Source organism: Mercenaria mercenaria, chromosome 16, assembly GCF_021730395.1.
Source record: "Mercenaria mercenaria strain notata chromosome 16, MADL_Memer_1, whole genome shotgun sequence".
NCBI lineage: Eukaryota > Metazoa > Mollusca > Bivalvia > Venerida > Veneridae > Mercenaria > Mercenaria mercenaria.
The window spans coordinates 25,521,410-25,584,615 of record NC_069376.1 but is presented as its reverse complement, the minus strand read 5'-3'; the positions used below and the strand labels follow the sequence as shown (position 1 = coordinate 25,584,615).

Below are 63,206 nucleotides of genomic sequence, written 5' to 3'. Positions count from 1 at the left end.
GTCGCACCGACACATGATAGGTCATATGGCGACTTTCCAGCTTTAATGGTGGAGGAAGACCCCAGGTGCCCCTCTGTGCATTATTTCATCACGAGCGGCCACCTGGGTAGAACCACCGACCTTCCGTAAGCCAGCTGGATAGCTTTCTCACATGAAGAATTCAACGCCCAGAGTGAGGCTCGAACCCATATCGATGAGGGCCAGGTGATTTGAAGTCAGCGACCTTAGCCACTCGGCCACGGAGGCCCCTTCAGTTATTAAATTATGATTTTTTTTTAAATTATTAAATAATGAATGTCAGGACTTGTTTATTGTTCTATCTTTTGATACTGCAACCGGGAGATGTCAAAATAAATCCCAAAAAGATAGATCAGACCTCAGACCAGCTAGAGATCATCTGCAAACATATACATTCCGACTTTATAGAGCACCAGTTTATTTTGAAACTAAACGTTTCATCAAATATTAGCGTTTGAATGAAGACCACGACAACTCTTTGGCTTTCTGAGCATAGATTTTACATTCAGACAACTGTCATATACCATCAGTGGCCACAGACCACTTAGACCTAAGACCTCTAGTTTCATTTACAAATTAAAAGATTAATATCCCATGTGGAACCCCTGAATTCACAATTCGATCATGCGGTATATATGATCATATACTCTTTTCTTTCCAATAACTATTATTATTAGATGGCGTTTGTAATTGAAAAGATAAAGATAAAAAAGAGAGAAACAGATTCCTTCATTTGCACTATAAAGTACAAATAACAATATCTGATTGTCTTGCGGCAAGTGGATTCTCTGGCTTTGCTGTATTGGGGACAGTATAGATATCCAATATGCTTTTTACTGCATATGATTTATTCGAGATAATGATGTCAATTCCTTTAATGATAGAGTCATTATACTCCTTATTGTTTTTCTCAGTTAATTAAAAAGAAAGTTAAATATTACAAGGTCTTGTCTAACACTATGCTGTAAAAGCACTCGACTTTGAAAAATAAGAAAAAAAAAACAGCATTTAAAGCCTAACTTCTCATCCAGTTTATAATGCATGTCAAGAAATTTGTGAACAAGATACATAATGTATTCAAGGCGTGCAAAATGATCGCCTGAGCAAAGTCAATCAAAACAGCCTTTTGAATAAAAAGGATATTATTTTTTGTCTCGTTAAGGCACACAAACACCATTTTAGGGCATGAATCGAATTTCCAGATTTTGTTGTCGGAGGAAACCTTCCGGACAGTATTTCCGGCACGGCACGGGCGAGTCCCTTGCCATGGAGGAGCCGCCATCTTTCCGGGTTTCCTCACATCCCCCGACGAAAGTCAGAGGGATATAGTTTTGGCGTTGTCTTTCCGTCCGTCCTTCCGTTCGTCCGTCCGGAGCCATATCTAGGAAATGGTTGGGAATATTTATATAAAACTTCATATACATGTTCACCACTATGATTTCTTGCGGCCCGTCAAGTTTCAGTCAGATTGCCCTATCAACACCAGAGTTATGGCCCTTAGAAATTTCTAGTGTTTATTATATAGGGTACTATAAATATGGCAATTTCTGCATCATAACTTTTGATATATTTGACCTAGAACTATGAAACTTAAAAAGTTCACCATAATGTTGTTGTGTACACACAATTTTGTTCGGATTTATTTGTAAATTAAGAGTAATTGCCCTTTAATTGTATAAAAATCCACATATTTGTACATAACAAACTTACCATTTGGTAGAATTTCATTTAAATTCTTTTATTCTTTTTCCATGAACATTTATTGTAAACATGTGAAGTTGTGTACCCACACCTGATCACACCATTACCTTGATCACACCCCTCCCCCCACCCCGCCCTCAAAAAAGAAATCATTCCTTATTTTAGATTTTTTCAAACAAACTTCATATACATGTTCACCACTATGAGGTCATGGGGCCAGTTTCAGTCAGATTGCCCAAGTAACACCAGAGTTATGGCCCTTAGAAGTTTCTAGTGTTAACTATATAGGGTACTATAGATCTATAGATATGGCAATTTCTGCATCATAACTTTTGATATATTTGACCTTGAACTTTGAAACTTGAACAGAATTTAGAGCACTATAATGTGGTTGTGCACACACAATTTCATACGGATTTCTATTGTAACTTCAGAGTTATTGCCATTTAATTGTCTAAAAATCCACATATTTGTACATAACAAACTTACCATTTGGCAGAATTTCATTAAATTTCTTTCATTCTTTTCTATGAACATTTATTATAAACATGTGAAGTTGCGCACCCAAACCTGGTCACCCACTTGCCTTGGTCACACCCCCCGCACCCGCTTCCCTCCACCCCCCCCGCCGCCCCCCCCCACAAAAAAAATTCGTTCCTTATTTTAGAATTTTTTCAAACATTCCATGAATATTTATGTATATATTTACTTTTTAGGGGGTGGGGTGGGGCTGTGGGGGAACGGGTGAGAAAACAAAATTTCACATGTTGATTATAAGTATTGGTGGAAAATTAAAAATGAAAAAAAAAATGGATGAAGTGGGGTGGGGGCAGAGGATGCATGATCAGTGGTGGGCATGACTGGGTGGAGGAGCGAGGTAGGGGAATGCATGTTATATTTCCATTCCTTTTCTTTTTTTTAAAAATTTTTTCAAACCTTCAACATGTTAAGTTGTGTCTTGCCCTCAGCCATGTTCAAGATATCTTACTTGATTGTGTTCTCTTAAGGACATCTGTTCTTTTAAGTTCAAATGTACATGTTAAACAGCAACACCTGGTGCCAAACCTCTTAAAGACAATATTTCGTTCCAGTTAAACTTCAAGCTCACATTTAAATTAACTGCATTTAATTTTAAAAGCTAAGCTTATTACAGTAAGCATATCCCATTCAAAATAAATTCTTTAGTCAGGATCAAAGTATCATACATTTATTATGTACTCTTTAATCAATTAAACATTTGTTTTCTTTTAAATTGATTTTGACTAATAAAATTATTTGCTTCTTATTAAAATCCTTAACTTTTTGCCGGATATATTTTTTGCCATTCCTCACCACAGACCCTTTCGGCGGGGGATACAAATTAATCGAATTTGCTTGTTTATCTTACTCTAGCCTGGGAATCCAGTCTGACAATTTCTAACTTTTGTTTCTACCTGCAAGTTGACAAGTTGATAATATCAGAAAGTTTAACTCGATGAATGCCAATTAACACTAATTAGCGCAAATTAAGTGTCTTTAATGCGTAGGTATTAGGTATGATTTTTCTGACAAAGCACAAATATTATCAACGGCTTCCCAGGCTAATCTTACTCTACAAAATATGTTTGATGTGTGTGTGCATTCAGGTTTCAAACAGCGTCTTTTTAACACTTTACACGTCGTCTTTTTGTATTGCTCAGTGAGCAACAATTCCCAACTTTGTAGCACAGCCTCACCAAAATATCACGTCGCAGACAACAAATGACATAAAACCCCACCTTGTCACATTATACTGACCCCGGGCTGAAAAGTCCTAAAACTACTGTATCCTCATAAAGCTTAAGCCTGTAAATTGAATATGTGTTCTCCGAAGTCGGTTCGAGCCTCACTCGGGGCATTGAAATCTTCATGTGAGGAAGCAATCCAGCTGGCCTACGGAGGGTCGGTGTTTCTACCAAGATGCCCGCTCGTGATGAAAATTATGCACAGAGGGGTACCTGGGGGTCTTCCTCCACCATGAAAGCTGAAAAGCTACTCCGTATCACCCTTAATTGTGTCTATGCGACGTTAAACCCAACAAAAAAGCTCTGTGTTGTAATAACAATCTTTGAAATAATACATAACAGGAGCAGCATAGTCAAGACTTTGCGCTTGTAATGTCCGGGTTCGATGTGACTTTAAGTACTTTCTTCGTATATAAAAGTTCTATACCATTGAGCCACATGCTCAAGTATCTTATATATATGTTTTTTTCGTTGTTAGCAATTTTATAAACCGCGAGTTTTGATCCGACATTTTCTAAGACAAAGAATCCGTTCTGCAAGAGGAATAAACCAAATGTGTAACACATACAACCGCGCTACTTCCATATATAAAAGCGATTGCCATTGCTTTAAATGTGCTTTCTAAGTTTGACCAAGACAACAAAGGTACGCCGGCTTGTATCTATATACCCAAGGTCCATAGACACAGACGTTAATTTATCTAAGTATTGCGTACGTGTCTCTTCCAAAGTAACAAATCGGTTATGTAGCGTAATTTGGTTATTGTAATTCATTAGGTTTATATGCGAATAACGTTTCTTTAGCCAAGGTTTTCTTGGTTACGTATGGAGCGCTTGGGAATCAGCCAGTTTTGGTAGTTATCCGTGATTAACTGGTGGCTGATCAAAGACACATTGTCTACATGTAGGATTTTTTCTTTTCGAAATGAAATGTTAGAAAGGAACGTAGTGACACATTTCTAGTGATCATGATTTAGTAAAATTAAATTGATTTTTGTACAATACTGCCTATGAAAGTTCGCACACGGCAGATACTTTGATTATTAAACATATGACATTTTATTAAGTTTCTGTAAAACAGTTTAGTTAACTTAACCTTACATCTGTTCGTGTTATCAAATTTATATTCTGTCTTTCTAATACCATGTATGGCAACTCTAGTCAGTAATGCCCCTTGGTGTAATAGACTCGTGTACAAACGCAACAAAGTTATTTTTATTGTACTTCGTCTATTGTTTTTTACAAAGCTTGTTCATTAATCCCCTCGTTTTATCCACTATGACATCTGTCGGCAAAATTGTAAAGTCAGCTGGCATCTCTAAGGCACTGTCAAAATTCTCCCAACTGTCGTATTGCAAATTTCTCCATTTAGCAATTGAGTTGAAACACTCAAACCATGGTCGACCATTTTTAAAACCTTTAGCAAACAATTCTAGTACTCCAGCATGTTTAGGCAAAAATGTAACGTGACTCATTCCAGCCCCATGCATACCAATAAGAATATCTGTGCGTTTAATTACGTCAAGTTGTGACCTCATTGGTAACGCCTCCATTAGAGACGGCTTTACGCATGCGTTTGGAAAGGCTTTCATTAGGTCATTGATAAGTTCTGCTTCATTAAAGATCTTTCTCCCCACATTTCCAACTACATTACGTGGATGATACACTGCGTTACGGCGTATAATGAGCGTTATTCTAGGTTTAGAACAGTCAAGTTTATCAGATGGGTCTAAATTGAACTGTGAAAAAACAAACGATCTAAATTCTTCTATATATGACACCTGTTGGTTATGAAACTCAGTAATAGGACCATGATTTTCTTGAAAACCTAATATGAAATTCTGATAATTAACGGACTGTTGCATTCGCCCTACTCGAACAGGTTTATTATACAAAACCTCCCACGCCTTATCGAGCTCTGTCCAAGGATGACCATCCATAAAGAGAACAGAAACATCCTTTGGCTGAATTCTAAAATGCATCATCATCAAAAATGTATTATAAATGTTCCTGACCCAATTATGTAAATTCGCATAGTCTTGTCTGCGGACAGCGATAACATATTTCTCAATATATTTTAAAGACAAGTTCTTTGACTCGCTTTGTTTCGCGGGAACTAACTTTAAAGATTTTAGCCACATCGTCTTTAGTGAATGAGATCCAACATCAACATCATTTTTACATTCCATTTCTAGAAAGTCACTGTTAAATTGGTAGTTTTCTTTATCTTCACCTTGATTTAAGACCTCCTTGATCTCTTCTCCGCCTTTTGCCTGACTGCTTATCTTGTTTCTTCTAGTTGGAAACAACGTTACGTTATGTATAATTCCAAACAAATCACTGTAGATGATTACACGATTGTCACAGAACGACTGTGTGTTTTCTGGTTTGATCCATGACGTCATAGGTGGTTTATCTAAAGAATATTTACCGGAAAAGTATTCGTACGTTTTGTTTTTGGTGTTGTTTATGTATGAAACGCATGCTGTGCACGCTAATGACGCGGCTGAATTCGTAATATTAACATCTTGGAATTCTCGCTTGAAAATATGGATCGGAGTAATTAGCTTCTTCTTATGAAGTGTTGCAGTGTTTTCTATGAATAGGTAATAGCTACTTTGATAACACATGAAGACAACTATTAACAGAGAGGAAACTCCTACACAAGTCACAACCTTTCTTAGTTTCGTCATGTTCTCTTAATAAAACTATTATAATTGTCCGTTCTGCCTAAGACATATACTGCCACTCTAAAACTTCAGATCCTCTACATCGTATGGTGGCTTCTTGCATGATTAGCTGAAAAGTAAAAATAATTAGTTTACTTGATTGGACATGATTTAAACAATTGATCGTTTAAAAAATTCGATCAATTCTTGATCAAAGGAGAAAGTGGAAATAATTGCTCTGAAAAGCCATCACAACATTAATTATTTACCCTTGAATCTACGATCACATCAAAACTGGAAACCGTAACCTTGTTTACTCATTGACATAAAAAAAACTGGCAAGAAAATGATAAACAAACTGTTCAATTCAATGATAGTCCTAATATAAAACGCCGGTTCAAAAAATGTGCTTTTTGACCAAATGTTTGCTCGGCATAGTCTGAACTAACGGAAAATTTCATTTCAGCACAACTTGCAACAATAAACCACCCAATCATATAGTGAATGCAGTAAAATTGATACGGTTACTGGTGTCAAGCATATAGTGGAAGCGATCACTAGCGTCAAGCATATAGTGAATACAATAACATTGCTACTGGTGTAAAATATATAGTGAATCATTAAATATTGAGACGATCACTAGCATCAAACAAACAGTGAATACAGTAAAATTGCTACGATTACTGGTGTCAAGTATAGCGAATCATTAAATATTGAGACGATCACTGGCGTCAAACAAACAGTGAATACAGTAAAATTGCTACGGTTACTGGAGTCAAGTATATAGTGAATCATTAAATGTTTAGGCGATCACTGGTGTCAAGCATATAGTGAATCATTAAATGTTGAAGCGATCACTGGCGTTAAGCATATAGCGAATTCAGAAAAATTGATATGGGTAATAAATATTGTCGAGGATATAGTGATGATGGTACGACCACTGGTGCCAAACATATTTATAGTGAATCATTAAATGTTGATGCTATCACTGGCGTCAAGCATATAGCGAATTTAGTAAAATTAATTTGGTTACTAAATATTGTCAAGCAAATAGTGAATCATTAAATGTTGAGGCGATCGCTGCTGTCAAGCATATAGCGAATGCAGTAAAATTTATACGATAGTTTTGATATATAGAATATAACGAAAAGTCTTGTGTCTACAACTCCTTAAACATTATTAAAAGGATATGCGTGAAAGTTTAACAGATGAAGGTATATGCTTGACACCAGTGATCGCTTTGACATTTAATGATTTATTGTATACTTGACACCAGTAATGCTTGACGCAAGTAATCGCCTCAACATTTAATGATTCACTGTGATTTAATGATTCCAGTGGTCGTACCAACATTTTAAAATAATTCACTATATAGTTGACACCAGTAATCGTATCAATTTTACTACATTCACTATATTCAACTGGAACAGATGGAATTTAAGACCACATGTATTGAAAGCTTGCAGCGATGATTTAACAACTGCTGATAAAAATATATCTTGTTTGCAGAATGAGACAGATTAAAAGAGGCATTATTCTGTCAATGAATAACATTTTTCTGAAAAGGACTTAAATAAATATAGACCTATTCATTTTTTCTGGCTGTTTCAAAACTGTCCGAAACAGAAAAAAATACTTTTTCACTTTCTTCTGTCTGTATATCGTCCTTTTTCTTTCTCTCTGGGATTTAATTTGTATGATTTTTACACATATTACATAAACCTTATGGCAGTAAGAATGTAGGGATAATACACGTTTTTTGTGTATTAACATTCTGCAAAAGCCCGCGGGATTGTTTGTGACCGAGACCGAAGGTCGAGGTCACAAACATATCCAAAGGGCTTCTGCAGACGTCGCTATTCTTGCATAAAAACATTACACGACGACTAAATGCATTGTTTTCATATGTGATGACTTTACGATTCCGGTACATTTTCTAATTACCATTCTGTACGTTGTTCTTGGAAACGGTAAACATGTTTTAAATATCCGTATCCAGGGCCCAAAAATAAACAGCACCATCAAAAGAACATCCTGAAGGTTTTTAAACGATTTTTTAAAATCTCTCGTTTTACAAACATGAAATTGCCAATAATTGTTCACATAACTTCACAATTTGGTGAACAGGAGCACAATTTCATGAAGAATAACTTTACATTCGAGTTAAACTGAGTACGAACGTGGTGTCAAGATTTCAAGCTGTCTATTTTCTTCGAGAAATTAGGTAAAAACACATCGACTGATACTTACCAAAACCATAGATATGATTTCTAAAAACAAACAATCGTACAAGTTACACGCGACTCTTAAACATTCACAGTTATCTACAAAAAACTGAAATGAGGCTGCATGAGTTCTAAAAACAAGGAAAGAAACGAGTACGAACATTGTTGGGGACAGCGCATTTGGCGTTGGTAACTGATACAGCAAAACATTCTATGGTTTAGATTGCATCTTTTATGAAAAGAACAAGACGCAGATACCAGATGTCAATCTGCGCAGATGTGCACATACGTCCATGGTAAAGCATTTCAAAAATAAAAATCGGGTATTAACAGCACAAGAACTGCCTTGTTTGCACACGTTTTTTCTCCCGTTAATACATGGGCGGATCCAGTGAAAACAGTAGTTTTTTATGCAAGAATAATCAGTAACGCTATTACACAACAGTGATGAATAATTATCATGGACTTGTCCGTCTATGAATTAATTGTTGATAGGGTTGTTTACGGGTGTTCCGTTTGGACAGTCGTGACATTTTTATTTAATACTAAACCGCGATGCGCGATGGTACGAGTGACGAAAACGCGATGGCGCGATGGCACGATGATGAAACAACAATGGCACAATGGTGAAAACGCGATGGTACGATGATGAAAACGCAATATTACATCGACATTTCAGCATCGTACCATCGCGTCAAACTTCGCGTTTTCACCATCGTATAGTCCGTTTTATTTGACCTGGCGGGGCGGAGTTAATCTCTGACTTATGCAAATAATGGTAATCTCAAAAAACGAGAAAAATAGGTTGAGCAATATAATTGTTTCATTCCATAATCTTTGGTATTCAACGACTAAAATTCAACGCTACATTGGTTACATGTACTACATACCCTGCACAAAAATGTAGTGGACCGTCGCGAAACCACGCCCCGTCAGGTCAAATAAAATGCACTATACCATCGTTGTTTCACCATCGTGCCATCGCACCATCGCGTTTTCGTCATCGTATCATCGTACATCGCGGTTTAAGATTCAATAAAATGTCACGATTGTCTAAACTGAACGCCATAGTAACTGTTGTTCATTGATATTCATCACTGAGTGAACATTCTCGTATACCAGAGGTCTACCGTGGTTCCCCGTGGTTTGTCTCGGGATTTTGACGAACCTCTGATGGATGAGAATGTGAGTGAATAACGAAGTCTGCATCGGTCGCAAAGCCATGAGTTTGCCGTCAGTTTAATTCACGACTCGGTGTTTTGTATAAAACATTATTTAAGTGGTGCTGTATAATATCTGTGATTCCTGTTTCTAATGTTTATTTACAGACACTGTTTCTTGTGCGTAAATATTTCTTTTGTGTACATAGTTATATGTTCAGGATTATGTTTCATGTACAATCTGACTTAAGTACTTGATCTTCTAAACGAAGATCTGAGAACGACCCATTCACATATAGTAGACGCAACTTGACCCCGATGGTTGACCTTTGTATTATAATATATGATGAGGCACAACCTATTATTGAAAAGATATGTACGCTTCATCTTTTTGCATTCATAAATTCAAATTTTACGTACATTTATCGTGATATAGATTTACTGCAGTGGTGTAAAAAAAACACGAGCTGCACGAGAAAATGGAAATATAAATTTATGTAAATATAAATTAGTGTACTGGAAAGTTTTAACTGATCAAAATTTAAGTATGTATACTTTGATACTGCAATGTACACAAACTAATTCCATACTCTGAACAATGCACGGCTTCCCTTAACACCCCTTATTTTCTACAATGAAATAATCTGTATGAATAATCAGCCTAAGGTCAACCATCTTCTGTATATTTTGGATTTCCAGTATTGCTATTTTTATTTTAACCAATCAGACGGCCTGTTCGAATGTCAAAGAGTAAGAAAAATGTGCAGTCATTCCAGGGCTCAAACCCTAGCTTACAGAGCAAATGGCCTACCGACTGAGCTAACCGGCTATCTGACACATTACGACATAAGAATTGTAAATATCAAAAGTCAAGGCTACAGGTAGATTTGCAAAATGTTGTAAGTTAAGCTCTGATTGGCTAGCGAAAGGGTCGTCAGAACGAGGCTATGAATATGTCGTTCTCAGATCCTATGCGTAGCATAATAGGAGATGTACTTTAGTCAGATTGCTTCATGTATTAACAAGTGTTAAATTGCGACGATGACTATTCTTATTTTATAGCTTTTATAAAACCTCGGCTTAATTTTTTATGTGCTAGAATACAGCTGCAAGATAATTGTAGTTCTAGCCTAACTTAAAGCATAAATTTTAGATTATTAGATGTGTAACATGTTAGTCTTTCTTAATATTTTAGATTACATATTCATATTTTCTTAAATATTACTTTTATGTGACAATTAATAAAGTATTATATACATTTTCGGCTTGTTCCGCTTTTCACTTTAATACTAAAACTTCATTCAAGTACATCGTTAAGTAAATATATCAATAACGAAAAAAACCCTGTTAATTATCAATTTTGTCCCCTGTGTTACTACAACAACAACAATTAGTACGGAAATCGACGCGCTGTGATATTTGATTATTGGTTTTTATTGATTTTTGTGACAGATGAAGCTGTCCCGCTTTATCGGTTAAATATGTAAAAAACTACTAAAAGTTGGTAATGAAATATTCATTTTTGTAAAATTACATTCATGTGAACCGGCCTGTAATCGCCTCTACTTTAAGTGATCGGTAAAGTCAATACAACTCGTATAATATGTAAATAGGATCAGATATAAACTTAAGTCTGTGCGTACACTGAATATGGATTTAGATGGTACAAAACACTTTAGCTAGTACTAGTATTTATATACAGTTAAACCTCTCTTAGAGGTTACCTGTATTATGCAGCCACTTGCCAAAACCAGACAGTCAGCTCACTTCCCAAATTAACTTTTTGTTCTAAATTTCAACCTGTCTTAAGCAGCCGCCTTATATATATATATATATATATATATATATGTATATATATACATCAACTTCTGCATGGTTTTCATTTTGGTAAAGCTGCGTCTTTGGAATGCGCATTTTCCTATTAAATGTACACGTTTAATGGTGGTAGCCGTATTGAAAATAAGCTTATGTTAATATGTTACCTCTATAAAATGAAGTGTTGATAAATCAAGGACTGAGTGCGAAACTAGTGTAACTGCACTAAAATGAAGAACAAGATACAATAGTTTCGCGCTCTGTCTTCAAAATGTGAAAATATGGACACTTAACATGACCATAATTTGTTTACTGTCTTAAAGTATGCACTTAAAAAAAATTTATTATACTAAAAACATCATAAGTAGACTTATGCACAGGAAGTTAATAAAATTCCCTTTTCTTGTATTTTTGCAGATATCAAGATCGTGATTTCATTGATTTATTATTCAGGTTTGTACAACGACAAAAAAGACTAAACTGTATCTATCAATTATTTATTTCATTAAAACGTATTTCTCAGTCTGGTTAATTAAATGAGTAAATATACACTGAACATTACAACCGGGACGCTGTACAGTGGACATTACAACCGGTACGGGGTACAGTGGACATTACAACCGGGACGCTGGACAGCGGACATAACAATCGGTACGGGGTACAATGGACATAACAACCGGGACGGGGTACACTGGACATTACAACCGGGACGCTGGACAGTGGACATAACAACCGGTACGGGGTACAGTGGACATAACAACCGGGACGGTGGCTGTACCATCCGCATCCGCGCAGTCTGGTTAGGTTCCATGCTGTTTGCTTTCAAAGCCTATTGCAATTGGCGAAACCGTTTGCGACCAGCATGCATCCTGACCAGACTGCGCGGATGGTGGTCGCAAACGCGCTATGTTGGTTTCCTCATTGCGCGGCTCATATCATGTTACCATGGCATTACAAACTAGTATTACAGGCCAATGTTTCTTTTTTTGCCACAATTTTAAAACAAAAATTCCCAAAGTTGAATAAGGTTGTTTTTTTTTTTTTTTTTTTTTTTTTTTTTTTTTCAGAATCAGAATTTGAAACACAATGCAGTAGATATGTTATCTAAACGTATTTATGACCATTTTTATCTTAAATGTAATATTTTTACAAAAAAAATATCATTTTTTAACAATTCCCAATTCAAACGTTTTACGACGCAATTTTCCCTATTGTAAATAGCCCAGCCCCACTCCTAAATCAGTGGAAAAAACACTGCCCGGGGCTAAACCTTTGGTATTATCAATTAAATTAATTTTAAAACATAAATTGAAATTGACGTTGTTCATATGTAATAATACTCAAAGAATTTACCTGAACAAATTGGTATTCCCATGGATTAAAATTTTAATAAAATTGTTGCAACATCTGACTACTATATCAAAAACATTTAAAATGTAATGTTTACAAATTCCTCACATGGATGTACAATTCTATTGTGTGGCAACTATATCGATTTGACTTTATGGAACGCCGACGACAGAACAAATTTTCAAGTGAAATTCACAGATAACAGAAGTAACAAAAATCGGACAAAATCGTTTGGAACTTTAAGATCAACCAGGTAATCCTGGAAACGTTTATTAGCAGCCCTGCCTTTATTTTCACCCTCACTTACCCGCGGATGCGTCGCACTGAAGCTGAAATAACAGAGTTAACAGTACGGAAGTACGGCAGCGATTTTTAAAGTGCGCACGGAATTACAGTTACGTTATACTTCATAATTAGCGATTCTAGCATCTCAAACTATTTTACACTAATTTGTGCTTTTCGTTTTGGGTTTAACGCGAGTTTTCAACAGTACCGGTGGGCACTGAGCCTAATCAGTGTTTCCAGATTCTGAACCAGTACAAACCTGCTTTTCGCATTTATTTAGGGGCCCAGACTGCCAAAAATAAATGTTTACCATTATGTATATGGGCATTTTCTCCAACAATTTATATAATTAGGGGCACTGCCCAAATCTAGGGGCCATGGGCTACTGGGCCCCTGCTAATATATATCCTTGGACTTTCAACTTCCCCACATGGATCAGAGGTGGAGGGTGAATGGTTTCAGACACAATATCTTTTATTAAATCGTCTCGGAGAACATAGTACGCTTCGCCAGGGGGTCGAGCTCAAGTCCCCGCGATCCATAGATCTGCGCTCTCTAAACGGGTTCGACTCCGATAGGCCTAAAAATATTGTTTCCGGTAACATGCCCAAAAATAGGGTAGGTAGGTAGGATTTTTTTTTATCATTTTTTTACAATAAAGAAAGAGCAACACAAATCGAAAAGTATAAAATAAATTGCGTTAATATCCGGATATTTTTTTCAAACGCCTTAAAACCACTTAGGGTCACGGCAAATTTTTAGGGCAGGTTGGGATATCGGAAACAAACCTTAAGCCCTCTACAGACGGTAGGTTTTTGTTGTAGCACACCAATTAAATTTAAGATGTACAGCCAAATATTACCGTGTGTACGATGCTATTCCTTGATTTCGTAAATCTTAAGTCTTGACTTAAGCCCTCTACAGACGGTAGGTTTTTGTTGTACAACACTAATTATCTCAAAGATGTACAATTTTGAAATTGTACATTTTTCACATACAGACAGTATTCCATTTTAGTACAAATCACAGAGATTTACCTATATAACATATACTGCATCAGGTACTGAAAAGAATGTAACCATTAATAATAAAAATGATATTCACCTTTTTATGTCCCATGAATTTGATTACGCATGACACAAATAAGCCACGTCATGAGAAAACCAACAAAGTGGCTTTGCGACCAGCATGGATGCAGACTAGCCTTTGCATCCGCGCAGTCTGGTCAGGATCAGTGATGTTTGATTTCAAAGTCTATTGCAATTAGAGAAACCGTTAGCGAACAGCATGGACCAGACTGCGCGGATGCTGGTCGGAAACGCACTATGTTGGTTTTCTCATGGCGCGGCTCAAATAATTTATTTTTTCAGTGTCATCCTTTTTCTATTATGCATTAGAAGCCATTTTATATTCAGATTTGTGTTTATTTTTTGGACAATTTTTTCTTGAATTTCATTCACTTGCCTCTTATCAACTAATTATTTACCAATTTGTTGCTTGTCAACGTGGGTGGTACGTAAGGCAAAACTTACGAAATAGAACATGTCCTAATCTGTAAGTCAAGACTTAAGATTTACGAAATCAAGGAATAGCATCGTACACACGATAATATTTGGCTGTACATCTTAAATTTAATTGGTGTTGTACAACAAAAACCTACCGTCTGTAGAGGGCTTTACAGATTAGGACATGTTCTATTTCGTAAGTTTTGCCTTACGTACCACCCACGTTGACAAGCAACAAATTGGTAAATAATTAGTTGATAAGAGGCAAGTGAATGAAATTCCAGAAACAATTGCCCAAAAAATAAACACAAATCTGAATATAAAATGGCTTCTAATGCATAAAGGAAAAAGGATGACCCTGAAAAGTTAAATGATTTGAGCCGCGCCATGAGAAAACCAACATAGTGCGTTTCCGACCAGCATCCACGCAGTCTGGTCCATGCTGTTCGCTAACGGTTTCTCTAATTGCAATAGACTTTGAAATCAAACATAATTTATCCTGACTAGACTGCGCGGATGCACAGGCTGGTCTGCATCCGATGCTGGTCGCAAAGCCACTATGTTGGTTTTCTCATGGCGTGGCTTATTTGTGTCATGCGTAATCAAATTCATGGGACATAAAAAGGTGAATATCATTTTTATTATGAATGGTTACATTCTTTTCAGTACCTTATGCACTATAAAATTATGTTTGCTAGGTAAATCTCTGTGATTTATACTAGAATGGAGTACTGTCTGTATGTGAAAAATGTACAATTTCAAAATTGTACATCTTTGAGATAATTAGTGTTGTACAACAAAAACCTACCGTCTGTAGAGGGCTTTACACTCTTCTTGCGTCTGGTTTAGTTTTACACGACCGATAATAACATTAAGACTCTTAAAAAACGGGGTTTTTAACCAATTTTGCACGTTTTTCAGGGTCTTCTTTTATGGACGAAAATATTAATACTTGCGTTCAAATGATGTATTTTCAACAAGTTAAATATTTCTGAATCTTACACATTACATGCCTAAATTACATGTTAGGTTAGGTCAATGGCTGATTCCTAAGCTTCGTACCCATCTTCACAAGCAGTTTCTTGAACACTCCGATTCGGTGTATTCACTCATTCTCAAATTATTTTGGATTTTCGTAAGTAAAGCATGAAAACAAACTGAGAATGCACAAACTAGTTTATTTCCGTCTTAAAATTTAGCATACATATCCAAATATGTGGTTTCAAAATATTTTGAACATCAAAGAAATTTTGTCCGTACTACCATTTTTTTGACAATAAAATGTAGCGAATATTTCAGGCTTTCACTGATACTATGTAATACTAAAACTAATGTTTAAATTGGCTTACACTAATGCAGCAATTGGCAATACCTCAATGTTGAATATGGTAACTCATTAAATAACAAAACCATGAACAACGAAGAAAATCTTGAAAGAAAAAAATGCATACCGAAGAATATTTCTCCGGCCAATAATCGATAGCGTTCAGATTTTCTATATTGAAATAAGAAGGGCATGTACACATTTTACTTAATAACAAAATTACTAAAAATAAGAAACCTTAGGTGCAAAAATATTACCAAAGTTCAACATTTGATTCATCACACGGTATTTTAAATAAAATATTACCTGTATTTTTGATTCTTTCCTAACATGATATTTAATGCCATCATTTCGTCAATTTTTGCCTAACGAGCTGTTTTCTCATATTTGCTATACATGGAAACGCCACTGTTTGTTTTTGTTACATGTACGCATGCAAGAGTTATATCAATGCATGCACACAATAAAGCGTCCTATTGATTTAATCAAATCTGTTCTATGCTTAAATGAAATAAATTGTATTTAAATTTTATTAATAGTTTATTAGTTTATTAAATACTGCATATCGCAATGAAAGGTTCACAATGCAACAGAACGACGTGACAGTAAATCAGATATTACAAGCAACGATAGTTTTAGGCCTGAAACCTATATTATATGACAGATACTGTAAAAACACATATTTTCGCTCGGTCAAAATTTCACTAATTTTAAATTTTGAGTATACTCGCAAGTTTTAATATTCGCGAAATTGTAAAAATGGTATCCTACTTGAATTAGAATTATACTAATAGTTAATATTTACGAGAAGATTAATTTTCGCGATATGTAGGGCCTCGCGAACATAGCGAAAATTAAACTCCCGCGAAAATTTCTACTTTAACAGTCTGTTTCTAAACTCCTAAGGGAATTACGTATTCGGGGGAATGCTGAAATGATATAAATCTCGTGTTAGAAACAATACACTCATAGTATCGAATGTTACAGAAAAATCATTTTTCTTTTACTTTTTTATCAAATCATTTTGCTTCTTCAAATTAGAAACAAATATTACGTTTGAGTCAATATAACTGATCAATGTATTAGCAAATATAACATTTTTTTACCAGTTTATAACCATATTTTTAGGACGCCAGTAAACACATTTTGGTCTATTTTGATGCAGATTTTCAGTCTTTTTTTATAGGTAATTTCTTTGCATATTTAAAAGGGGTGATACTGGATAATACACGTATTTGTAATTGGTAACTTTGAATCCAAATGGATGTAAAGATGTTAAAACCCAGCAAAAGATGTTTTCTCGCGACAGCTAAATTTCTATTTTAGAGGAAATTTGAAAAAGATCTAGCGTTTAGGGGATTAGAATTTTACACTGCATTCTAACATAGGAATACGGTAATGTTAGCCCTTATCATGCTGGACACGATTAAGTCTGCCTTTGCGACCAGTGTAGATCTTGATCAGCCTGCACTTCTGTGCAGTTTAGTCAATATCTGCACTATTCGCCATTCAGTCTATAATTTTTTGGAAATCGTCCCTTTTAACAGTTAATGATAGTGTCCAAATTAAAGATGGACAAGTTCATTTTAGAAATTTAGCAGGGTAAGAGTTAAAATGATACGGTGGGGCTGGTGTTTGGCACTGCCTGTACCGTGGTGGTGACTGGTGCCCTGCAGTGTTCCTTCCTTATGAGTTATGTTTGCTTGTTACTTAAAAATGCTGGCTAGCGTCCTACAACCGGACACTTCTGGAATATTTTTTCACGATAACTCGGGAATTAGATATATCTAGTGGTTGAAATTTCAGGTAAACAAAGCTAGGTTCTCCTCCCAACTAAAGAGCTAACTTGTTTACTAATAAAATTAGGTCAAATACTTTTTCGAGGCCCGAACGAAGGGCAACCGAATCACGTTGTTTTAAGCTCTTATCATTAACATGTTTCTGGTCAGCGAGTTGTCACTTGATTGATTTTCAATATACTTTCAACATTGAATTAAACTTTATTTTCAACCAAGGGAAAGTAGTCGTACAGTGTCTGAGTCATAGAATTGTACGAATTACCTCTCCTCAATCGATAATTTGATCGTATCTCTCCCGGCTAAATCTTTTAAAATTTCACTTTTCGAAGTGGAAATTTTAATATGAAAATGTGTTTTAGGGTGTATTAAAATCATGCAAGACATTATCAAAGTTGTATTTCCCCGGTTTAAGTGCGGTTTAAGTGTTTACTAAACGTTTCGTCTGCTTACCTCAAATTTGCGTGGGGCCTATAGGTTAGATTTAAGGGCGGGACCTCATGGAAATACTGCACATGCGCTTCGCGCCACTTCCGACTTCCCCCGACATGTAAAGAAGCTTCGTGGGTGCAGACGAAATAAAATGTAGCATTTCTTGTAAAATACTTAAATTGAACCGTTATAACTTCTCTGTGTTGTTGAAAATCAAGCGTCCATTTGGTCGTAAAAAGATAAGCAACGTTAAAGACCTAAATAAAGCGTTTACGGGACGGCTGTGACTAAATACAATGTTGGTGCGCCCGTGATATATTACAGACTCCGGTATACACCGGATTAACTAAATTTTAACAAAAATACCTTAAATGTATATATTTTGTAACCATGGTGATTCTAACCCTAACCTTCAGTCAGTATATTATGCACATTATACACTAAATGCGTGCGGACATGCAAAAAAATGAGTATTTTTGCCGTGCGTTCCATTTGATAATAATTCCGCGCATGCGCAGAACGGCTGCACCAACTCTGCAATGAGAAACATTCTTACGGGACTGTCCGGTTTGGTGGTCGTCCGGATTTGGTGGTCGCCAGGCTTTACTGTCGATAATTTATATGTTCTAAGCTGATGTGAGCATTAATTTTTAAAACGCACCACATATTGCTAAATTGGCACAGCTTTCTTTGTATTTGGCCTTTCCTGTTGGACTAGATCTAGATCTATTGAGTTTGTTTTGAGGTAGTTCTGCGCGTTTGTTTAACCGGAAGTGATGGCGTAACGTCATTTATCCGGAAAACGTAGAATAAAGCCTGGATTCGGCGTACGGATTATGAATTAACGGCAACCCGTAAGTATAATTGTTACAATGACACTGTTACTCTATCTTTCTAAAGTTAAAATATGATATCAAAACATCTGACACATTAAATAATTAAAATTAATGTCTTAACATTAGCTTGAAATATGCAGTTCACTTTAATAATCATGGTCAAACATCTCAAAAATTAGTAAGTTAGAGCTACACGGACCTACACATTTTATTTCACCACATGATAGACCATATGTTTATGTACGATTGTAAGAAGTTTCATTAAATTTTACTTTCATACCCAGAAATCTAATTCAATTTGCTGGCTTATTGACGAAATTGTCTCCCCTGAAAACAGCTTATCGAGTGTGTCGATTAGCCAGTATCGGTCAATTTACGCCTATTGAAAAATAGAAGGGAAAAAACTTTAGCAGATCAAATCACATCAAAAGCATTATCTGACATTATTTATTAAGTTATTGAAGTAATCTGCAATATTTGCACTTTCTTTCAATATTAATAAAATAAAATATGATCTTCTTGCTTCCCTAAGCGTTTGAAATAAGTAACTATTTTTTATCCCGAGTTCTATTGATTTCTGTAGGAAATGACAGATTTTAAGCGTTTCATGGTCTTTTTAAATGATATATTCTCATATTTATACTCATCTCACAACATTTATTAAGTTATTGAAGTAAACTAGAAAAGTTAATTTTTCTTTCAATGAGTTTATTTTTAAGTTAATTTTATGTCTTCTTGCTTCCCTAAACGTTTGAATATCACTGATTTTACTAATTTGGAAAATTTTGCCCGTCTTAGTACATGTGTACTGATGACACCGGATAAACAGGTACAAGTCTCTGAATTAGATATCGGTAGAAAAAAATCTGTTTGCGAAAATGTTGAGGCTGTGATTTTTCCACTACTGACGGCATAGACTCCCATTATGAAAAAAATGCGCGAGGTCCAAATTTTTCAAAAACAAGCAAAGAAAAATAATACAAACATACGACCCTATCTATTTCATTGCTTTTAGTTGCTAAATTATTTAAATATATATTCTAAAGTTTAAAAAGAAATCAGAGTTTAATCAAATTCTACATTGTAGAAAAAAATCGATCCGAACGTGCAAAACTACATTACACTATCTGTCTGAAAGTATGCACATCCAGCTAAAACATAATAATATGTTCATTTTTAATGTACTAAAATTTAATATGCATTACCATACCTCAGTCACATATTTCTCTCTTTCATCCTGTCTTTTACATACACTTGTCAAAAATAAAAAGTGCTCATGGGCGAGTTCGTACATTACTGTATCTAAGACAAACTAACTTCAGTTCATCAAGTACATTCCACCGCATAAACATCACCTACTATATGATCCACGGTTGTTATCATTACGTTAAATATGTGGCAGAATAAAGATACAAGAATATATACCAATAATAACCCGTTTTCGTGAAATATTAGTTTGTAACTATCACATTGATGGAACATGTCTTTTGAATGTTTCATAAACTGTGATGTAGTCGATGACGTCATGAATGCTGGAACAACTTGAAAGATTATTTTCATATGCCATGTTGTATGTTACATTGTTTGTTATGTTTATGTCAGATGCCCTTAAGGGCCTTGACTTCAAAATAAGCTTTAAACTTTTATTAGACCTTACTGGTGAATGTGAGGTAACGGTAGATCTATTAAGCACAACCACAAATTAGAAGGGGTATGGGGGTGGCAGTTAACGACAGGGTTTTCCCTACTTCTTGAATGGGAAATGAAATGTTATAAAAGTTGTCATTTGATAATTCGTTATGGGTCAAATGTTTACATTCCAGGTAAAGACTATAAAAGACAGAATATCGGTACCATCTCTATATAAAAAACCTTATGGTGAAGTAGGGTAAACCTAGATCGACTGTGTGTGTTTTTTTTTTCAATTTACCCAAGAATTTAAGGGTTTCAGATTTCATACATTCTTAAAAACTTTGATCGGTTGGCCAAGTCATTTTCCTACTTATTTCGAAAGTACTGTTATAAAGGCACACGTCTACGTTTAAAGTGTTCATTACCTTTTAATATTTACACGAACATCACTTGAAATATTTACTCTTGTGTTTGTGTGCTTGTAAACTGTGTTTGTTTTGGACCGCAGTCGTTTTATCCTTAAAGCTGATGCCAATAAAGATTATACTTACGGAACGCCAATCCTGTCTCACTCTCAAATTAACATCATTTTATTCTATAATAATATTAAGTGACGCACCAGGGTATATTCCTATTACACCAGTCACACATACGGCGCGGATAGCTACGTCTGTCCACGGATAGAAACGTAGTAGGCCCTAATCCGTGTCGATCCGTACCGGAGCCGTACGGATTGATACGGATTACTACTTTAAGGTACGACTCAGGTACGGATTGATACGGATTACTATATTTCTATCCTTGGCTAGACGTAGCTATCCGCGCCGTATGTGTGACTGGTGTATTAGCAACTGTGCGCTATTTAGATTTGGCACAAATATTCTATAATGTGAAAGCATTGATTATAAAAGCATGCAATAATAATAAATGACAAATGAAGGTTAGTCGACAGAAGTGCTTCGTTTGAACTGATATTTTAAATGTTGTTATCGTGTTTATAACAGCTTCTGGAACAAAAGTACATTTTTCTTTTCTATATTATTCCATTTAGAAGCATTTTGATAAATGATTATCCCTTCACACTGTTTCTACTGAAATATATCTGTAAATTATTAATCCCCGTATGATCGGGTACATACTTGTAACCTAAAAAGAACATCTATATCGATCCCCGTTCGAGTTCTAATTTCTGTGAAGCATATTCAACATCTTACCATTTGAAATATATATCCAATTTTCACATACTGAACCCTCTAATTGCATGTCAGCAAAGAATTGAGTTAGCTTATTGGTGTCGAATCATTTTCAGATTGGAACGTTTTTTTTTTTTTTTTTTTTTTTTTTTTACTTTTGCTCTGTATCACATTCATGAATGTGGCTCCCGCTGTCTAGAAATTAGTGTTTTCTGTAAAATGTATTTCGCAAAAACAAGAAACAACAACAACAAATCAAAAAATAGCTTGACAGCAGTGACAACTTTACTAGAAACATTTCGAAAACGATGAAGGTTTAATAGTCTATTTCTTCATTCTCCATAAAAAAAAATACGAACGTATGAGAACTTGTGAAATATTGCATAGTTCCATTTATAACCACTTTACATGTTTCAGTGTTAAGCTTTTCAGCGATGAATTGAAAGTTCTAACACGACCCACTTTCCGGAAATATAAATTTTCAAAATTTAATATGAGTAGCAAGATGTCGAAAGAAAATGAATTTGAGGAAAGTTGTGTGTTGCAATGTAATTTTAATTCATTCTATAATAGTTCAATTATCCTTTTTTATTGAACATTACATAGATTCTTTTTTGAAAAGCACTGTTGAACGTATTTTTATATGAAAAAAGTGCTATATAAATGTGGTATATAATAATAGTTATAATAATAATAATAATATTAATAATGATAATGATGCAAGTTTCTGAGATTATATGCAGATAATTTTCGATAAATACAACGAAGACAGGTCATTTTTCATTTTATAAAATAAAACTACATTTGACTTTGCCTTTATATATACTCAATCAAAGAGCTAACCCACCATTTGCTAGACTATGATATATCTTTTTACATTTTAATGATTGAATGTAGTGAACTGAGCCAGCCTATATACTATTTCCAATATTATAGACTAATAAATTTAACATCATTTCTAAAATAGACTGGCTTTTGCCTCTATGAAATGGAATTAGACAAAAAGAGAAAAACTGTAGAACTATATTTATTATCAGTCTAGTGGCTTGTCTAACCAGGTGCTGTTTTGCAAATAGTTTAAAAATTATTGAAATTACATTTCTTAAATCAGACAATTACAGCGATCTATCAATATTAATATATTCAAATTTCAATAATATTGAATTACGCAAAAATATAATTTTATTCATTTTACTACCAAAAGCCCGGTTTTAAAATGTCACAAAAATACACATGAAAGATGCGTTTTTAGAAAATGAATATATACAATTTATAGAAATAAAGAAGGGTAGAACTTGTTTATTTTACTAGGAAATGTTAAAAAATCAAACAAAGATCCTTAATTTAAAGGCTCATAATGCAATTATTTAAAGCATGGCTGCCAAATTTTTCGCTATTAACATAAATATATTAATTTCTTGTTAAATCCTAATTCCCATACTTGTTTTTCTCAATATCTGTCCAAGGCAATCTCAAAATGTTTTATTGATTCTGGTCTTCTTATTACCTGCTTTAATGGCTGTATGGCTTAAATGGCTTTAAGTTCATTTGAATTATTAAATGAAGCGCTTTTCTAACCATGTAATTATGCATACCATATATTTGGACTGTTGTTTTATTTGTTTTCAACATAAACTTTTAAGCTTTATGGAACTTTAAGATCAACCAGGTAATCCTGGAAACGTTTATTAGCAGCCCTGCCTTTATTTTCACCTTCACTTACCCGCGGATGCGTCGCACTGAAGCTGAAATAACAGAGTTAACAGTACGGAAGTACGGCAGCGATTTTTAAAGTGCGCACGGAATTACAGTTACGTTATACTTCATAATTAGCGATTCTAGCATCTCAAACTATTTTACACTAATTTGTGTTTTTCGTTTTGGGTTTAACGCGAGTTTTCAACAGTACCGGTGGGCACTGAACCTAATCAGTGTTTCCAGATTCTGAACCAGTACAAACCTGCTTTTCGCATTTATTTAGGGGCCCAGACTGCCAAAAATAAATGTTTACCATTATGTATATGGGCATTTTCTCCAACAATTTATATAATTAGGGGCACTGCCCAAATCTAGGGGCCATGGGCTACTGGGTCCCTGCTAATATATATCCTTGGACTTTCAACTTCCTCACATGAATCTGAGGTGGAGGGTGAATGATTTCAGACACAATATCTTTTATTAAATCGTCTCGGAGAACATAGTACGCTTCGCCAGGGGGTCGAGCTCAAGTCCCCGCGATCCATAGATCTGCGCTCTCTAAACGGGTTCGACTCCGATAGGCCTAAAAATATTGTTTCCGGTAACATGCCCAAAAATAGGGTAGGTAGGTAGGATTTTTTTTTATCATTTTTTTACAATAAAGAAAGAGGAGCAACACAAATCGAAAAGTATAAAATAAATTGCGTTAATATTTTTTTTCAAACGCCTTAAAACCACTTAGGGTCACGGCAAATTTTTAGGGTAAGTTGGGATATCGGAAACAAACCTTACACTCTTCTTGCGTCTGGTTTAGTTTTACACGACCGATAATAACATTAAGACTCTTAAAAAACGGGGTTTTTAACCAATCTTGCACGTTTTCCAGGGTCTTCTTTTATGGACGAAAATATCAATACTTGCGTTCAAATGATGTATTTTCAACAAGTTAAATATTTCTGAATCTTACACATTACATGCCTAAATTACATGTTAGGTTAGGTCAATGGCTGATTCCTAACCTTCGTACCCATCTTCCCAAGCAGTTTCTTGAACACTCCGATTCGGTGTATTCACTCATTCTCAAATTATTTTGGATTTTCGTAAGTATAGCATGAAAACAAACTGAGAATGCACAAACTAGTTTATTTCCGTCTTAAAATTTAGCATACATATCCAAATATGTGGTTTCAAAATATTTTGAACATCAAAGCAATTTTGTCCGTACTACCATTTTTTGACAATAAAATGTAGCGAATATTTCAGGCTTTCACTGATACTATGTAATACTAAAACTAATGTTTAAATTGGCTTACACTAATGCAGCAATTGGCAATACCTCAATGTTGAATATGGTAACTCATTAAATAACAAAACCATGAACAACGAAGAAAATCTTGAAAGAAAAAAATGCATACCGAAGAATATTTCTCCGGCCAATAATCGATAGCGTTCAGATTTTCTATATTGAAATAAGAAGGGCATGTACACATTTTACTTAATAACAAAATTACTAAAAATAAGAAACCTTAGGTGCAAAAATATTACCAAAGTTCAACATTTGATTCATCACACGGTATTTTAAATAAAATATTATCTGTATTTTTGATTCTTTCCTAACATGATATTTAATGCCATCATTTCGTCAATTTTTGCCTAACGAGCTGTTTTCTCATAGTTGCTATACATGGAAACGTTAGCATTCATTCGTCACTGTTTGTTTTCATGCACGAGTTATATCAATGCATGCACACAATAAAGCGTCCTATTGATTTAATCAAATCTGTTCTATGCTTAAAAGAAATAAATTGTATTTATTAATAGTTTATTAAATACTGCATATCGCAATGAAAGGTCCACAATGCAACAGAACGACGTGACAGTAAATCAGATATAGTTTTAGGCCTGAAACCTATATTATATGACATATACTGTAAAACACATATTTTCGCTCGGTCAAAATTTCACTAATTTTAAATTTTGAGTATACTCGCAAGTTTTAATATTCGCGAAATTGTAAAAATGGTATCCTACTTGAATTAGAATTATACTAATAGTTAATATTTACGAGAAGATTAATTTAAGCGATATGTAGGGCCTCGCGAACATAGCGAAAATTAAACTCCCGCGAAAATTTCTACTTTACAGTCTGTTTCTAAACTCCTAAGGGAATTACGTATTCGGGGGAATGCTGAAATGATATAAATCTCGTGTCAGAAACAATACACTCATAGTATCGAATGTTACAGAAAAATCATTTTTCTTTTACTTTTTATCAAATCATTTTGCTTCTTCAAATTAGAAACAAATATTACGTTTGAGTCAATATAATTGATCAATGTATTAGCAAATATAACATTTTTTTACCAGTTTATAACAATATTTTTAGGGACGCCAGTAAACACATTTTGGTCTATTTTGATGCAGATTTTCAATCTTTTTTATAGGTAATTTCTTTGCATCTTTAGAAGGGGTGATATTGGATAATACACGTATTTGTAATTGGTAACTTTGAATCCAAATGAATGTAAAGATGTTAAAACCCAGCAAAAGATGTTTTCTCGCGACAGCTAAATTTCTATTTTAGAGGAAATTTGAAAAAGATCTAGCGTTTAGGGGATTAGAATTTTACACTGCATTCTAACATAGGAATACGGTAGTGTTAGCCCTTATCATGCTGGACACGATTAAGTCTGCCTTTGCGACCAGCGTAAATCTTGATCAGCCTGCACTTCTGTGCAGTTTAGTCAATATCTGCACTATTCGCCATTCAGTCTATAATTTTTTGGAAATCGTCCCTTTTAACAGTTAATGATAGTGTCCAAATTAAAGATGGACAAGTTCATTTTAGAAATTTAGCAGGGTAAGAGTTAAAATGATACGGTGGGGCTGGTGTTTGGCACTGCCTGTACCGTGGTGGTGACTGGTGCCCTGCAGTGTTCCTTCCTTATGAGTTATGTTTGTTTGTTACTTAAAAATGCTGGCTAGCGTCCTACAACCGGATACTTCTGGAATATTTTTACACGAAAACTCGGGAATTAGATATATCTAGTGGTTGAAATTTCAGGTAAACAAAGCTAGGTTCTCCTCCCAACTAAAGAGCTAACTTGTTTACTTCTAAAATTAGGTCAAATACTTTTTCCAGGCCCGAACGAAAGGCAACCGAATCACGTTGTTTTAAGCTCTATCATTAACATGTTTCTGGTCAGCGAGTTGTCACTTTATTGATTTTCAATATACGTTCAACATTGAATTAAACTTTATTTTCAACCAAGGGAAAGTAGTCGTACAGTGTCTGAGTCATAGAATAATTTGATCGTATCTCTCCCGGCTAAATCTTTTAAAATTTCACTTTTCGAAGTGGAAATTTTAATATGAAAATGTGTTTTAGGGTGTATTAAAATCATGCAAGACATTATCAAAGTTGTATTTCCCCGGTTTAAGTGCGGTTTAAGTGTTTACTAAACGTTTCGTCTGCTTACCTCAAATTTGCGTGGGGCCTATAGGTTAGATTTAAGGGCGGGACCTCATGGAAATACTGCACATGCGCTTCGCGCCACTTCCGACTTCCCCCGACATGTAAAGAAGCTTCGTGGGTGCAGACGAAATAAAATGTAGCATTTCTTGTAAAATACTTAAATTGAACCGTTATAACTTCGCTGTGTTGTTGAAAATCAAGCGTCCATTTGGTCGTAAAAAGATAAGCAACGTTAAAGACCTAAATAAAGCGTTTACGGGACTGTCCGGTTTGGTGGTCGTCCGGATTTGGTGGTCGCCAGGCTTTACAGTCGATAATTTATATGTTCTAAGCTGATGTGAGCATGAATTTTTAAAACACACCGCATATTGCTAAATTGGCACAGCTTTCTTTGAATTTGGCCTTTCCTGTTGGACTAGATCTAGATCTATTGAGTTTGTTTTGAGGTAGTTCTGCGCGTTTGTTTAACCGGAAGTGATGGCGTAACGTCATTTATCCGGAAAACGTAGAATAAAGCCTGGATTCAGGGGCGTCGGAAGTGGGGCCGCAGGGGCCGCGACCGCGGCCCCAATAATTTGCCCAAAAACGATTTTTGTAAATTCATAAGTTGGAGTCGCAGGTCCGCGGACCCAATATTTTGTATAGTATATTAAATTTTGCTTCGCGTTAAACAATACACGCTGTCCAGATTAGTGTGTTACCGTGGTGACGGTGACACGATCGGGGGTGTTAACTGGAGTCGTACACACGTGTCCGTGATTGGACTAAATTATGCATGAACAAATCAGCATGTTTTTAATTGGCATGTCTTTAGTCATTGGAACGTTTAAGCTATACCCAGCCGCAAAGATCTAAGGTATTACCGGTAACTTATAAAACTCAGAAAAATAATTATCATGTTTTTATTTAATGAAAGAGGTAAGTGTTAAGATTTATCACACCGCTAAGATGTAAGGAATTAATTACATAAATTGTTTTTACTCAAAAAATGATATTTCAAACAAAAATAAGAAATGAATGTAACATGAATGATTATTGTTCAATACATTAAATACAAAAAAAAACATACATGCATTCTTTGTATTGCGTTATACATTATTAATTCTAAACTTTATTTTGCTTATAGTCATGTAAATAGTAAGAAAATACTGGAGACTTGAGATGCGATTCGGTACCCTTAAATGCCCCAGAACTCGCCATTTATGATCCCGTTTTAAAAAAATTTCAGGGGCAGGTCCCCCTTACCCCCCTTACGGGAGGGGGATGCCCCCTCCCGTACCTACCCACCCCCCCTCGCGGCCCCAATATCAAACACCTTCCGACGCCCCTGGGATTCGGCGTACGGATTATGAATTAACGGCAACCCGTAAGTTTAACTGTTACAATGACACTGTTACTCTATCTTTCTAAAGTTAAAATATGACATCAAAACATCTGACACATTAAATAATTAAAATTAATGTCTTAACATTAGCTTGAAATATGCAGTTCACTTTAATCATGGTCAAATATCTCAAAAATTAGTAAGTTAGAGCTCCACGGACCTACACATTTTATTTCACCACATGATAGACCATATGTTTATGTACGACTGTAAGAAGTTTCATTAAATTTTACTTTCATACCCAGAAATCTAATTCAATTTGCTGGCTTATTGACGAAATTGTCTCCCCTGAAAACAGCTTATCGAGTGTGTCGATTAGCCAGTATCGGTCAATTTACGTCTATTGAAATATAGAAGGGAAAAAACTTTAACAGATCAAATCACATCAAAAGCATTATCTGACATTATTTATTAAGTTATTGAAGTAATCTGCAATATTTGCACTTTCTTTCAATATTAATAAAATAAAATATGATCTTCTTGCTTCCCTAAGCGTTTGAAATAAGTAACTATTTTTTATCCCGAGTTCTATTGATTTCTGTAGGAAATGACAGATTTTAAGCGTTTCATGGTCTTTTTAAATGATATATTCTCATATTTATACTCATCTCACAACATTTATTAAGTTATTGAAGTAAACTAGAAAAGTTAATTTTTCTTTCAATGAGTTTATTTTTAAGTTAATTTTATGTCTTCTTGCTTCCCTAAACGTTTGAATATCACTGATTTTACTAATTTGGAAAATTTTGCCCGTCTTAGATCATGTGTACTGATGACACCGGATAAACAGGTACAAGTCTCTGAATTAGATATCGGTAGAAAAAAATCTGTTTGCGAAAATGTTATAGAGGCTGTGATTTTTCCACTACAGTACTGACGGCATAGACTCCCATTATGAAAAAAAAATGCGCGAGGTCCAAATTTTTCAAAACAAGCAAAGAAAAATAATACAAACATACGACCCTATCTATTTCATTGCTTTTAGTTGCTAAATTATTTAAATATATATTCTAAAGTTTAAAAAGAAATCAGAGTGTAATCAAATTCTACATTGTAGGAAAAAAAATCGATCCGAACGTGCAAAACTACATTACACTATCTGTCTGAAAGTATGCACATCCAGCTAAAACATAATAATATGTTCATTTTTAATGTACTAAAATTTAATATACATTACCCTCAGTCACATATTTCTCTCTTTCATCCTGTCTTTTATATACACTTGTCACTTCATGCTTTGGTAAAAAGTGCTCATGGGCCGAGTTCGTACATTACTGTATCTAAGACAAACTAACTTCAGTTCATCAAGTACATTCCACCGCTTAAACATCACCTACTATATGATCCACGGTTGTTATCATTACGTTAAATATGTGGCAGAATAAAGATACAAGAATATATACCAATAATAACCCGTTTTCGTGAAATATTAGTTTGTAACTATCACATTGATGGAACATGTCTTTTGAATGTTTCATAAACTGTGATGTAGTCGATGACGTCATGAATGCTGGAACAACTTGAAAGATTATTTTCATATGCCATGTTGTATGTTACATTGTTTGTTATGTTTATGTCAGATGCCCTTAAGGGCCTTGACTTCAAAATAAGCTTTAAACTTTTATTAGACCTTACTGGTGAATGTGAGGTAACGGTAGATCTATTAAGCACAACCACAAATTAGAAGGGGGTTGGGGGTGGCAGTTAACGACAGGGTTTTCCCTACTTCTTGAATGGGAAATGAAAGGTTATAAAAGTTGTCATTTGATAATTCGTTATGGGTCAAATGTTTACATTCCAGGTAAAGACCACGAAAGACAGAATATCGGTACCATCTCTATATAAAAAAAACCTTATGGTGAAGTAGGGTTAACCTAGATCTACTGTGTGTGTTTCTTTTCAATTTACCCAAGAATTTAAGGGTTTCAGATTTCATACATTCTTAAAAACTTTGATCGGTTGGCCAAGTCATTTTCCTACTTATTTTGAAAATACTGTTATAAAGGCACACGTCTACGTTTAAAGTGGTTATTACCTTTTAACATTTACACGAACATCACTTGAAATATTTACTCTTGTGTTTGTGTGCTTGTAAACTGTGTTTGTTTTGGACCGCAGTCGTTTTATCCTTAAAGCTGATGACAATAAAGATTATACTTACGGAACGCCAATCCTGTCTCACTCTTAAATTAACATCATTTTATTCTATACTAATATTAAGTGACGCACCAGGGTATATTCCTATTACACCAGTCACACATACGGCGCGGATAGCTACGCCTGGCCACGGACAGAAACGTAGTAGGCCCTAATCCGTGTCGATCCGTACCGGAGCCGTACGGATTGATACGGATTACTACTTTAAGGTACGGCTCAGGTACGGATTGATACGGATTACTATATTTCTATCCGTGGCTAGACGTAGCTATCCGCGCCGTATGTGTGACTGGGGTATTAGCAACTGTACGTTATTTAGATTTGGCACAAATATTCTATAATGTGAAAGCATTGATTATAAAAGCATGCAATAATAAGAAATGACAAATGAAGGTTAGTCGACAGAAGTGCTTCGTTTGAACTGATATTTTACATGTTGTTATCGTGTATATAACAGCTTCTGGAACAAAAGTACATTTTTTCTTTTCTATATTATTCCATTTAGAAGCATTTTGATAAATGATTATCCCTTCACACTGTTTCTACTGAAATATATCTGTTAATTATTAATCCCCGTATGATCGGGTACATATTTGTAACCTAAAAAGAACATCTATATCGATCCCCGTTCGAGTTCTTATTTCTGTGAAGCAGATTCAACATCTTTCCATTTGATATATATATCCAATTTTCACATATTGATCCCTCTAATTGCATCTCAGCAAAGAATTGAGTTAGCTTATTGGTGTCGAATCATTATCAAATTGGAACGGTTTTTTTTGTTTGTTTTTTTTTAATTTTGCTCTGTATCATATTCGTGAATGTGGCTCTCGCTGTCTAGAAATTGGTGTTTTCTGTAAAATGTATTTGGCAAAAACAAGAAACAACAACAACAAATAAAAAATAGCTTGACAGCAGTGACAACTTTACTAGAAACATTTCGAAAACGATGAAAGTTTAATAGTCTATTAATCAATGCCTGATTCTTCATTCTCCATAAAAAAAGACGAAAATATGAGATTTTGTGAAATATTGCATAGTTCTCTTTATAACCACTTTACATGTTTCAGTGTTAAGCTTTTCAGCGATGAATTGAAAGTTCTAACACGACCCACTTTCCGGAAATATAAATTTTCAAAATTTAATATGAGTAGCAAGATGTCGAAAGAAAATGAATTTGAGGAAAGTTGTGTGTTGCAATGTAATTTTAATTCATTCTATAATAGTTCAATTATCCTTTTTTATTGAACATTACATAGATTCTTTTATGTAAAGCACTGTTGAACGTATTTTTATATGAAAAAAGTGCTATATAAATGTGGTATATAATAATAGTTTTAATAATAATAATAATATTAATAATAATAATGATGCAAGTTTCTGAGATTATATGTAGATAATTTTCGATAAATACAACGAAGACAGGTCATTTTTCATTTTATAAAATAAAACTACATTTGACTTTGCCTTTATATATACTCAATCAAAGAGCTAACCCACCATTTGCTAGACTATGATAATATATCTTTTTACATTTAATTGATTGAATGTAGTGAACTGAGCCAGCCTATATACTATTTCCAATATCATAGACTAATAAATTTAACATTATTCCTCTGTGAAAATTTCTAGAATAGACTGGCTTTTGCCTCTATGAAATGGAATTAGACAAAAAGAGAAAAACTGTAGAACTATATTTATTATCAGTCTAGTGGCTTGTCTAACCAGGTGCTGTTTTGCAAATAGTTTTAAAATTATTGAAATTACATTTCTTAAATCAGACAATTACAGCGATCTATCAATATTAATATATTCAAATTTCAATATTGAATTACGCAAAAATATAATTTTATTCATTTTACTACCAAAAGCCCGGTTTTAAAATGTCACAAAAATACACATGAAAGATGCGTTTTTAGAAAATGAATATATACAATTTATAGAAATAAAGAAGTGTAGAACTTGATTATTTTACTAGGAAATGTTAAAAAATCAAACAAAGATCTATCATATGCCCTTTTACGATAGGGCATGACTATAAGGATCTTATATGTCTGCCTGTGTAAGACGGGGTTTTCCCTACCCGAGGGACAGTGTGGAATTGAAAACCGAGCGTTAGCGAAGTTTTTTATCCAAGCTGTCCCGAGGGTTGGGAAAACAGCTGTCTTACACAGGCAGACATGTTAGATAATTTTTCTTGCCTGTCACGTTCAAAATAGATCGTGGAGACAAATAGATTTAGGTATTTCCTGACATTTTTTATATAGTTTATGAAGTCATAATAGTGCTAGTATATGTGACGTCACCTTTGTGCAAGTTATTTTAGACAACGTCTTTCCCTGGGAAAAGACAGGAATATCTATCCCCGGCGCGTGCTCAAGCAAGAATATAAGGATCTTACATGCCTGCCTGTGTAAGACGGGGTTTTCCCTACCCGAGGGACAGTGTGGAATGGAAAACCGAGCGTTAGCGAGGCTTTTTATCCATGCTGTCCCGAGGGTAGGGAAAACAGCTGTATTACACAGGCAGACATGTTAGATCATTTTACTTGCCTATCATGTTCAAAATAGATCGTGGAGACAAATAGGTTTTTTGGTATTTCCTGACATTATTTATAAAGTTTATTACGTCACAATGGTACCAGTACTATGTGACGCCACCTTAGTGCACGCTATTTTAGACAAGGTTTTTCCCTAGGGAAAGACAGGAATATCTATCCCCAGCGCGTGCTCTGATAAATATATACTTTCCCCGCTAGGTAGGCAAGAAAACGTCATTATTTTGTTTTTGTTTACTTAGTATTTTTGTGACTTTTAAAAGATGGGATGACGAAACGATCTATATGATAACATAATTTGATTTTTGTTTTTGAAATCGTGAAAAATTATCAATAGCATATTGTTCTAAGGGTAAGCTTCCTTTCAAATTGTTCAGTATTTTTCAAATTTCTGGCAAAAGAAGAAATGGTAGATTAGCTGTTTTGTTCAGTATATATTTGAGTGAGTGACAAGTTTTGTAACACCCTTAATAATTCTGCAGGACTTTTATCAAATTCAAATTCCTGTTGTTTTGTAATGCTGTCTTGTACGACGCCCGACACTGTATTAAAAAATTGTTGGTGTAACTGTTTGATTTTAAAAGACATTCTATTAACCCATACCATGCTGGACACGATTGATTCTGCCTTTGCGACCAGCGTAGATCATGATCAGCCTGCACATCCACATGGGAGTCGGCATTCATTAAGAGGTCGGTAGTTCTGTTTCTTAATTGTTTGTAAATGTCCAATTGTTGTTGGTTTTGTGTTCGTTTGGCTTTGTCGTATACTCTTTTGCGTTTTGCCATTTATTTTCTTCAGTGGTGTGTTAGACTATCATACTGTGACTGATTTATGCGCTTTGTGTTTTTATGATAGTTTATATTATATCTGGTAGTTTAAGTATCTTTTGATTTCTTTTGAGGCATAGATGTCAATAACTCGTGAAAAAGAGAGTTCCAATCAAAAGTAAATGCTCCTCACTTCTTATATTTGGTTAGTTTTGTTGCTGTAAAAAGTTTGCCGATTTGGAGAAAAAAGCCTGATCTGATTTCAAATGATTTTATTTTTCAGGGAAGTAAAACATATTATTTTCAGCACTTAAAATTTATCAATGTTTTTACTGCTTAAAATAAACAAGCCGCATATGGTATATGATATGCCCCTGACACAATCTAATGCAGGTTTAAAGTGTAAAATTTAAGGTGGTAGTTGAACCGTAGCAATTTAACGTATTTCGTGTAATTTAATGTTTTAGCTGCTACAATCTCAAGTTCGTATATCTCCGTCCCTTCGAGTATAATTCTTATCCAGGTTTGAAATACATGACCCTTCAGAGGTATTTTATGTTGAGAGAAAAGGAAAAAGACGGATGTTTTACACTTTTCAGTGTATTTCGGTTTCACTTTTATCCATAGAAGTCTGCATCGTTTATAACTTTACTAGTATGCGGGCTAGTTTTCTAATATACTAGTAAGTTTAAAATGTATTTGTTGCGGGACTCATATTTCCATGGTAACGCATTTTTTTTAAAAACACGCGTTTTATGATCGTCACCTATGCTCAATACATGGTAAAATGCTAAAATATATTGGCTAAACTTAACCAGGGGTGGAGGAGAATGGGATGTGTGGAAGTCCGAACCCCAAGTGTCTGTGATTTTTCTCTCATTTCAAACAATTATGTATAATAATGGGATTTCAACGGCTTCAGTGCCATTCTGCTAATGACCAATATGAAATATTAGGGTAATATTGTTAGCAGAATACCAAACACTTCACGTGGTACCCTATTTAGTAACCATGGCAACAGAAATGTTTCCGTAAAAATCATTGTGCTTACACTGGTTATTATTCTCATGGATAGTGTTGAATAACAGATAAAAAGCTTAAATGGACCAGTGTCAACGCCTTTAAATTTTACATTTAGATAGATAGGTTACGGGATTCGTTTCCATAGTAACATTAATTTAATTAAAGAAATCACTATATTCTACTGAAATTTAAACAATTTTGGAGCAAAATTTTAGTGTATTAGTATCAAATTATTAGTGGAAACGGAAACATAGGTATTACAAATCAAACTACCCATATCAAATGTCACAATTTTTATTTGAAAATGGCCGTAATAAGTAACATTTCAATCAGCTATATTCCCAATAACATTAGTTACCATCATCCATTTTGTTACATACAGCGTAACAGTTCAATAATACTACATAAAAGCCGCATAATATTGATCATTCTTCAGAGCGAAAGATTCATAAAAAGTATTTCGGCAAATAATGGCTGTTTGAAAATAGTTCAAATAAATAATTGCTCCGACAATTATGTACTTTCAAGATAAAAGCTATTAATTTTACGCGGTAACTGACAATTCGAAGAATTGATGTAAGTATGGGGACAAAATATTGCCAGAGATTTTCAAATTTCTAATTTCTATGTCAAAAAGGGTCAAAACTGAGCCAAAGTCCTTGTTATAGTTATGAAGTCTTGCCTACATATGGGGAATATGATGGTTAACAAGTGGTCAAAATTTCAAAGCCTTATGTCAAGCAGTATAGAAAAAAATATAGACTGGTATGATTTCCAAGTCCAAAAGGGCCGTAATTCAGCCAAATATCTTTGACATAGTTAAATACCCTTGACTACAGATAGATATTATGTAGATGAACGAGTGTTCAAAGTTTCAGACCCACATGTCAAATAGTTTTGACGAAATGTGGATGTACGAAAGCTGAACTAATTTCAAAGTCCAAAAAAGGCCAGAATGCAGCCAAAATACTTGACAGAGTTATGTACTGTGGTTTACAAATAGAGACTGTTATTATTAAATAAAAAAAATTAAAGCCATATATCAAACTGTTTACACAAATTATGAACCGGTACGAAAAACTTAACCAAGATTTTTAAGTTAACCGGAGTCATAATATTGATGGAGTTATGTAATTTTGCCTAAAGCTGGACATGGTGATGATATACGAGTGTGAAAGTTTCAATGCTATATTTCAAAATGAATTATCAAAGTATGGACTGGTACGAAAAACTTAACCAAGAAGTGAAGCAAATGACAACGCCGAGGCCGGCACCGAACGCCGTGGTGAGTAGGACAGCTCTCATTATTCTTGTATTTATGTAAATAATTGTATGCATCAAGGGAACGGTACGCTCGCATAATGTCCATTGTAAATGGTCCTGGCGTTTTCACTAAATAATTCAATATGGCTGGGAATTCTAGTACTGGCCATTTTGACACATCGTCCACCCACGCTTTGCTGCATTCCGAGGACTTTGAGCTCTCAAAGAGAAGAAATGGATCGCTGTCGGTGGTAAATCCAAGTTCTTTCAACTTACTCATATAACTTTCTTTGTCCTGCACTGGTAATTTATCATAATACTGACTCATTTTAGCCAAATTTCTCAAAATAAGATAGATCTTTAATGTTGTTAAAGGGGCAATACATGGTACTTTGTCAAACTCCTCGAAAATCAATGAAAATGCCATTAATCTATCCTTTATGATGTATGAATGTATGGCTGAAAACTCTTAAATTTCTTGTGATTTTGGAATTTAGATCGAATTTTCGACCAGGTGGCTCTATTTTGGTCCGTTTTAGGACATAGTAAATGTCTTTTCTCGCATTTTAGCACTACAATTGTCTAAATATTACTAAAATTAGCATGCTTCTGAATAAAAAGGACAAACATCGTAACGATTAAATGGATCTTGAATGAAAATTCGACCAATAAGGTAAAATAAATTGAAATTATGGTTGCACAGAGCTAAATTTCGCGTATTTTTCGGGATGGGGGTGACCTGTAATGAATTGTCATTTCTCTATATTTTCTCAATATTTTGCAACAAAACTAAGCAGAATCATTGTAAAATAGGTGTACCTTGAGAATGATTGCAAATTCATGGAAAAATCAAACAAAAAATTTTCTTATAGGCTGATCACTACCAAATAGAATGTAAGCCTCCGCTGGTCTAGTCACAAGTAGTCCAAATATAAATAGTACTAATCTTTTTTCCTTTCCTAGTGCATTTTCTCGACAGCAACGTGCTTACTTTTACCCTACCGTGTTTCAGTATGTATCACTTTGCATTCTATTGAAATTGGCATGTTCCTATCGCAACTCGGTAAAAATGGCGGCGTAAGCATTTAATGTCTCGAAAAGAGAAACTGAAAGAAGCGAAAAGTAGTAAATTCATCGGGTTGTATTTACCGAACTGTAGTTTTCTTATATAAAAGTTAACACCTCCTTTTCTTTTTCTTTTTGTAAAGTAGCGATCTAGTTCTTTATGAGAATATAAGTCTCTGAAAATCTGATATGCTAGAAAATGTCGAAAAACCGTTATAAAGTAAGTGGATTTTATATGAAATAAAGAAGAGCTGGATTTAGTGGTGTTCAGCCTTCAGGCTGATCACTACCAAATAGAATGTAAGCCTCCGCAGGTCTAGTCACAAGTAGTCCAAATATAAATAGTACTAATCTTTTTTCCTTTCCTATTGCATTTTCTCGGCAGCAACGTGCTTACTTTTACCCTACCGCGTTTCAGTATGTATCACTTTGCATTCTAATGAAATCGGCATGTTCCTACCGCATGCTAGATAAAAATGGCGGCGTAAGAATTTAATGTCACGAAAAGAGAAACTGAAAGAAGCGAAAAGTAGTAAATTCAGCGGCTTGTATTTAACGAACTGTAGTTTTCTTATATAAAAGTTAACACCCCCTTTTCTTTTTGTTTTTCTAAAGTAGCGATCTAGTTCTTTATGGGAATATAAGTCTCTGAAAATCTGATATGCTAGAAAATATCGAAACACCGTTATGAAGTGAGTGGATTTTATATGAAATAAAGAACAGCTGGATTTAGTGGTGTTCAGCCTATAAGGGGCAATACATGTTATTTTCTGAAACCCCTCTAAAATGAATGGAAATGCCATTAATCTATTCTTTATGATGTAAAACGGTAACAAATGGCTGAAAACGCTTAAATTTCTTGTGTTTTTGGAATTTTGATCGAATTTTCGACCAGGTGGCACTATTTTGGTTCGTTTTAGGACCTAGTAAATGTCTTTTCTCGCATTTTAGCATTTCAGTTGTCTAAATAATATTGAAATTAGCATGTTTCTGAATGAAAATGACAAACATCGTAACGATTAAATGGATGTTAAGTGTAAATTCCACGAATAAGGTAAAATTAATTGAAATATTGCTTGCACAGGGCTAAATTTTGCATATTTTTGGGATGGGGGTGACCTGTAATGAATTGTCATTTCTCTACATTTTCTCAATATTTTGCACCAAAACAAAGCAGAATCATCGTGAAATAGGTGTACCTTGAGAATGAATGCAAATTCATGGAAAAATCAAACAAAAAATTTCTCTTATAGGCTGATCACTACCAAATAGAATGTAAGCCTCCGCAGGTCTAGTCACAAGTAGTCCAAATATAAATAGTACTAATCTTTTTTCCTTTCCTATTGCATTTTCTCTGGCAGCAACGTGCTTACTTTTACCCTACCGCGTTTCAGTATGTATCACTTTGCATTCTAATGAAATCGGCATGTTCCTACCGCATGCTAGATAAAAATGGCGGCCTAAGAATTTAATGTCACGAAAAGAGAAACTGAAAGAAGCGAAAAGTAGTAAATTCAGCGGCTTGTATTTAACGAACTGTAGTTTTCTTATATAAAAGTTAACACCCCCTTTTCTTTTGTTTTTTCTAAAGTAGCGATCTAGTTCTTTATGGGAATATAAGTCTCTGAAAATCTGATATGCTAGAAAATATCGAAACACCGTTATGAAGTGAGTGGATTTTATAATGAAATAAAGAACAGCTGGATTTAGTGGTGTTCAGCCTATAAGGGGCAATACATGTTATTTTCTGAAACCCCTCTAAAATGAATGGAAATGCCATTAATCTATTCTTTATGATGTAAAACGGTAACAAATGGCTGAAAACGCTTAAATTTCTTGTGTTTTTGGAATTTTGATCGAATTTTCGACCAGGTGGCACTATTTTGGTTCGTTTTAGGACCTAGTAAATGTCTTTTCTCGCATTTTAGCATTTCAGTTGTCTAAATAATATTGAAATTAGCATGTTTCTGAATGAAAATGACAAACATCGTAACGATTAAATGGATGCTAAGTGTAAATTCCACGAATAAGGTAAAATTAATTGAAATATTGCTTGCACAGGGCTAAATTTTGCATATTTTTGGGGATGGGGGTGACCTGTAATGAATTGTCATTTCTCTACATTTTCTCAATATTTTGCACCAAAACAAAGCAGAATCATCGTGAAATAGGTGTACCTTGAGAATGAATGCAAATTCATGGAAAAATCAAACAAAAAATTTCTCTTATAGGCTGATCACTACCAAATAGAATGTAAGCCTCCGCAGGTCTAGTCACAAGTAGTCCAAATATAAATAGTACTAATCTTTTTTCCTTTCCTATTGCATTTTCTCGGCAGCAACGTGCTTACTTTTACCCTACCGCGTTTCAGTATGTATCACTTTGCATTCTAATGAAATCGGCATGTTCCTACCGCATGCTAGATAAAAATGGCGGCGTAAGAATTTAATGTCACGAAAAGAGAAACTGAAAGAAGCGAAAAGTAGTAAATTCAGCGGCTTGTATTTAACGAACTGTAGTTTTCTTATATAAAAGTTAACACCCCCTTTTCTTTTTGTTTTTCTAAAGTAGCGATCTAGTTCTTTATGGGAATATAAGTCTCTGAAAATCTGATATGCTAGAAAATATCGAAACACCGTTATGAAGTGAGTGGATTTTATATGAAATAAAGAACAGCTGGATTTAGTGGTGTTCAGCCTATAAGGGGCAATACATGTTATTTTCTGAAACCCCTCTAAAATGAATGGAAATGCCATTAATCTATTCTTATGATGTAAAACGGTAACAAATGGCTGAAAACGCTTAAATTTCTTGTGTTTTTGGAATTTTGATCGAATTTTCGACCAGGTGGCACTATTTTGGTTCGTTTTAGGACCTAGTAAATGTCTTTTCTCGCATTTTAGCATTTCAGTTGTCTAAATAATATTGAAATTAGCATGTTTCTGAATGAAAATGACAAACATCGTAACGATTAAATGGATGTTAAGTGTAAATTCCACGAATAAGGTAAAATTAATTGAAATATTGCTTGCACAGGGCTAAATTTTGCATATTTTTGGGGATGGGGGTGACCTGTAATGAATTGTCATTTCTCTACATTTTCTCAATATTTTGCACCAAAACAAAGCAGAATCATCGTGAAATAGGTGTACCTTGAGAATGAATGCAAATTCATGGAAAAATCAAACAAAGAATTTCTCTTATAGGCTGATCACTACCAAATAGAATGTAAGCCTCCGCAGGTCTAGTCACAAGTAGTCCAAATATAAATAGTACTAATCTTTTTTCCTTTCCTATTGCATTTTCTCGGCAGCAACGTGCTTACTTTTACCCTACCGCGTTTCAATATGTATCACTTTGCATTCTAATGAAATCGGCATGTTCCTACCGCATGCTAGATAAAAATGGCGGCGTAAGAATTTAATGTCACGAAAAGAGAAACTGAAAGAAGCGAAAAGTAGTAAATTCAGCGGGTTGTATTTAACGAACTGTAGTTTTCTTATATAAAAGTTAACACCCCCTTTTCTTTTTGTTTTTCTAAAGTAGCGATCTAGTTCTTTATGGGAATATAAGTCTCTGAAAATCTGATATGCTAGAAAATATCGAAACACCGTTATGAAGTGAGTGGATTTTATATGAAATAAAGAACAGCTGGATTTAGTGGTGTTCAGCCTTCATATCTGCGGCCATGTCTTTGCCCTACGTAAATTGCGCATGCTTCTGTAAAAAGTAGCATGAACGAAGAACATGTCATGTGCTTCCCGTTTAAAAATAACCTATATTTAGTAAGTTATGGCGAGTTAAAAGTGTGATGTTGTTGAAAAAATGTGGAAATGAAAGATTATCGCGATACATTTAATTCATTTTTCACCTTAGGGCTATTGTGTTAACGTCAACCTTTAACATAATGTTTGCTCCAAATATTGTCCAAGTTTTAAGCGACAAAACGCAATATTCAACGAGTTATAGACATTCAAACATGACATGGTCGAAAAAAAGTGTGGCGGTATTGCACAGATCAAACTTATTTGTGTGGCGAGCAAGAGCAGTCCTGTGTCTTTTTTATTATACTCTAATAATAAATTGTCTAAACAGTGATATTAAGCCCGTAACTGTTAAAACATAACTCTTAAAGCATAACTCTTAAAACATAACGTTTTTAATTAGACAACAGCATAAGTAATCACACATCCGCCTAAAATGTAATATATCATCAACACTGCTTCCTACATTTTTGAATTATGGTTACAGTGGTATAGTAGTTTGGTGTGATGCATTCCCGTTTAGGAACGTTCCACTAAAGTTATCATATCATATGTGATATATCTTTGAGGTGCTACTACTGCAATACAACAGCTGACGTTTATAGGCACTTTAAGGCCAAGAAATTTCATTCAAGCGAACAATCACTGGTGCAAATCTTGATTTCGTCCACTGTTTACCTTCAATATTTCCCCGCTTATTAAATTTTCAATGCCGCGATTTAAAGATACAATATCCTTGCCTACCTAGGCTAGCGGGGAAGTATACATTCATCCGAGCACGCGCCGGGGATAGATATTCCTGTCTTTCCCTAGGGAAAAACCTTGTCTAAAATAGCGTGCACTACTTAAGGTGACGTCACATAGTAATCAGGTACCATTGTGACGTCATAAACTTTATAAATAATGTCAGGAAATACCAAAAACCTATTTGTCTCCACGATCTATTTTGAACATGATAGGCAAGAAAAATGATCTAACGTGTCTGCCTGTGTAAGACAGCTGTTTTCCCTACCCTCGGGACAGCATGGATAAAAACCTCGCTAACGCTCGGTTTTCCATTCCACACTGTCCCTCGGGTAGGGAAAACCCCGTCTTACACAGGCAGGCATGTAAGATCCTTATAGACTCCCTCAAATCTTTTATTCTGTCACCAATTACTCAGATAGTTTCATATACTTCATTTCTTAAATCTTTCGGTTCAGTCGGTACATGTTCTTTTTCAATCTTTTCAACACGTGCATATATTTTGGACATAATTCAAACTCCTTATTGAATCGGGCTTTCCTATCAGTCAGTCAAGCTCAAGTTGCTTGTACTTTAACGTGTCAAACCTATGGCTATTACAGAGGTGCTGAAGTAAGTGCCTATAAAAGTCAGCTGTTGCATTGCATAAGTAGCACAGGTACTTATGCATTGTGATCCTGAAAGAAATTTAAATGGAACGTTCCTAAACGGGAATGCATCATATCAAATTACTGTACCACTGTAACCATAATTCAAAAATGTAGGAAGAAGTGTTGATGATATATTACATTGTTAGGCGGTTGTGTGATTACTTATGCTTTGACTTACATCTATTTGTTAATAAAAGCTAGACGTGTAAATTGCTGTTGTCTAATTAAAAACGTTATGTTTTAAGAGTTACGAGCTTGATATCACTATTTAGACCATTTATTATTAGAATAAAATAAAAAAGACACAGGACTGCTCTTGCTCGTCACACAAATAAGGTTGAGCTGTGCAATGCCGCCACACTTTTTTTTCGACCATATCATGTTTGAATGTCTATAACTCGTTGAATATTGCGTTTTGTCGTTTAAAACTTGGACAATATTCAGAGCAAACATTATTTTACAGGTTGATGTTAATACAATAGCCCTAAGGTGAAAAGTGAATTAAATATACCGCGTTAAACTTTCATTTCCACAGTTTTTCAACAAAATCACACTTTTAACTCGCCATAACTTACTAAATATAGGTTATTTTTAAACGGGAAGCACATGGCATGTTCTTCGTTCATGCTACTTTTTACAGAAACAAAAATCTTTAACATATTTTGCACCAACCGATTCTTGGATGGAGAATACTTACCCCAATGCAGATGCCGGCAAAAATATCGGTAAACTGTTTTGTACGGCACGAACTGTTTTGCTCCGAACCGGTTAACGGGTGTGGTGAACTATGTCGAAAGTGCGTTTCCTTGAAATATCTGACAGAAACAGCGGGTCTGAACAATGAACGCATGCCTCTAAACCTTTCGCAAGAGCAGTCTCAGTTAAACCACCCGTCTTCCATCTTTCCATCCTAAATATCGTCTGCGTGGACTGTATCTGTTTTATATTATTTTCTGAATGTTTTTAACCGAAATGAGTTAGAGTTTTTAAGCAAGTTTTTCCTCAATATGATTTGCATTGTGCATTCACGTTCAAAATGAGCTTTATTCAATTCACAGACGGAAGTACATTTTTACCGTAAGAGGCATTATCTCATTTATCCATCATCTGCTTAAGATTCCATGATTTTATTTATTGAAAATATTCAATATAGGTTTAAAAAGCAATAAATATAATACACAATTAGATTAATAATTTTTGAAAATCAAAACCTCTAAATAAAGTACATATCATAACAAAAAAGAAACATATTGATGTTTTAGCCACCCTTCAAAATGTTCCTTTTCGTTAAAAATGTATTTCATTTTTGTCTGGAAAACAGTTTCACCACATTTCGTATCTTGTATCTTCGTTGTTAGCTAGTCACTTGAATATTGAAAAACAACAAGGAATGACGTTCAGTTTCGCACTTAAACATTAGATACAAAAGGTAAAATGAGCCGCGCCATGAGAAAACCAACATAATGGTTTTGCATCCGCGCAGTCTGGTCAGGATCCAAGCTGTTCACTAACAGTATATCTGATTGCAATAGGCTTTGAAAGCGAACAGCATGGAGTCTTGACTCAATGTAAATTTGAAAATCACTCTTTTTTTCTATTTTCTTGTCGGGGAATAATTAAAGAAACCTATATTTGAAAATAAAGAATTTTGACAGCTCCATTTTAATTCATAGCGGATAAACTGATAAGATTTTATCTACACCCCCCACCCCCGTCCCCCAACACTTTACTAAATACGGAGCCAGATACGCGAGTTATGCAAGATTAAACATTTTCATAAAAAAATCAACCACTTATACCATATTCAGTAGTTATAGTACATGTTTTAGCGCGACATATTCACATTTTGTGCCAAACTTGGTGAACATGAACATGCTGAAAAATTTCACCGAAACTGTGGGCAAGTAGCTTTAACTGACTCTGATATATATTACTAGATAACAGATAAATATTGACTGCAAAATACGCAACAATGTACATCATGTGAATATATTCAAATAAAAAAAATTCTAAAGATTTTTGTGAACACTGAAGGTCCTGTTTATATCAATGAAAGACATAATGAAATCAGCGTTTGCGCGACGTTAACGCCGTCATTGTGTATCAACGTCACAAAATTTACATTACCAAAACAAATAAAAAGTAAATTTGCAAAAAATCTGCCGTGAAGACCCCCTATTTTTATTTTGGAATCATGTTTAATTTGCCGATCCTATTATGGTGTTCATTTCGCATGAACACCGAAAAAAAGTTTCATTTCTTATATTTACATTATATTTCATTTCCATTTGTAAACAAGATGATATTATAAATTACACATATTCTGTGGTATTTAACATTTAAATCAGTTTCCTGGCCATTCTGTTCACAAAACGAACAACTGCGACGTCATCTAAGGAACGTTCTCCCTTACTATACGCGGACGCTATATGTTGCTTAAATGTTTAAGTCTTTAATTTAGAAGAAAATAATGTACATACCTAAGTTTTTTTCTCTGGTTAAAATCCATTTATGTTTTCACTATAATTAATATCTCATTCAGGCGTGTGGTAGTGTGACTGACCCTGCACCGTATAGCGTTAACGGACGTCCAGCGTATAACACAATTTTCAATCCGTTCGTGTCCGTTTGCAAGCGTTTCTTTTCCGTTTATCATGCGGCGCCTGCACTCCTTGTTCGGCGATGTTCGTTCCATCCGGTGGAAGGTTTTGAGCATACTCAAAATTTGGAACGTACACCACCGTACAAAGTTATCCGCTAGATGTACGTTAGCAGTGCGCTGGTTTGCGTTTTGTTCGTTACTCGTGACCGCGAGAGCACCGAGCAGCAGCAGGGGATGCCTATCGTCACCGAATAATTTCTGCCGCAGTTTTTCTATACGTTGGATATCCGTGTTGTGTGACTGACTCATGGATAGCAAAAGTATATAAGTTGATTTAACGTGCATTGAAATTCACAGTTTTCGTTCTAGTTTTACAACAATTTATGTACAGTTTTGCAATTCAGTTCATTATGATCATTATCCCACTATTTGATTGCTTATTTTGTAATATTCCTGACCACGTGAAATATTTCAATCATACGCCTTCTATGCTAACGATTTAAAGAGGCCACTTTCTATGAGATCACGGTGACGAAGCGTGAAATCGAGAATTTTCGTGGTTTTTGCTACGCCATCGTGATTTCGCGCTTCACGATTCGCTCACATGCGCAGGCGATACGCAAAGTGATCTCGGCTCAAAATTGCTGAAGTTGTGCGGTCTTGCGCTTCGCCATCGTTATCTCGCGCTTCGCAAATCGCTAGAGAAGAGAAAGCGATGCAAGAAGCACAGTGCGCTGGATCGCGACGGCGAAACCTCGAAATAATGTTAAAGGTGTAAGAAACATTTTGCAGAATACTGTTTTAGTTGAAGAAAGATAAGGGAAATACCTATAACGAAGTTGATGTAATGTAGATGTCACTGACCTTTGCCGGAATGCTTTCCCTATGAAGGTATCAGTTTAGGATTTGGTATATTTGTATCAGTATCATGAAACTTAGCATGTCTTTGTGAACTAGTCTAGTATTCAGTTTGGAGTTATGGCAAATTCCTTTTAACAGCTATCGTATATATATTTACAGATATATCTCTTGCATGATATATCCAATCATAATGATATTTTCAAAGTGTGTCACCACTAACCATTTGCTTTGAATGAATACTTGCATATATAACATGGATCACTAAACCACACGTTACACGTGCAATATTATGCGCATGCCTAGTGAAATAAAACATTTAGTATAAAAAAAATAAGAAAGAATAAGGTTTTCGTGCAATGTTTTTGTTTAAATTACATCATTTGCCATTCTCACATTAACAAATAACCAAGAGGAGGTAACCCCGACCCCTGCCGCCACTCCTATTACCTCTGCGTACTATGAAAAAAAATGCCCTCGCTACGCGCCTGTTAATCCTTATAAAACTAAATTATCAGAGAATTCAGGTCCCGCATGAATCATGAAACCCCAGCAACACCTTAAGGACCGTTGATTAATAATTTGGTCAGCATTAAATCTCCCACATTGAGTATACGCACGCATTGAATGTACAGTATTAAAAACCCCAACCTTTAGCCAGTATATAGTTCGTTCAATACGTGCGTACATCCAATAGGTGCGATTTAATGTTGGCGTCAATATTATACAAAACGGTATAGATAGTATAGAATTGGTATTGAATTAGTCATTTGTTAAAATAATTGTTTAGGATAAAATAAAATCTTATTTGAATTTGAAATTGAAGAAAGGACTAAACCTCTTCATAACATGTTTCAAGTTGAATGTCGACTTTCAGATTAGTGTACCTTCAGACTGGTTGGCCTTCAGACAACTAAACGGATCTTCTGTGAATGTTATCTTTCATACTAGCAGGTCTGGAGACGGATGACCCACCAGTCACCTTTCGGACTGGCAAGCCTTCAGACAGACTACTGGCGGCTCTGCAGTCAACTTTCGAACTAACGGGCCTTTCTACTGACAGGCCTTTGGACTTGCGGACCATGATTGACCTTCAGACCGGTAGACAATCATCCCTACTCTCGTGTTCGTGACATTTTATCCACTTGACGGGACAACTTTACACCTTTGGTAACAAACTGTAACAGGACTGTTCACTCGCCAACCATAATGGCTATATTGGGTGTACAAACCTATGTAATATGGTATACAGTAAACACTACAATACTTGCCAGCAGCAATTCTTTCATGGACATTAAAAATGAACGTTATATGATAATATTTATTACTTCTTTTCGAACTGCCTTGTTAGATGACTATGACAAGCATAAAACTATTATCAGACTAAGTCATGTTCAGTCTCTGTACAATGTGAATGTTGTCTGTAACGGTTTACGCTTAAGATGATTCCCTTGAAATGATATTTCCAACACCCATAGTTCAAGTAGTGGAGTTTTTCAGCTACTTGCAATGAGACAACTTAGTCCAGATATACTAGTTAAGTTAAATTAAATCGCCGTTGCATAGGAATTAGTCTAGACAAATGTTGTTTTATAACACAACCAACATATGCTTGAATACACTGTATGTTTTTAGTTTCTGATTGTCGTTTTTATCAAAATTAATAGTTCTTTAAAATATGCACAGTTCTTAGAAACTTCCTGAGGTAACTTCATTGCATCAATATTCTTACTCCTAAATGGGACAAGGTATTGTATTTTTGATAATTAAATATGCACAGTTCTTAGAAACTTCCTGAGGTAACTTCATTGCATCAATATTTTTACTCCTAAATGGGACAAGGTATTGTATTTCTAATAATTAAGTCAATTTATATTTAATTTCTAGTGCATGTGGACCAGTTGTTGGTATCATGAGAATAGCATCATGTAAGCTGGTTAGATATTGTGATGATAACATATATTGATATTACAACAACAAACAGATCGATGCATTTTTTTCTTTTCCAGAGAGATTGGATATAGCCTTGGGAATAAAATGACTGATACAGGTTTTTTAAGAACAGAAAAAAATACGTTCTATCGCTTTGCATTGCACCCAGTACGTTAAAAACATAAAGATATTGCATGTTTGATGACAGACTGCAATAAATATTCTCTACGGTAATATATCATTGGAAAATAGGTTAACCCTTGATTGATTCTGCCTTTGCGACCAGTGTAGATCATGATCAGCCTGCACATCCGTTATCTGCACTGTTCGCCATACAGTCAGTATCAGTTTGGTAAGCACCCCTTTTAACATTTAATGGTACTATCAAAACTGAAAGATGGACAAGTTCATTTTAGAAATTTAGCAAGGCAAGGGTTAAACGTAATTTAACTCTATCTCCAGCTTATATTGGGAAGATGACGGCCTCTTGAGGAGAACAAGATTGATACAAGATACTTAACTATAACAATACCTTAAAGTTTCTGCATAACATTTCTATTAATAAATTTATGTTCTGTCCTGAATTTCGAACATTATATCTAAGACATCATTATGTCAAAAGTTCAGTCATAGCAACTAATAACTTGTGTAAAAACATCTATACACTTGTTATCTGAATACATTGTTTGAATACCTCTTCATTTCAGCTATCAAGCAGATTAAGGGAGAATATACAAGAACCTGTGCTCTGCAACTGACACGATGATTTAGATTTAATTTCAGAGTTTCGAAGAACCTTCGAGACAACAAATCAAAACAAATCATTTTGTTCACTGTAAAATATCGAAAATAGAAAGTAAATTCCGTTTTCTCGAATATGGTTCAATGTATAGGTTTAAAACTATACATAAAGTTGTTTTGCTACATTAGTCTGATTAGATGTAGAGATAGGCCCTAAAATTTTCAGTGATAGAATTACATTAAATAATGTCTAGAAATTAATTTCCAAGTCCTTGAAATAACCAAAAATGATTTCACAAATGTGAAGTTTATGATAGTTTTGTTAATATTAATAACAGAAGTTTTAATTTCTACTTTAAAGTTGTGATCCACAAAGAATGACAACTCTTGCCTTGGGCTAGTACTTATAAGTAGAGATCTATTAGTTTACTTCCCTTGGAATTACACAATTGAGTGGAAAATGAAAAATGTTTAAGACACAATATCATACTTTTTTGCACAACAAAATCATTAAGGATTTATTCATTTGTGTTTGATTTACCCCTCAAGACATGGTTCCTATGATTCTGTCAACTTACATATGGTAAAAAATTAACTTTTAACAAGCCAATAATAAAACGAAGTACCAGTAGGTAAATGATAGTGCAGATAATACAGTTTTGCTTGTATCAAAATGTCACAATAGATCCACTTTTGTAATACAGAACACCTGGTAGGATTAGTAAAGGTGCAATTATATTGATCTCTATTTCCTATGCCTATTAGATGTACAGAAATTATGAAATCTTTCAGCTGTGACGATCCAGCAGTTTTGCGCCTGGTACGTGCACGATTTCAACACTTTGCACGAGGAAATGTTGGTAAGCAAAAATATTGATTTTTATTGTCATTTAGTTATTCTAAAATTCTACTCGCTCTAAAAAAACAACGGCTGTGACTAAATACAGAGTTGGTGCGCCCGTGATATATTACAGACTCCGGTATATACCGGATTAACTAAATTTGAACAAAAATACCTTAAATATATATATTTTGTAACCATGGTGATTCTAACCCTAACCTTTAGTCAGTATATTATGCACATTATACACTAAATGCGTGCGGACATGCAAAAAAATGAGTATTTTTGAAGTGCGTTCCATTTGATAATAATTCCGCGCATGCGCAGAACGGCTGCACCAACTCTGCAATGAGAAACATTCAAAAACAACATCAAAATTTAGCTCTTAAAATTGTTATTGTTAGGACGAATATCCAAGAGCGTGGTAGCGCAATCGGCATGTTGCTAGCCGGACATTCACTTGGACACGTAAGTAAATCGGATTTTATTTATATAACGATATTTTGACTGCAAATATTTAAAAAATAAATCTATTTACAATAGATTACAATAGATCTACAAATGTACATTTATCAGCGACAATTTTATTATTGAGTTATTTTTCTTTGAACGTCTGACGCCGCGTATGGGAGTCAAGTAAGCCAGCGTTCACACACCTCATCGATGATTTCTACTTAGTAGATTGAAGACGAGTACCCAATAGAAGTACTAGTAGACGAAGGCTGACCGATTGTTTGGCAGACATATCAGGGGGTAGGACGTGTAAATTATCCATCGGTGGTTTAAGCGAGAAAAATGTGTTTTCGGTGCAAAATGGCGGACACGTGTTTACATGATTGTGTCACGGAAATTTTAAATTTCTTCAAAGTAAGTGTGTCTTTCTCGATTTATATCCATAACGATTAACTTAGACCATGTTGTGGCAAGATTACTTGCCTATCGTTGATTGTCAACCCGGAGTCAATGATTTTCGATGCAAAAAAGTTATCGAAGGGACAATGGTAAGACACGGCCGTCGAAACCTTTCCAAACTCACTTTATGATTGCTTACACGAACCTCAGTTATGTTGTTATCCCCCGACGAAAGTCGGAGGGATATAGTTTTGGCGTTGTCCGTCCGTCCGTCCTTCCGTCCGTCCATCCGTCCGTCCGGAGCCATATCTAGGAAATGGTTGGGAATATTTATTTAAAACTTCATATACATGTTTATCACTATGAGTTCTTGCGGCCCGTCAAGTTTCAGTCAGATTGCCCAAGTAACACCAGAGTTATGGCCCTTAGAAAGTTCTAGTGTTAACTATATAGGGTACTATAAATATGGCAATTTCTGCATCATAATTTTTGATATATTTGACCTAGAACTATGAAACTTAAACAGAATTTAGATCACCATAATGTGGTTGTGTACACACAGTTTCGTTCGGATTTATATGTAAATTAAGAGTTATTGCCCTTTAATTGTATAAAAATCCACATATTTGTACATAACAAACTTACCATTTGGTAGAATTTCATTAAATTTCTTTCATTCTTTTCCATGAAAATTTATTGTAAACATGTGAAGTTGTGTACCCACACCTGGTCACCCCCTTACCTTGATTACATCCCTCCCGACCCCCTCCTCCCACCCCCACAAAAAAAATTCCTTATTTAATTTTTTTTAAACAAACTTCATATACATGTTCACCACTATGAGGTTATGGGGCCCATCAAGTTTCAGACATATTGCCCAAGTAACGCCAGAGTTATGGCCCTTAGAAGTTTCCAGTGTTAACTATATAGGATACTATAGATCTATAGATATGGCAGTTTCTGCATCATAACTTTTGATATATTTGACTTGAACTATGAAACTTTAACAGAATTTAGAGCACTATAATGTGGTTGTGCACACACAATTTCGAACTGGTTTCTTTTGTAACTAGAGTATACATATTTGTACATAACAAATTTACCATTTGGCAGAATTTCATTAAATTTCTTTTATTCTTTTCTATGAACATTTATTATAAACATGTGAAGTTGCGCACCGACACCTGGTCACCAACTTGCCTTGTCACCACCCCCCCCCCCCCCCCCCCCCCCCCCAAAAAAAAAATAAATATTTTTTTTCATTTCTTATTTTAGATTTTTTTTCAAACCTTCCATGATTATTTATCAACATGCAAGTTGTACCATTCCCCCACCTCACTCCTCCACCCAGTCATGCCCACCACTGATCATGAATCCCCCCCCCCCCCCCCAACTTCACCCTTTTACCCTTTTTTTTACATTTTTAATTTTCCATCAATATTTATAATCAACATGTGAAATTTTGTTTCCTCTCCCGTTCCCCCGCACCCCCATCCCCTAAAAAAATAAATATATTAAGTTGTGACTGCACAAACCTTGTCCTCAGCCATGTTCAAGATATCTTACCTGTGTCCTCTTAAGAACATCTGTTCTTTTAAGTTCAAATGTACATGTTAAACAGCAACACCTGGTGCCATACCACTCAAAGACAATATTTCGTTCCAGTTAAACTTCAAGCTCACATTTCAATTAACTGCATTTAATTTTAAAAGCTAAGCTTACTACAGTAAGCATATCCCATTCAAAATAATTTCTTTAGTCAGGATCAAAGTATCATACATTTATTATGTACTCTTTTATTATGTCTCCCCCAGGAGACATATTGTTTTTGACCTGTCCGTCCGTCCGTCCGTCCTTCCGTCCGTCCGTCCGTACGTCACACTTCATTTCCGAGCAATAACTGGAGTACCATTTGACCTAGAACCTTCAAACTTCATAGGGTTGTAGGGCTACTGGAGTAGACGACCCGTATTGTTTTTGGGGTCACTCCGTCAAAGGTCAAGGTCACAGGGCCCCGAACATTGAAAACCATTTCCGATCAATAACTAGAGAACCACTTGACCCAGAATGTTGAAACTTCGTAGGATGATTGGTCATAAAGAGTAGATGACCCCTATTGATTTTGGGGTCACTCCATCAAAGGTCAAGGTCACAGGGGCCTGAACATGGAAAACCATTTCCGATCAATAACTTGAGAACCACTTGACCCAGAATGTTGAAGCTTCATAGAATGATTGTACATGCAAAGTAGTTGACCCCTATTGATTTTGGGGTCACTCCATTAAAGGTCAAGGTCACAGGGGCCCGAACATTGAAAACAATTTCCGGTCAGTAACTTGAGAACCACTTGACCCAGAATGTTGAAACTTCATAGGATGATTGGTCATGAAGAGTAGATGACCCCTATTGATTTTGGGGTCACTCTGTCAAAGGGCAAGGTCACAGGGGCCTGAACATGGAAAGCCATTTCCGATCAATAACTAGAGAACCACTTGACCCAGAATGTTGAAACTTCATAGGATGATTGTACATGCAAAGTAGATGACCCCTAACGATTTTGGGGTCACTCTGTGAAAGGTCAAGGTCACAGGGGCCTGAACATTGAAAACCATTTCCGGTCAGTAACTTGAGAACCACTTGACCCAGAATGATGAAACTTCATAGGATGATTGGTCACGCAAAGTAGATGACCCCTAACGATTTTAGGGTCACATTGTTAAAGGTCAAGGCCACAGGGGCCTGAACATGGAAAACAATTTCCAGTCAATAACTTGAGAACCTCTCGACCCAGAATGTTGAAACTTCATAGGATGATTGTTCATGCAGAGTAAATGACCCCTATTGTTTTTGGGGTCACTCACTTAAAGGTCAAGGTCACAGGGGCCTGAACATTGATAACCAGTTCCGATCAATAACTTGAGAACCACTTGACCCAGAATGTTGAAACTTCATAGGATGATTGAACATGCCGAGTAGATGACTCCTATTGATTTTGGGGTCAGTCTATTAAAGGTCAAGGTCACAGTGGCCTGTTCATGTAAAATCATTTTTTGGAAATAACTTGAGAACCACTTGACCTACAATGTTGAAACTTAATAGGATGATTGGACATGCAGAGTAGATGACCCCTATTTATTTTGAGGTCACTTGATCAAAGGTCAAGGTCACAGAAGCCTGAACAGTGACTTGAGAACCACTAGGCCAAGAGTGTTGAAATTTAGCGGGATGATTGGACATGCAAAGTAGATGATCCCTATTGCAGCCAACCATCAGTGTCTCTTTGACTTACGCTCCTGACCCCTATTGACTTCTTGCCTATAGGACTTTGCATTGGGGGAGACATGCGCTTTTTTACAAAAGCATTTTCTAGTTAAACATTTGTTTTCTGTTAAATTGATTTTGACTAATGAAATTATTTGCTTCTTATTAACATCCTTAACTTTTTGCCGGATATATATTTTTGCCATTCCTCACCACAAACCCTTTCGGCTGGGGATACCAATTCATCGAATTTACTTGTTGATCGTTGCATTATCATTTTAGCTCCATTTGTTATACTAAAAGCGGGTGTGGGTCAATCGGACAGTTTTGAGACGAAAATGGACGTACAGCTAGATCTAGCCTCAGGTTTTAGCTCTAATACTAAACACGGGGTCTGAACAAAGACTATAACCGACTAGATACAATATTTTGGAAAAGTGCCTCGCTTTAGGATTTTTTTTGGATTTTTTTCTTCCAACGAGAATTTTCTTAAACTTTGCATGATCACAGAGCATCATATTAGAAACAATTTCATGAAAAAAAAATGGGGGTCCCAGTGCTATTTTTTGAGTTATCTGCCCCTGAATGCGAGTTTTTTTGCTCTTTTAGGTCATTTTCAAGGGCAGATAACTCAAAGTAATGGTTAGTAACACTTTATTTGATTTCAGATTAGTGTTTGTTACTTTATTTCATGCAACTGTACAAAATTTGCAGGAATTCTAGGTGACGGATTTTATTCTATAGTCGCTTAAGCAAACAAATAGAAAATTTCTTCCAATTAAGCCTTTTTTCAAGAAAAAAGCAGTATGTTTACTCACTGAAACACAGCAAAAATTCTGTTTGATAGAATGGTTTAAAACTTTGCATAATGACTGGAAATGTAATAACAAAAAATAATGTGAAATGAAATAAGGTATCCGTATGCTAGATTTTGAGTTATCTGCCCTTGAAAATGACCTAAAAGAGCAAAAATCTCGCATTCAGGTGCAGATAACTCAAAAAGTAGTACCGGGACCCCCAGACTTTTTTTGCATAAATTTGTTTCTAATAGGGTGCTCTATGATCATGCAAAGTTTAAGAAAATTCTCCCCGCTAGTTAAAATTTTTCCTTCTTTGCCTATGTAAAAAACCCACACAACTGTGGCATTTCCCCTTAATACTTAACCATTTTAAATGAAATAAAAACTACAGCCTCGGTTGTACAGGTAAAGTATTAACAAAGTTAACATAAAAAATAGAAATTTTGCACCCCTGCATACCCATGGTATCGCCACCGTACGAATGTTGATTCCAAAAAGTCCGAGTACTTAGCATCTAAGCCTATATGTTCCCGCCAAATAAATTCTAAGCCCTTTTACCCAATCAGAATTACTTCCGCAACATCCTGGAATCAATTGGACGCTTGACTGTCAGAAAAGATGCTGAGCTTTGTAAAAGGTAAACAACACGAAAATCGGTAAGTTCTGTTCGAATATTTCTATTTTTTTAGCAAATAGGTATAAATATACTTCTGTTGTTTCTATTAATATAACTTTCAAAACTTATAAAGGGTTTCCCAAGTATAAATAACATCGCAGTTGTTTCTAATGTTTTATTTCATCTGAGTCGCTAGACGCTCATGGAACAAAGGTTAGTTTTATTAGTGCTGGACCTGAAACAGACAATCTTTTGTGTATACAAAATTACCACAGGATTCTATAGTTAAAACTAAATACTATTTTATAACTTTAACCATTATTTTGTAAATCTATCATCTAGATATTTTAAGACCCAAGAGTGACCAAAATATTGAATCGACCAGTATTGACCGGTATTGACCGGTTTTAACCAGTATTGACCGCCGGCCTGGTCAATACTCATATTGACCGGCTTTTTGCCAACATTGTTTAAGATCAAGATCGATTGTCACACATATTCTAAATTAAAATATTGAATGCCTTTGCCGACCCATGGAAATTGACCAGACTCCAAATATTTTATATTGGCGATTTTATTTACAAGATATATTTTATTCCTTTAAGGATTCAGTTTAAATTTTAATTATTAGATAAATGTTTAAGCTTTAGAATGATATCAAATTAGCTAGAATCTAAATGACGATGACCAGGATGATTCTTCGTATATACAAATGTAGTAAGTCTCCTAATTCTCAGTTCTGTTCACCTCAGGGAATGCAATAAATTCACGTGCCGAACTATAGATGTGTATTACCCGTACATGTATTTACCTCCCTTGGAAAGCTAGACGACATTTGCAGCAAATTAAAACATTGTAAGCGAGTGAACAATGTTTATCTCGCAAAACTACATGTAATATTACAATATTTTTGCATGAAACAGACGAATACCAATGTCACAATGTATGTCCTGGACAAAAGGTAAAAATCCCGGAAATTTTAACTCAGAATCTAGGAAACGTTCTGAAAAATTATGGTATGATATGTGACTTGGGTGAGCTCAACAAAGCAATTTCAAGCACAAATATTAATGTGGAATGTAAAGTAAGTTACACACTACAATATCCGACCAAGATACTTCCAAAAACAATGCATTTGCAGAATAGAGAGATAAAAATAATTTTGACAGCTCGTGAAAACTAATGACAAATTTTGGCAGGTATATGATGACTCGTGATCTAATTAAATTTTTTCTGTTATTTCTAACTTCCAGTTTGATTTTCATAAAATGGGTATTCTATATTGTAGCTTACAACTCATACATTAAAACAATAAAAGAATATATTGTTACCTCACTGTCGTTTTGTCTATCCATCTCTCATACGAATTCCTATTGTTTCAGTCATTTGTCAGTAATTAGAGCAACTCACAGTGTTTCAATCATACAAAACACATCCCTTATTTTCACATATAGATATTGAGGATTTATCTAATGAGCACATGTATTGGAAACACAATTTCAGTACCGACTGTGTATTGTAATAATGCTAAACTATCTCAGCCGTGACGTGCCTTTAAAAAAAAGGAAGTGGCCAGTATGGTAACTGGATGTCAAAATCATAGACACCTGGGATGTAGCCTAGTCCAAATAATTTGACGTCAAAGTGATTCTGAGATATTTTCGTGATAGGTCATAATCCCTCTCGTTACGTCAAAACCAATAACGACCTTTCCTGTGTTGAAATTAGATTTAGGTAAAAACACGATAAGGCAATTAAAAACACGATAAGGCAATATATTTACACGATGAAATCGTAAAACAAAATAAAACTGAATGATTTTATGGTTTAAACATAACAGTAAAACACGTTAATAAAGCGTTAACACTATATGTTTCAGTTTGGCTACCTTGCTGTATTTACACGTCCGCCATTACACTCAGTACATGCTGACAGTGCGGATGGTCATTATTGATCATGTGACATGAATCGAAGCCATGTAAAATTTGTGTAAACTTTAGGGCGTGTTGTTTAAAACTGTGACAAACTCGTGTTTTGCCGTTTATTCACATAAACATCAATTGAATTGAAGGAAAAATGGATATTCTTTCCAGTTATCTTAAAATTTCACTAGTATTTTTGTTTTTTAATAGTTAGAATGCGATTTAAAAATAACCTTTTCTGTATTGAGCCTTCCGCTCAGAAATCATTGCGGAAGGCTCAACACAGAAAAGGTACTTTCTGTGTTGTACGTGGAGGAAAGATATTGACCTATGCAAAAATTATCACAATATCGTGGCTCACGTACAATTAGTTGGACTAGGGTGTAGCCTTACTCATTTTGGCTTATCGGGATGACTTAATTTATAATCTCAATCATATTTTATAGTTGTCATCTTGCTAAGCCTTACCAGTATCTACATTTTACTGTTAGGAAAGCGAATGCATTAAAGAATCCAAAAAAGTCAAACTCATAATATACTGACTTAGATCTACTTGCTTTAATAAATTAAACATTAATATTCATGTAGAAACTTCAGTAAACAGCACACTGCCGATGTCACTAAATTGCAGGAACAAATAATAAAATTTTTGATATACATTCATAAAATGTCAGCGAGGCAAGTTTATGCATTAATGTCAACATAAATTTATTATCAGAGATGTAGTCAATTACAAATACTTTGTACATGTACCAGAAAACGTTCATAACGGATTTTAATTGGGATTTCCTAACAAGAATATGCAGAATAAGTAAGTTTGGACATGACGAAGACAGAGACTGTCACAGTCAAAAGTTATCATGCTGTCCCGAAACCTCCTATTATTTGGACTACCTGGGGTGTGAACACTTGCCCCCCCACACCCCCAGCCCCAACTGCTACGCGCTTTTCTTAACCTTTTTCATCGTTGTAAATCCCGATGCAGACGCTTATCATAAAATTGACGTAAAATTTACCTGAGCTAGATTGAATCTCAAACTGACTTAAAAAAACACACAAGTTTGTAAGATGTAAATGTTTGCCAGAACATTCTCGTACACCCACGTTGAAAATGATCTTATACTTCACTATTTTTGCAACTTTCCCATAGAAGTAGAACTTTGGTGTTCTTCAATACAGTACATGTTTTTCTTCACGATGATATTCATGATATTTCTTTATCTTCACTGCTGTCAACAAGTTACGTGAGAAATTTTACAGATGTCGATTCTTTGGTTCCATTTAAAAAGTTTTTGACCACGTAAGAGCAAGATTGCAAGATTAGAAATGCATTTGTATTTTGATGCTTTTATTTTAACCTCAAAACTTAAATTGCATATGTGCCCGCCCGCTTAGCTCAGTAGGTAGAGCGTCTGTCTACGGATCGCGGGGTCGTGAGTTCGATCCTCGGGAGGGGCGTATGTTCTCCGTGACTATTTGATAGACGACATTGTGTCTGAAATCATTAGTCCTCCACCTCTGATTCATGTGGAGAAGTTGGCAGTTACTTGCGGAGAACAGGTTTGTACTGGTACAGAATCCAGGAACACTGGTTAGGTTAACTGCCCGCCGTTACATGACTGAAATACTGTTGAAAAACGGCGTTAAACCCAAAACAAACAAAACTAAATTGCATATGTAAATCTCTCTATTATTGACAGAAATTGTCTGAAAATTAGGGTGAAAGACAAAGAAATTGCAATCAGGTGTACACTTATTTACAAAATAACAATTTCTAACAGATTTTATAAACCAAAGTTAATTATTGCGGCCGATTCCTGATTGTGGCAATTTTTTAAGTCGTACCATTCAGTGATATTTACATTGATACTAGTATTCGTGTTAAAATTCATTCTAATTAAGATTCCAAGTCCACAATTTTATGAAGTTACTTTTGAAATCGTCACTGATATTATGAGGAAATAAAATACTAAAATATACAAATGATAGAAGGCACATGGTACAATGTACATGATTGATTTGCTCCTTTGTAAATTTGTTTTAGAGTTTTCAGATCAGTATCAGGTTGAGGTATAATTATGTGTCCAATGAATAGAGAAAGGTGCAAAAGTCACCTCAAATTGAGCAGTCGCTAACTTGCGAAATTCGAGTAAGAATAAAAAAATGCGAGTAGAAAATCATGGCACTCAAATTTTTTTCGCAGTCATGTTCTAAAATCGTAGGATTCGCTCAAACTATCCTTTGCTCTTTAAAACCTCCTTTGGGGTAGTTAATTTACCGATAATCACATGACCGCTTGTAGACGCTTGTCGCTTTATACAAATGTAATTATATCTAAGTAAGCCTCTAGACAATATTTGTTTTCGTTTTTTTCGGTGATTTGCAAAGTTCTGCGGAAATGGAGAGGAAAATAACAAGTTTCTTTGTGCAAAAAAGGCCAACTGAGACCGAAGATTCTAGCAACACAAAGGGCAGTGACCTGAAAAAACCTAAAACTTCCGAGTCCAGCCAAACGTCCAAAGAATCATTGAGTACTTTGGTTCATTTCGTACTTTTGAAACCAGACAGTCCCCGGCCTGTTCGGACCATGAACTTTTTTATGTAACCAAACAACAATAAACTTAATAAATTTAGCACGTATACAGCTTTTAAATAATTGCTAGTGGAACCCGTCTTTTTGCTAGTGGAAAAAAATGGCACTAGCATGGGAAAAAAAGTTAAATTTGATCCCTGTTCTTAAGCCCATCTCAAAATAACTATATTCTTTTGTGTAATTACACATGACTGGGAAATCGCATACTGCAAATTATTTCAAAAAGGGCAATGGAAATTGGGCGAAAAATTAAATTTAACGTATACAGTAGTCTTACTTCTTGTTTTAGTTAAATGTGACCACACTTTTTTTTACAGTGAAAAATTAATAGTTTTTTATCTATTTTTTTTTTTTTAAAAACCTTACAAAAATGAGATTGACAAAATTTTCATATGCGAGATGAAGTTTATAAATTCTTTTAATTCAGGGAGGGATTAAATTGTAGCCCATCCTGTATCTGTAATAAGCTGGTTATAATTTTTTTATTATCACTGTTTTTCACGTTGTTTTAAATAAAAAATATGGGGAAAAAAATGGTTGTGGGTTTTAGTGCATTTTTTAATAGAGTATCTCCTTGGGTTTCACCCCCCCCCCCCCCCTCCCCCCACTGCGCAAAAAACATATAATTCCTTAAATTTTTTTTTATTAACCCCAAAGGGGACGCTTTATAATATGATGCAGTGCCTGCCCCCCCCCCCCCCGCTCGCATAAAGCAATAATACCATTTTTTTTTATAAAACCAAAGGGGACGCTTTTAAAATATGACGTGGTGCCTGTCCGTCCTCCATCCCATAAAACAATTTTGTGGCTCGCTTAAGGTCAAAGTCACACTTGGTGTCACAGTCATATGACTTTGTTTTGTGCCCGTTTCTTCCCCTCTTAAAGACGATGTAAAAGGTGCATTTTTTGGATGGTTTTGCTTCAAGGTCAAGGTCAATTTGGGGGGTAAAAGGTTACCTGCCCCCTTTTTAAGGATTTCGAAAAAACGACCCAAAGTTCACCGCCCGAGAAAACATGCGAGTCTGTTCTAAGGGTGGTGGTTCACGGCAAGATCACCCCCCTTGGATATATTGGGCTCCGTATTGCCCAGCTCTTGTTTTTATTGGATTTATCATCCCCAAACACAATTTTTGGGTCATTGGTGATTTCCAGCTTGTGCGGGGGAAGACCCTAAGTGCCCTTTGGCTTATTTCATTAGGGTAAATCACTAAACTTTTGTAGCCAGCTGGAGGGTTTTCCTCACTTTTCAATCCCTGAGAAAGGCTCAAACAGTTGGCGATTAAAATTAAAAGTGGTGTCTTAACAATCTGTCAGGGGGCCCCCTAAGACACAGTATACCTCTTTTGAAAAAGGGCCCCTTCACCTTTTAATTTGACAAAGCCCATTGACTTTAAGTCTTGTTTTACATGTTGACTAACGGGGGATTTTTTGGTCTGTATTTTTTAAGTTAGCAGTATATCAAAAAAAACAAAATTTATAGTAAACGAACAGATTTTGAAAAACAACTTACCCCCAAATGCATGTTTTATTGTTCTGTCCCTAGTTTGATATTAAAATATTCTAAAGGAGTTGTCCCCTTTAAAAACGAATGCCATTATTTGTAAAGAAATAAATGAAAAAAAAATTGTCAAAAAAAAATGTTTTATTTATTTATGTTAATTTAAAACACTTGATTTTTTGCAAATGCATCAAACGAAGCATGTAAACTTTTAAAAAGGTGATTTTTTTAAAGGGTGCTGAACGTCCAGGTGTGGCCCCTTCTGCAGCCCCCTTTCCGAATTAAATACATATATGGTAAATTGACAAATTGAATTTTTTTTGTGGGATAATTAAATGTTTTTAGTGTTAAATTTTCAGTAAACAATGCTTTTTTCTAAAATTGATGATGTTCGTCTTTCTTTCTCCAAACATGGCCCTAACTTTTTAAAGCAAAATTTAATCAGAATTACTTAGGTATTCAAAAAATTTCCCTTTAAAAATGTTACTTTCCTGTCTTAAAAGAATTTTTTTGTCAGTTATTTTTATTTTCTTATTATACCAGATTTATAAGCCCCTTTAGGATAAATTTTGATTTATTTGGGATGTAGTGCTTTAAAAATTGCTCACTTCCCTGGGTAGTATTACTTGATTGTTTTAGAATTACAAGGAATTTATTGCAAAAAAAACTTTTTCCCATTTCAATAAAATGCTGTTTGCAACAGTTTATGACAATATTTTCAAGATAATTTAATTAATATCATTTTGCAAGGCGAATTCTCTATGGCGCATTGTGAACATTCCCCTTTTGTCAAAACATTAAACTACGGTTTCCAAAAACCCAAATCAATGAACTTATTTTCAAAAATTTGTAGGTTTGGGGCAGCCGTGTCTTTTGGAATTGTATTGATTTATCTGTAAGACTTAAATGAGGCAGTATGTCCGAGATTAGATGTAAATACTGAATCTGGGATGGGGACAAATTTACAGTTTTGCGATTCGTTATTTTGTTTTTAAAATTTAGCGGTGATTTTTTTTTGGTTCGAAAAATTTGAGGTGAGTTTTTCTTGATTTTAAGAAGATTTACAAAATGTGGATCTAAAAATGATTATAAATTTAAGGGATGGGGGACACTTTAATGGAAACATGGCTTCTTTTCCCCTCTTGTATTGATGTTTTGTTGTATTGCGAAAGGGTTTTAATGTTTATTCTGCATTAAATTACTTTTACCGGAAATTTTAGATTTCATTTTATTCCGTAGCTTTATATAATGAGTATGACTCTTAATTTTTAATTCATTTTATTAAATGGAAAATTTAGATTTCCCTATGATTTTTTACATACATTGTATAAACTTGTAAAAAGTAACTTTTATAGATGAATCACAAAATTTTTTTTATCAGTTACGTTTTTTTTTATAAAACCAAGGTCTTTTTAAATTTAAATGAAAAATTTTATATTTTTTAAAAAATACTGAAAAAAAAAATTTAAGGGGAAGTACAACCTTGATCATTATTAGATTTTTATTAGACGAGAATAATTGTTTTTTTTTTTTTTTTTTTTTTTTTTTCAGAGATAAAAAGTATTTTACGAGTAAACAGCTGAAATATTTTCACCAGTGGCAATGCATCCACAAGTGAAAATCTTAAATTTGGTGTTCATGATTGAAAGATATTTTGATCAACCATATTTCTTTTTATTTCATGTTTTGACTATATTTACTCATTTTAGCTTTAATCATTCTGATTGACAAACAATGATAATACTCAAGAACAAATCACTGTTTGAGATATATTTATTTCTTTCTAACACACCCCATTAAGGAATAATGAACACCCTTTGGGAAAATGTCCTCCAAAATTTGCCTTTTTTTTCTGGGGTTTCCTTTAAGCCCGCTATACTTTTAAAGCTTGACGTTAAGGGTGACTACAAAAATGTTGCATAATAACGCACATTTTCAGTTTTTTTTTTAAATAAAACGGGTTGGGGTGTGCGGAATCAGTTTCAAAAAAAATTTTTTTGAAAGTTTTAAATTTTGTTTTATTAGTCCCTATGGTTAAAAACCCAGTTTCGGGGACTTGGAAATGCATTTTTCCGTCTTTCCCGCCCCGTCCGTCCGTCCGTGCCGTTGCCCCGTCCGCCGTCCGAAATTTCGGCCCGGGGTCCCTAACTCTGCCTCCATGAAGGGGATTTTAGTATACTTGGCAAAAATGTTCCCCATGATGAGCCGTGTCTGCGCAAACCCCCGGGACCTCTAGCCAAAGGTCAAGGGTCAAAATTGGGGCAAAGGTCAACGGGTTTTTTTCCTGTCCGGCCCCAAAACTCTCCACCTGAAGGATTTTAGTTTCTTGGCACAAATGTTCCCCAGAAGATGATGTGCAGCGCAAATCCGGCCCCCAGTTAAAAGGGTCAAGGTCAAAATTGGGAGGTCAAAGTCAACGGGGCTTTTTCCGTCCGGT

General features: G+C 35.0%; 1 protein-coding gene across 3 annotated transcripts; it reads right to left on the bottom strand.

The window, feature by feature from the left end:
• Positions 1 to 4,433: 4,433 nt before the first annotated feature.
• Positions 4,434 to 30,486, bottom strand: LOC123544387 (uncharacterized). 3 transcript variants are annotated; one of them, XM_053526430.1, is made up of 2 exons: positions 30,422 to 30,486; positions 4,434 to 6,280 (listed from the first exon to the last, which is right to left on the bottom strand). In XM_053526430.1, the coding sequence occupies exon 2, from the start codon at positions 6,172 to 6,174 to the stop codon at positions 4,711 to 4,713; it is 1,464 nt and encodes a 487-aa protein (XP_053382405.1). In that variant the 5' UTR covers positions 6,175 to 6,280; positions 30,422 to 30,486; the 3' UTR covers positions 4,434 to 4,710. The 3 variants fall into 3 exon arrangements, with proteins under 3 accessions (XP_053382405.1, XP_053382403.1, XP_053382404.1); XM_053526428.1 differs by lacking the exon at positions 30,422 to 30,486 and adding an exon at positions 20,089 to 20,160; XM_053526429.1 differs by lacking the exon at positions 30,422 to 30,486 and adding an exon at positions 12,704 to 12,814.
• Positions 30,487 to 63,206: the final 32,720 nt, after the last annotated feature.

Excerpts from the sequence above, each read along its gene's own strand:
- LOC123544387 (XM_053526430.1), bottom strand. The coding sequence starts at position 6,174 with ATGACGAAACTAAGAAAGGTTGTGACTTGTGTAGGAGTTTCCTCTCTG.